At 39.3% G+C, this 72,089-nt stretch overlaps 1 protein-coding gene across 2 annotated transcripts; it reads left to right on the top strand.

Annotated features, from left to right (window-relative positions):
* The first annotated feature begins 43,157 nt into the window (after positions 1 to 43,157).
* On the top strand, positions 43,158 to 70,890 carry NREP (neuronal regeneration related protein). Of its 2 annotated transcripts, XM_047090202.1 has the most exons (5): positions 43,158 to 43,245; positions 43,662 to 43,703; positions 45,021 to 45,084; positions 65,489 to 65,566; positions 69,823 to 70,890. In XM_047090202.1, the coding sequence occupies exons 3-5, from the start codon at positions 45,082 to 45,084 to the stop codon at positions 69,946 to 69,948; spliced, it is 207 nt and encodes a 68-aa protein (XP_046946158.1). In that variant the 5' UTR covers positions 43,158 to 43,245; positions 43,662 to 43,703; positions 45,021 to 45,081; the 3' UTR covers positions 69,949 to 70,890. The 2 variants fall into 2 exon arrangements, with proteins under 2 accessions (XP_046946158.1, XP_046946163.1); XM_047090207.1 differs by lacking the exon at positions 43,158 to 43,245 and having other exon boundaries at positions 43,513 to 43,703.
* Positions 70,891 to 72,089: the final 1,199 nt, after the last annotated feature.

Here is a 72,089-nt window from a genome sequence, read left to right as displayed (position 1 = left end):
TGCTTACATTCTGATGCAAGACACAGAAAAGCACTGTGGCAATTAAAATCTGAATAGTAACACTATCACAGGAAAAGTGTAGCATGTTAGGGTAGCCCATAAGAAGGTATGAAACCCTGACCAGAAGTTCAAGGAAAGTTTCGTTTCCTAAAGGGGAATATTATCAAAATTGAGGCCTGTGGGCTAAATGGAAATTATCCAAGCAAAGGAGGAGTTTGGGAGGAAAAAGGTGGGCATTCAGTTTCGGCAGAAAGACTTAACCGCTGAACAAAAAAGAACAGTGCGAAGCAGTTCTGCCTGATGAACCCGAGTGCTTGAGAAGACTGTTTTTGGTTTGGTTTTAAACACCAAGTGTTCTGATCTGTGCTGGGAGCTGGAGATATGACTCTGAATGACAGACATGCCCCTCCCTAGTGGAGAATGACAGCACCCTCGGAGGGCAGAGGAGCAATTATAAGAAGTACAGGAAATACTCTGAATGAGAGAGGAGCTGAGATAATGGTGGCTCATCGGAGGGGAGGCTAACAGGATCTTGAGTGTCAGAGACGTAAAATTTTAGTGGCATTCTTCTATATAACTAAAGGCTAGCCAGGTAAAGAAAAGAGAGATGATTCTTGCTCCAGGCTGCAGGAAGACCGGGTGCATATGTCCAAAGGCAAGAGTGAGTACAGAACTATTGAGAAGTGGTGAAACAGGAGAAAAAGTCTCTCTTTGCTCCAAGAGGGAAAACCACATTTACACCTTATTTAATTGAATACTTGGGAAGAAAGAGTTTTGTTTTGTTATAAATACGAGATGTTCCTCTTTTAAGCATTATCTCAGTGGATTAACTTCACTGATGGAACTGCTTTTTCTGTGGGAAAATTTTTTTTTAACTTATAAAATGTATGTTGTAAGGAATGTTGCAAATGTTTTCAAATTGTCCTTCAAATCTTTTTTTTTTTTTTTAAGAACTCTTGCATTTTCTTTGGGGCTTCTAGTCATACAAATAACTTTCACTCAGTTATTTCAATCCTCTCTAATAAAATTTATTTCCACCTGCTATTATTTTTCTAAAAATCATCTTTAAAAATTGCTGTCTTAAAAGTGATAATTTCCTTGTTTAAAAAAAAATCAGAGATTTTTAAAAGAAAATACGTTGCATAGAGTTTAAACCCGTATAATATGACAAAATTGGTTGAATTGTTTTAATCAATACACATTTACATAATATCTGGTAACTTCCAGGCAAGATTCCTTCATGTTTATTAGTCATTCCTAAGAGTCATCTGAAAGAAAGGTTAGGATTGTTATTCTCCAATGATTGAATAACCTGATGGGATGTAATAAAGTTAGTGATTTTTTTCCCCATCTTATAAGAGAGTCTGTACTAAAATTGGGCCTGAAATAAAGCATCTCTGACTTTCCAGTTGTTAACATTGAGTCAACAACGAAGAGGTATGAGATTTTGTTTAGGATTTTATGTCTTTATTTTATTTTATTTTAGCTGACATCTGTAGTCAGATACGTGAAGTTATTTTTTAAGATAAATTAGGTTTAATTGTCTTACATGCAGCCTTGTAAAGACATCAAAATTTGCCAGCCCACATTTTTTTTTAAAATAGACTTTCCAAGTAGCCAATTCCCCAGCACAGTCTGTTCCCTCTCCTCTAGCCAAAAGCCACATCAAATCTGGCTCTCCCTGGAGGTCTAGGAAGGACCAAGGCAGGCAGGTCTCTGTTTCAGGAAGCATGATCTCTGGGGGTCTTGTTCCCACACCAGACACATGTTACTAAAACACACCAACCTCCTCATGCATTTAAGTTTATGTCAGGTCTGTGACACAATCCACAGTTTGGTCCATTTCTAGGGGCAGGATCCAAAGGACCTATTCAAACTTACAATAGAGAAGAACTGGTTACTCCCTTGAAAATTTTTTTAAAAAAATTAAAAAACATAAAATAAAAAGGACAAACTTTTGGATTGGCACCAGAATCCAAATAGTCAGGGCTAGAAGGCCTGAATTAGATACTCAGTGTCCTTCCCATGTTGGACCAAGAATTCAAGGCTAAATTGATCTCCAAGGCTGGTGGTTATAACAAATATGCTGGGTAATTTACACCTCCACCCCCCACCAATAACACTTGGTGAGAAAGTATTTTTTCCTTTCTCACTCCTCACGCTTTGCTATAGCAGAATATGGACATTATGATTGTAAATCTGTTATCCCTCATTGAAGAGCACTGGAGGTCTGTGCCTTCTCTGCAGTAGGCTGATCATCCTTCTTGACGAAGCTTAGCACATGAATCTCCCTCTCTCTCTCTGTATGGAAATACTCTGGGACAACACAGAATGTAACTATGTCTTCAAGGCTATGTCAACAGAGGTAGCAGTAACCATCCATAGTGATAGTTGGATATGTGTATTCTTTGACCCAAGGGAGCAAGGGGTGGGATAGGAGTAGATTTACATAGCTATTCCTGTCCCTAATGAATAGGCCTATGCATGTTCTTCTTCCCCTACTCCCAGCTCTTTATTTTGGAAAGTTTCAAACCTACAGAATGAAAAAAGCATAATACAGTAATGCTCATACACCTTCTCCTAGAATCACCAATTGTTAACATTTGTCACATTTGCTCAGTCTCTCCTTCTCTTCTCTACCTCTGTAACAAACATGCATTTTCCATTCGATCATTAATTTGTTTATTTGCTAAAGCATTTGAGAACTCATTATAGGCCTTGTAACAGTTCATCCCAAATAGATGAATGTGTATCTGTTAAAAAAAAAAGGACAAATCCTATAAAAACAAATACCAAGATATTTGGTATTTATACAATACCACTATCTAATACACAGTTCTAATTTTGATTTCATCAACTGTCCCAATAAGGAACTTTATACTTGTTTTTTTTTTTTTTTTTAATCTGGCATCCACTTAAGAGCATGTATTAGATTTCATTGTCATGTCACTTCAGTCTCCTTTTTATCTAGAACAACTCTCCTGCCTTTTACACTTTTTGAAGATCCCATACCAGTTGTTTTGCAATTGTTCTTCAATTTTGATTTGTCAGATTGTTTCTTCATGATTGCTTTCAGGGCACATAGTTCTTCTCAGGAATACTACATGAATGATGCTGTGGCCTCACCAGTACATCTATCAGTCAGGGAGCCCATACTTCAGAAGTTACTTGATTCTTTTTTATTTCCTTCTGTGTGGTTATGTTATCTATTTGATACATAGTTAGGTTCATTTGATTCTGTTTGCATTAAATTTTGAATCCCCATAATTTATTTAACCTTATTATTTAACATGTAAAATATTGGGATGCCTGGGTGGCTCATTCGGTTAAGTGGCCGACTTCAGCTCGGGTCATGATCTCGTGGTCTGTGGGTTCAAGCCGCGCATCGGGCTCTGTGCTGACAGCTCAGAGCCTGGAGCCTGCTTCAGATTCTGTGTCTCCGTTTCTCTCTGCTCCTCTCCCGCTTGCACTCTGTTTCTCTCTGTCTCTGGAAAATGAATAAACGTTACAAAATTAATATATAAAATATTAACATGGTCCAAAAATTAAAATTATATAAAATGAGATGATTAGTGAAATCCTATCCCACTTGCTATAGCTTCCAGTCTGTTCCTTACAGATTCCCTATATATAATAGATTTCTTTTTAGACTTAACAGATTTCATTAGATTGATTATTCTTCCCACACAGACATACACACACACATATTCATTCTCTCATATATATCACATATTCTATTTTGCACCTTACTTTATTCAGTTAACCATATGTTCTAAAAATTACTTCATACAAGTTAATATAGATCTTCCTCACTATTTTTAAACACTACATAATACTTCATCATGTGGCTATATCGTAGTTTATCCAGCTGTCTCCAGTGTATGGGCATTTAGTTTGTTTTCAGTATCTAGCTATTACAAACATGGGATGAATAACCTCATGCATATTTTTTTTCTGTATTGTTGTAGGTATAAATTTAGGGGGAAATTCTAGATGTGGAATTGCTAGTTTGAAGAATAAATTTCTATAGAGCTTTTTTCCCTCCAGAGCAGTTGTACAATTTTGCATTCCCACCAGTGATGAGTGGGAGGGCCACTGCATCTGTATTGTTAAGCTTCTAAAGTTTTGCCAACTTGATAGGTGAAAAATGGTTTTTCCGTTTAAACTGCATTTGTCTTATTACAAGTGAAGTTGAACATTTTTCTTATGTTCATGAGCTCTTTCTATATGACTTTCATGTCTGCTCATTTTGTGTGCCCTATTTTCTAATATATATATACATGTATAAATAATAAACATGTATAAACATGTATAAGCACATATATATGTATAAGCATGTATAAGCATAAACATGTATAAACATGTATAAGCATATATATGTATAAGCATATATATACACACAAATTTGTAGAAATTATCTATCTATCTATCTATCTATCTATCTATCACCTATCTATCTTTGCTCTTTTTCTCCTCTACCTTTTAGAATTCGTTGCCATATTAGGGAAAGTAACTTTTTACCTGTACTACCTGATGCAAATGTTGCTTAGCAATTTGTATTTATCCTTGATTTTGCTTATGGTGTTTTTCTGCCATGGAAAAGGATTGTATTGTTGTTTAGTGTAGTCCACAAGTGTCACTTGTTTCTTTTATTACATCTGGATTTTAAGTAATAGACAGTTTTCCCTCCACTTAGGTCATAAAAGAATTTACCTGTGTTTTCTTCTAGTCCTTTTATGGTTTCATTTCATTTTATTTTGACATTTAATTATCAGTTTATTCTTGTGTAGGTGAGGTATAGTGTCTTTTTCCAGCTTGTTATCCAGTTATTCCAAATCATTTGTTAAAAAGTCTCTCTGTTCCCAATGTTTTAAGATGCCACCTTCACCATATACTACATTTCCATATGCCATCTCTTTCTGGATTTTTTTTTTTCTGATCTGTGGTTCTAACTAAGCATTCATGGGTAGTACCACGCTGCTTTAATTCTGGAGATGTCTGTTAACATTTCTAATGGACTAGTCCTTCCTTCATTTCTCTTACTTTTCTCTTATCTCATCTCAAATCCTTCATTAAGCCTGTCCTGGCTACTCCAGAAAGCAAGTTTGGAATCAGTTTGTTAGTTCAAGGATGGGGGGAGTTTACTAGTTTTATTGGGGTTACATTACATTATAAATTAATCCATGGAGAACTCATATCTTTATGATATTTATTCATCTTATTCAAGAAAAAGAAATATCTTTCTACTTATTCAAATATATTTTTGTGTTACTGAGGAAGCCTTGCACATATCTTAAGTTTATTCCTATATATTTTATCTTTTGTGTCTATGCATGATTTTGTATCTTCCCCCTTCCAAATTTTAACACTAGTCTCTGTGAGGGACACAACATAAAATGACATTGAAAAATTCTATCAGGAAATATAACTGATAATACATCAGGGGATTTTTAGATGATAGGTCTATTAATAATGCTGAATATTCTTTCTTTGTGACAATAATAAATATTAATAGGCATTTAAAATGCAACCTTGTTTTTGTACTTGCATCAACATAAATGCTTTGAGCAACAGAAGATAAACTTAATATTGCTTACAAAGGGAGAACCCCAAACATTAGAATATTATCAAAACGAGCATGTAATTAAAAGGAAGCAGATAAAGAGGATCAGGAAAGGAGATCATTGCAAAGATGTGTACAGAATTCAGAGACAGCAATTTACTGTTTAGTATGATGTGCATTTTAGACAAAATATTCCATTGGTTCCTGTGACTACATCAATCTAGACTTTTTTGAAACCTCTCTGAATTAGTTTTCTCTACCTTTGATAATCACCTCTGTCGGTTTTTATCAAGATGTGCTCCATCTAAAGCTTCTCCTTGGGAGGGTTCATCCACTATCACAACTTCATTTCCCATCCAGATAAAATAAAATCCCTATCATTAGACTTTACCATTTCCCATCCAGATAAAATAAAATCCCTATCATTAGACTTTACCCAAGTAATATTTTTACCTCTCAACGTGACTCTGTGGTTGGTATCAGTGGCACTTGTTCGTATCTGTTAACTTGCTCCACAGCTATATTGAACTCACCTTATCTAAAAGCAGAACCAATTTGAGATCCCAGTTTGTGTCTTTGGCAACACCATGTTCCCCAGTTTTGACTCCAGTGTTCCTTAGTCATTTATGATCAGTCAACAAATTCTGTGATTTTTTTTTTCCCCTTCTTATTTCTTGCTTCTGTTATTTCAACTTCATCCTTAAGGTCATTGTCACAGTCTGCTGGAAGGGCCACCTATGGAGCCTAAAGTCCCTTGCAATCCACTAAATATTCTGCAGGATGTTTTGCATTTTCAGAAAACAGAATGATGAAATTATGTTTCCATACACATTAAGTAAGTTTGGATGTAAAATTCTAACTTAAAAAAATACATGATATACTTTTAATAATCTTGGTCCTTTTACTTGTGCTGAAGGACATGCCAGTTTGCTCTGGATAATTTCCAGGAAGTGGGGTGCATTTGAGTTGACATTTTCATATCATTAGTTTGTTATTTTGTACATTTGCTAAACTGTATTTTAGAAAGTACTGTGCTGTTGTAGACCCTGTCATCTCTCTTGTAGAGAGCTCTGCAATGTCATGCTCACTCTCTTTCCTGCTTCTCATTTCTCATTTCAGTACTCTTTCCTGCATAAGGCACCAAGTCCATTCCTTAGGAACATAACCATGCTCTTCAATATTTCCAACAAAAAGGCTTTAACAATCTTGGGGGTCACATGCTTGATCATTCACCTATTTCTTTTGCCCAAGACAAATTTTCTCCCTGTCCTTTCTAACACTCTATTTGACACATCTTTAATGTTTTTTGTTCATTGTGTTCTTAGCCTTAATAGCATCCTACTTAAACTTACACTCAACTAAATCTTATTTTTCCTTCAAGGTTCTTTTCAAATTATTCTTCATTAAGCCTTTTCTGACTACTCCAGGCAGCACCGTCTTCTCCTTAAAGCCTATAGTAGTGGTTCTTAATCAGAGATACTCACCAGAATCCTCTATTTTACATTTAAATTAAAAAAACACAAATGTCTGGGCCCTCTGCCTGGAGATTTTGATTCCATAGGTCTGAATACATAATCAGAGAACTTTATTTTTTCAAGCTCCACCAGTGATCAGAGCTAGCTGCATGATTGGCGGGATCCCATGCAAAAGAGAAATGCAGGGCCCCTTGCTCAAAAAGCAGTGGGGAAAAAAGCCTTTTCCCTCTCCTTCCATTATATCCCATTCAACTTGTCATGATATTTTGTACTTGCCATTTAGTGTTGTTATTTTTAACAGAGTAAAATTTTGAGTTTTTAGGATGAATTTTATTGTTCATCTTTATATTGTACAGTGCCGGTTTTAAGTGCATATATAAGATGATTGAAGTGCTATGTGATACCACTGAAATTATGCAATTCATACTCCGTAGCTCATGCATGCTTATGTTCTTTTCTTATCAGAACAGTGGAAAACTCACAGGCTAACTGAACTGTTTTTATTTCAGTTCTGGTATGCCCACATTCTACCAACTCTCTCTACCTTCCACTTATTCAAGAGTAAAGAAAAGTCAGAAGAAAAAGCACTTAGGAGAAGCCTTCTCTTTTTCCTTTTCTCTCATTATTTTGAGTAAGTGTTTGGTGAGTTCAAGGAAGTAACACAAGTAAGAGAGGAAATGGTATGATTCCTTGGTCACCATGGCCTTCTTTCTGCATTAAAAGCAAGTGTGGGGATGAACACAAAAGTAGTCTCTGGGGGCTTTCATCACCCTAGCACCCTCACCTCAGTCATAGTGTGAAGGCAAATGCACATTTAAAAATAGGAGGTTTGAATTTCCCTGTTGAAAATATGGAAAGAGAGTCTCCTCTCCCCTCTTTTCTTAGAGCATTTACTTTAGAAATATTATAATTGAGAGTTCTTTCTGTCTCAAATGTATGTAAATCTTTAAAAACTAAGTAATTCTTTTGCTAGCTTAAGGACCCCAGGAATGTCTTTCTCACAGACCTGAGAACCGTCAATTGCAATGTAGTCATCAGGGAAGGTAATGCCCATATATCCCAGTTTCTATGGGAGGGTAGGAACCCGGAATCAATCAAAAACTACCTCCTTTGGTAAGGATATGAGAAGTATATTTTTCCTTTGGATAAAGCCATTTAGCTAGCAAAATGGTCACCCCAATTTCCAGGTGCATTTAAGATGAGCCATGTGTGACAAATGGTACTGTGAAGTCCTCTTACTTGAGGACTAGTTATCGTTTATCTTGAGAACACGTGTGATAATGAGTTATCTCTGCTTGGCTCTATAAAAGAGTGAAATTTCTGTCTTCACAATCTCTTCAGTAGATTGCCTGTGATACAGATCACATTATGGTTGAATGCTTATTCAATAATGAAAATGTTTTTTTCCTCATCTACCTTTGTGGAAAGGTTGCCTGGGTTGGAAGGAGATTTTGTCTAAATATATCTCCCCAGTAATATCTACTTTGAGCCTTCTGAACTCCCATGAACTCCAGAATTCTATGCTCTTGGGCCACCATGAACGTTGTAGGTGAAAGGGGAAGCAAGGGATGACTGTAGATATACATGTCATGCACATGCTCTGTTGTTCCATAGGACTTCATTTACAAAACACAGGTTGTAAGATGAAATTATTAAGAATTTCAAGATGGTGGGGCGCTTGGGGTGGTTCAGTCAGTTAAGTGTCCGACTCTTGGTTTCAGCTCAGGTCATGATCTCATGGTTGATGAGATCGAGCCCCGTGGCAAGCTCTGCATTGACACTGCAGAGCCTACTTGGGATTCTCTCTCTCTCTCTCTCTCTCTCTCTCTTTCTCTCTCAAAATGAATAAATTAAAAAAAAATTTCAAGATGGCATCAGCAGAACATTAAACCAAGTGTGGGGCCCTTTTAAGTTCAGGTGATCCTGTGGGTCTGCAGAGGTGGTATGTCTAGGAAGCCTGCCCTGTTGGTGATTCTAATATGGACCCCTAATTAACAATCACTGGCTTACAGCAAATACTATCCAAACCATTGATCCTCAGTTCTAATAAAATACCTTAAACAATGAAAATGCCAGTAATTTTTCTGCATGCTTATTACTTTTTAAATTATATTTCATTAAATATAAAATACCATTACCAACAAGTTCTAAGAAAAAGACAAAATTCTTCTAAATTTCATCATATCTACCTTTACCCTAGAGAAGTGGACTTCTGGCTAAGTCTTAGAAACATTTTATTTACAAATAATTTTCCAAGTAAATAACATCATCCTTTACCTGGTTCAGAGTTTATATAACCAGAGATATGTGACTATAGTCTTGGACAACCTTAAGTCAGAAATAACTGGTATTAAATCCAAGTATTTTGTTCCTTAATGGGGGAAATGGAACCAATCTCAGACTTTGTTGCAAACATTTGTATATACATTACAAGAGTAGATTAGGAGCATATGAGAAATGTAGGCCGTATAAACAGCAAGACTACAACAGAGGGAGGACACGAAGAAAGATGTTAAAGGGATTGTATAATAGAATCAACCATCTCAGGGCAAAAAGTCTTCTTTAACACCCATCAATCCCACATGGAATTTAACAATGATAATGCCAAATCTCCCAGGAAATGTTAAAATAGCTATAGAACTCTATATTGACCAAGGTATGGAATTATATAATCCATTTTCTTTTTTATTTCATTTCTAGAAAGTCTATGGCTTAAACAATTTAATTGCCTATTTCTCTATGGTCTTAAAAAAGCAGGAGTTTACTTTAATCATGTTTGTTAAAATTAAATTTGACCTGTCACTCAAACTCCAGCTCTACCAAAGGAAGTATAGTATCCTTTTCCAATAATGATTATAATGATAATTTTTAGGTCAAAATATCCAGGTTAGGTCACTAAATTTAAGGTGGGAAATGGTATAATTATCTAATTAATTCCCAGTAATCTGTGCTTAGTATAAAGTCCCAAATAATAACAATGTGTGAGGGCTAAAATATGAATGAGTTCTTGGTTCTTGTAGACTTGGTGGTCTTTCCTAACAGTTTTTACATTCTGTACTTTCTACACATTTGTTTTCCTCTTACTTAAAGTCTACTCTCCTTCTTCCATAAATGTGTTCTATTGAATTGTCTAAAACTTACTTCATGCTGGTACACTCAGTTTTCAAAGAAAACCAGTTTTTCTATAGAGGATAAAAACACCATCCTCATCAGGGCCTTTGCAGTTGGAAGGCTTTTCTGATTCTTTGAGGCCGCTCCCAGTTCTCACATTTCAATTATCTCATTTAGTGGACTCATTTCATTTGAAGATAAAACTGGCACACTTTTGAACTCATTTGACATGTGAGACCCTGCAACCCAGCAACCCTGTCTGCTGGCCTTCCCAGTTTAGCTCCAGAGACTCTACAAGCTCCAGCAAGATTATCAGCTTTATATTTAGTATCAGAAAGTGCATATTTAAATGATGGACTCCATAAATTCAAGGGAAGACAGCCCATGCAGAACATGATACCTGTAAGGTCTGGTCTGTTGTTCAAATTGTCTTTTCTTCTCTAAATTCTGGTATATCTAAGCCTGATCCTAAAAGTGTTCATATTTCTTATAGGCTAGTGATGGGGCCAGTATACCTCCATCAATTTTAAGGCATAAGCAGAAAAGGCAATTGCAAGAAAAGGAAATGCCACAGTGTAAATACAAACTGTAAGTTTTCAGTATTTTTGCTCCAGCACTTGCATAGTTCCTGGCACATAATAGTTACTCAATAAATAAGTATTTGTTGAATGGATGAATTGTTGAATCTCAATTTTCTTCTCTAATTTGTCCCACAGGCCACGTGTATTTTCCACTAGTAAGTTGTTTACTTTTATTTGTTTGTATTTGTGTACACTACAGTCATGTTTTATTTTCATTCCCAAGACTCTACTATTCCTCTTAGCAGTATGGGTACTATGAATTCTTCACATTTGCCTTCTATTACCCATTTTTACAGCAGGAACAGCAACCCTAAATACAATTTAGATCTCATTTACTGGCTTGGTAGTTGTTTAATGGTTTTGTGCAAGGTAAAAGTGTCTCCACAATGTGATTTTAAGCTTCTTGAGAGCAGGAAAAATGCCACAAGTCCCTTTGTGTTACCTACAGGTTATATACAAATATTAGGTGATTAATAAGTGGTCATTATATCCTGACTGTTTGATTGACTAAGTCAAGTGAGTCAGCTCTTAGCAGTTATTCATTCATTCACTAAATATTTACTGAGCCAGACTGTGACACCAGTGAAAGCTTCAAGCAGACGTTTCTTTAAAAATATTTTCCCTTTGTCATGACTGTCCTTGTAATGTCTGTTTCACAATTTGATGAAAAATAAGAATTATGTAAAGAAGCAGAAGACCTGAGTCTTGGCTCTTCTTTCTTGGTTCAGTGACTTTGGGATGCCATCCAATACAGCACTTGTGGTAGAATAATTGTCCCTCAAAGATGTCCATATCCTAATTCCCAGAACCTGTGAATATGTCACTTTACATGCAAAAGTAGGACTTAAGGATTTTAAGATAGGGAGATGATTCTGGGTTATCATGTGGACTCATAATAATCACATGAGTCCCCAGAAGATGAAAGAAGGAGGCAGAAGAATCTGAGAAAAGAGATGTGAGGACAAAAGCTAGAGGTGAGAGAGAAGGAGGGAGAGAGAAAGAAAAACTTGAAGATACTATGCTGAGGCTTTGAAGATAGAGGAAGAGGCCGTGACCCAAGGAACGCAGACTTCTAAGAGCTAGAAAGGGCAGGGGCACCTGGGTGGCTCAGTCGATTAAGTGGCCAACTCTTGATTTCACCTCAGGTCATGATCTCACAGTTCTTGAGTTGGAGCCCTGCCTCAGGCTCTGTGTTGACAGCTTGGAGCCTAATTGGGATCCTCTCTCTCTCTCTCTCTCTCTCTCTCTCTCTCTCTCTCTCTCTCTCTGTCTTCTCTGCCCTTCCCCTGCTCATTCTCTCTCTCTCTCTCCCTCTCTCTCTCTCTGTCTCTCACTCACTCAGTAAATAAATAAACTTAAAAAAAAATAAAAGCTAGAAATGGCAGGAAAACACACTCCCTTACAGCCTCCAAAAAGAATGCAAGCCTTGATCTTAGCCCAGTGAAAGTCTTGTTGGGCTTCTGATTTCCAGAACTGTGAGATAATATATTTGTACGGTTTTAAGTTTGTGGTAATTTATTACAGCTGCAATAGGAAACTAACATGGTGGTTAATTCGGGCTTTCCTGTTTAAACACCTGGCTTTGCTTCAGTAGTTCTACCTCCAACATGGGAACAATGAAAGCATATTCCTCATAAGTTGTTTGCTAAGCTATGCTTGGAGATTAATAAATATCCATTTATTCCATATGTTCTACATGTTTTCAGTTGATTTTAAAATATCTGTTATGACTGTCATTTGTATATTGTTTACCTATTTAATTAGTTATTCCTGGAAGAAATAGCTAAATTTTACAAAAGCAATGTATTCTCAAAGTATTAGTATATTTTAATGCATGAATAGTTTCTTAAATACATAAGTGGCTAGATTTCAGGGTTAAAGGATATAAATTCTCCGATTTGATTATTAATGGTAATAGAAATTTTAATTCCTATGTAATTTGGACAAATTAAATACATTTTTTTTAAATTCACAGACTATAAAAAAGAGGCAAAATCTAATCAAAAGGGTGATTCAAGCAACCGTGGAAAAATTTTGGTGTCAAGGGAAATGGTTCAGAATAATTCAGATTGATTGTCCACACAGCTTGAATTTGCCAAATGAAGGCCAAGTTTCCACTACATTCTGCCGTGCAGGGCTTCCTTGTGAAGCAGTGTCAGCAAAATCACCTTGAAGTTTCTTAACAGGAATCAGCAGTCATGAATAGAATATAACCATGAGGTAGCCAGTCCACTCCCTGGCCACTGACATCTTCATTTTATTTATTTTTGTGTATTCATTTAGTAATCATCCATCTGTACTTCCCCATCTACTTATACAAAGTAGAAAGAGTTAAGAAGAGCAAAATAGAGACACAACACAGTAAAATATCAGTGTCTCCTTATAGAAGTCATTATTATACTACTTTAATCAAAGATACTTAAGCTGGCTAATGAAAACATTAATTCTTTTCTGTTTATTAAAAAGGCTATAGATTACACTTAGATCTTAGAAGCTTTTTACAGTAGACATTCACTCATCAACTTTCCTTAGCATTCATTAAGTATAAAGCATTACACAAAAGAATGAGGAGAGTTCCTAAAACCCGACACTTCTCAAAATAAGGAAAAAGAGAATTCATTTGGGAACCGCCCATATTTTATTTGAATTCATAGCACTTAACTTGAGTGAGTGGCTTGGGGAGAGCTCTGTCATTTCACATGCCTGGTTATAATTGTTAATCAGTACAACATGGCCCCTTTCCTTTCCAAAGACCTGTTTGTATTCTTTGTATGGTAATGTTCAACTTGGAAGAGCTAGAAAAACTAGATATAACAAGAAACATTATCACAAAGGAATGTTCACATTCTGATGTGGCTTTAATATATGCCAATTGAGTCAGTTGCCATCCACTGTATAAATAACACACAGAAAACTAAGTTATGGTTGAATCAGCAGTAGAACTGAATTTTGTATATTCATTGCATTCAAATAATTTCTTCCTATTTTCTCCTTTCTTTGGTCTTTTCTCATCTCTTCTTTCTCTTACTCACATGCTGAAAGATTGCCAGAATGTGTTTTCTACTGGTTCTGTCACATCTAGTCATCTCTCTTTTCAGAATACGATAGACAGTATTTATATAAGTGAAGTATCTCAGAGAAAACTGCTTTGCCCTTTTTCCATGTGGGTGCTGTAAGAGTAGAATCCAATTGTTATCTGGCCTGTGAAGACCTTTTGTGGGAAATCAGGCCATTTATTTTTTTATTGTATACCCAAGTTTAATTTACACAATCTTTATAATAGTTTTCTTTTAATTCTAAGATGTTGGTAACAACATATATGTTAAACTTTTTCCAAAAATATTAAACAACTGGGTTAGTTGGTTATTTAATTATGGTCTATCTCATTCTAACAGGATATCTAGGGCAGTATATCAGACTCTAAACAAGACAATAGAAATTAAAAAATAAAAAGTTTGACTAGGAGAATGAGACTATCAGGAGGCAGGTAAGGATGCGTTCATGCTGGCCATAAGAGCTTATATAATTACAAAACCTGGGTCATAGAATGGGCTCTAAGCAATCAATTAAGTGTGAATTTCTTATTGTCAATTAAAAATTAATATATTTGTCCAGAGAAACAAGTAGTTTCTTCACACCTTGGTCTAAAGCAAATTATTTGTGTAGTAATAATAATTCGTGTTCTCTGTCTCTTTGTCTCACGCACACACACACGCTATTGGGCATTGGAGCTGAAGTATATGTGTGGCTTCAGAATGTTTTTTACTAAGACCACTGAGGAATACCAGTGTCAGGTGAGGAGTGGTCGTGGGGACCTAGAGCAGAGGATACTACTGGCTGGGACTTGGGAGTAAGCCCGGTGAGGACATATCCAGCAGGGCTGAGAATATAAGACAGAGACATTTCCTAAACTGACAGGTCTAACGGCTGTTGCTGGCTCCATGTAGTTCACTCTGATATGCAAAATTCTGATCATTTCCCCCTGCTAGGGAGATTAACATTTGTCAAGTCTTTAAAAATCCTAGTTCCCTGAAAGTGCCACCTTTAGATGCAATGGCATTAGTTCTGCATTGTACATTGATTTTCTTTACTTCATACTGGATTTTAAGAAAGGCATTGAAACCTGACATGTATGCAGAGGGAAGTGACAAGAACAAAGAAGGTTTCCCAAATCATTGTACCTGAGGAACATGTGACAGACTTGGTGGTATTTGAGGACAACAGTAAGTTGGTACCAAGGATCTTTAAATGTTTAAGGCAATCATGTTAAAGACTTTTCTTAAAAAGTTATTTTATTTATTTATTTTTTCAATATATGAAATTTATTGTCAAATTGGTTTCCATACATTTAGGAGGCCAGGAGGAGAGCAGAGCTAGAACCAATAAATGAAAGTAAGCACAGAGGACAGATAACTTAGCAAATAAGAAAGGACCCTCTAAGGATTAGAATTGTTTAAAATCAAATGAGCTGCTTTGAGAACAGTTAACATAAGCACCTTGTTGTTAGAAGTAAACAGTCAGAAGCTGAATGAACATTAATGAAAGATGGGGCTCTTTTAGAGGAAATTGGACAAGGTGGCCTTTTCTGGCTCCTAGACAACTCGATGAAAAATAGTGATCTTCCTTCATTTTTCTCTCTAGCTTTTGCCCTGCCCTCACCCTCTCTCTGCATCTTCTTCCCTCTACCTATCTCCTTCTAATAGCTTATTTATAAACTATAAGGACTCAGGAAGATGTAGGAATGCTTCAAACCTCACTCCTGCCCCAGAGTTGCCTCTCTCATCCCCCTCACTTCCCATTCACTGCTGTTGATAATTGATATTTTCCCCTATGTGATAAAATGTGCTAGACAAACACAGCTTCAAGACCTCTTTCTTCTCCCACCAACTCACTACTCCAAGCCACTTCTTACATATAAATTGTGAAATTACTATGGCATGCATGTGTTTTTTACCAACAGTAGCTTGCAAAACTTGGAGTAATGATTATTCACTTTAAGATAGAAATGAGTCATGTCTGAGATCAACGTCTCTCTGTTTAACAATGCCATGTTTCTTGTTAATGAAGAAAATCATAATGGATATTTTGCGGTCCAAAGAATCTATATTAAAGGAAGAAATGAAACAAGGTCCCAGTGATGGATTACTAGCTGAGAACACGTCCTCTTCTTTCCCTCCAGGAAAATAGAACACAGATTCTGGTTGTAGTTCATATACATATCTGATGTCCTCTCTAGGCAAGACACTCAGTGACTTTGTAACTCCAAACCCGATGATGGCACCAGAGGAGCCCCGTGTATACAAGCCTTCTCTTGGATGGAACAGTTTCTCCTTTTCCCAGGCACACCCAGCCTGACTTTGTGGAACGTAATTTTGTGTCAGATATCATTGTACATTCTTTATAAAAATGAGTGGAATGAGTGACAGCTAGGAATGCTGAAAAATATAACTTTTTATTTTATTATTATCATTTATTTTTTTGTTATTATATACCATTGCCTTAATATTTCTCAAACCAAGTCCCATTGTCTTCATAGGTAATTTACAACCAAATAAGGTTTGGAAATGCTTCACATTCTGTGCATTCTTGGAGAGACAAAATGTATATCAGTATATTGAAGGTTCTGAGAAGTCCTGCAGGAAAGAGCTTGTTTAGACATGTTTGACTTAACATTTCCTCAACTTATTCGACCACGAAAAACCTTTCTTTCAAAGAACATCAGTGGAGCAAGACTTCACTGCCCTGTTGGACACAGTCTGAGGAATGCTACATTATAGTAAACCAAAGGTAGTGTAGTGTACAGGTACGTAGCCTGCTACCTGACCTTAAATGGGTGCTTAATAAATACAACTTTTTTTTTTTGTTTGTTTCTCAAGGCAGGAGTAACTGTCCACCAAAAATTCATGCTGCTCTTCTTTACTGTAATTTTGCAGGGAAACAAACTACATTCCCAACCTCCCTTGCGTGAGCTCATATACAGAGTTCTGACCAGTGAAATATGAATAAAAATTAAACATAGCACTTATAGGCATAGCTTGTAAAAAACAAACAAACACACACACACCCAATGTGACATTCTTTCCTACTTCCCCAGCCTACCGGCTGCGTACATTGCTCAGGAGAGCATTGAGAACCACATGTTGAAGATGGCAAACCTTCTATCGGTTTGAGTTCCTGAATTTTTTGTGGAGCAGAGCCCTCCCTTCTGTCATCTACCCCCCACCGCACATACATATCAATTGGATTTTACATGAGAAAAAAAATAGTGCCTTATCTTAAATTTATGTTGGCCAGGAAGATTACTGAGTTCACCGCTACTTGGATAGGAAGATTTTATCATTGCTAAACAGAAATATAAGCCAACACCTACTTGATATGTCTAGTGTCATTAATTCATTTATTCAGCCATTCAACAATTTATTGGTCATGCACAAGGTGCTAAGTTTAAGAATATAAATATGACTAAATTACAGCCTCCATCTAAAGGTAAACAGATATTTATACAAATGAAATCACAAAATTTGGAAATTCCTCCAAGTGGTTATATTACTAGAATGAAGGAGAAAACCCATATATCAATTTAATAGATGTTTGTATGCTTGGCAAAATTCAACACCCAGTCAGCATAAAAAATGTTCAGCAAACTAGGAATAGTAAGGAATTTCCTCAAATGGATAAAGAATATCCATGAAAAAAAAACAAACAAATTACAGCTAATGTCATACTTAAATGTTGAACAACTGATTGTTTCCCCCTTGACATCAGAAACAATGCAAGGGTGCCTATTTTTCATCATTTCTGTAAAGCACAGTTCTGGATGTCTTATCCAGTGAATTAAGGCAAGAAAAATACACAAAATGCATAAAGGTCAGGAAGGAAGATTTAAAAGTATCCCTATCGGTAGAAATGATTGCTACAAAAAACCCTAGGGAACCTGAAAACTGGCTAGAATTAGAACTAATTAATTCATCAAGATCCCAGGATGCAAGGTAAATATACAAAAAAATGAATTGTATTCTTATGTGCCATCTGCAAACAATAGGAAAACCAAACTTTTCAGCAGAAATTTATTTTTAGGAATAAACTGAACAAAAAAAGTCTAATATTTAAACACTGAAAACTAGAAAATGTCACTGAGAGAAATTAAAGACAACATAAATGAATGGAAAGATATACCACGTTCATGCATCAAAAGACTCAATTTGCAATTTTAACCAAATTAATGTATAGATTTAATGTAGTCAAGTGAAAATTCCAGCAGTTTAATTTTGTAGAGATAGACAAACTGATTCTAAAATTCATGTGGAAATGCAAAAGACCAGAATAACAAATGCAAATTTTTTTAAAGGTAAATTTGATGCTTAACCAACTGAGCCACCCAGGTGCCCCTTCAAATTTTTTTAAAGGTAAATTTGATAGGGCACCTGAGTGGTTCAGTTGGTTAAGCATCTGATCTCAGCCCAGGTTATGATCTCATGGTTGGTTCATGAGTTCAAACTCCGCATCGGGCTCCCTGCTCTCAGCCCAGAGACTGCTTTAGATCCTCTGTTCCTCTTTCTCTGACCCTCCCCGACTCATGCTCTCGCTCTCTCTCTCTCTCTCTCTCTCAAAAATAAATAAAGCATTAAAAAAAAATAATAAAGGTAAAGTTGGAAGACTAATCGTACCAGATTTAAGGACTCATTCTAAAGCTATAGTAATAAAGACATTTTTGTATTGTTGAAAGTACTGACAATAGAGATAAATAGAAAGGTCCAGAGTAGACTTATATATATATGGTCATTGATATTTGACAAAGAAACCAAGGCAGTTTGATGAAGAAACAAATGTCCATTCAAGAAATTGTGCTTGTTAACGTTTGGGCAGTGGGTGTGGAGGCATTGATCTTTACCTTATTCTATACACAAAAATTAAAGCAAAATATATCATAGACCAATATGTAAAACCTCAAACTATAAAACTTCTAGAAGAAAATCTTTGTGACCTTGGAGTAGGCAAAGTTGAAAAGGAAAAGACTGAGAGAAAACGTTTGCCACAGATATATCAGACAAGGGACTTGCTCTATATATCTAAAGACTATTAAGCCTAAAACAAGAAAACAAACAACCTAGTAAGAAAATGGATCGACAGATTTGATCACAAAAGAAGATATAGGGATGACCAATAAGCATATGAAAAGATGCTGAACATTATTAGCCATCAATGAAATGCAAATACAATGGGTACCACTACACACCCATTAGAACGGGTAAAATTTTTAAAACTTTGATCGTACCAAGTGTTGACAAAGATGTGGAGCAGCTGGAGCTTTCCAGTACTCCAGGTTTAGTTTTTTTTTTCCTTCCAAATTCTTATTTAAATTCTAGTTAGTTAACATATAATGTAACATTGGTTTCAGGAACTGAATTTATTGATTCATCACTTACATATAACACCCAGTGTTCCTCACAACAAGTACTCTCAATGCCCATCACCCATTTAGCCCATCCCATATCCACCTCCCTCCATCAACCCTCAGTTTGTTAAAGAGTTAAACTTCCATCTACCCTATGACCCAGCACTTCTAATCCTTAGTATTTACCCAGGAAAAACAAAACCTATGTCTACACAAAGACTTATACACAGATATTCAAAGCAGCTCAATTTGTAATTGCCCCAAACCGGAAATAATCCTAATGTCTACCAATAGGTAAATGAATAATCTAATTGTGTTTTATTTACATAATGTAATATTTATTACTCAGTAATAAAAAGGAAAGAACTGTTGAGGTATCTAACAATATGGATGAATCTCAAAGTCATGCTGAGTGAAAGAAGGCAGGGAGAAAAGAGCACATACCCTAGGATTCCATTTAAATAGAATTCTAAACAATGCAAAATAATCCGTAGTGACAGAAAGAAGATCTGTGGTTGTTTGTGGATAGGAGTAGAAGGAGGGAAGCTTTACAAAGGGTCACAGGTTAACTTTTAGGGGTGATGGAGATGATGAATAACCTGATTCTGGTGATGATTTCATAGGTACATACATATGCTAAGATTGTTCAAATTGTACACTTTACATATGTGCACTTTAATGTACTTCAATTATACTAGGCAAGTTGAAACAATTTTAAAAATGAAAAAGTTTAGCTTGACAATTTTCTACCTTAGTCAACCTCATGCGTTTCAAAACTGATTTGTTAGGCTTTGTGAAAATCTGTACGAATTTGTACACATTGAGACATTTTTTTGGCAAAACTGATTGCACCTCCAACAGACATCTTAGCTGATTCTTTAATTTTGTTGTAGCTGCCTGGCTGGTAAAGTTAAGGTAAACAACAACAAATTGGTTTGAATATTTGAGCTAAGTCATCTCCTAATGTATATTTTTCCCCAACTTGAAGAATATATAAAGTTATCTTGGAAAGATTTTTAACCTCTTAAGGAAATTGAAATTCCATATTGCAAAATAAAATAAGAATTTACACAATATAGCTGAGTTGCCTCAGGGAGCCAGTGCATCTTCTCTGCTCCATCTCAAGGGGGAACAATTAGCATGAAGATTTTAGGTGGAGAAATTATGACCAGTTATGTAGTTGGTAAGTGTGTTGAAGTGTCTGTCACCTACAGTTTGGGGGTTGTTTCCTGCTGATACTGTAGAACAATGAGGCCTTCCTACTGTGAGTTCACCCAAAGTCTGAAAAAAGGTCTCTATTAAAAAAATACCATGTGGTTCTTTGTTTTCCTACACCCACTTAGTTGAATTTTCCACTTGTTGTGTATATTATGGAAAATTTCTGGCTTTTCTCTGCTTTACTCATCAAAATGTTATTTATAGAGTTAATTTAGAACTATCAGATGCCCAGAGAAGCTATTTTCAGCTCTATTTTGCAGAAGAGTCAAAAGTTTCATATAGTTAAGCATAAATGGAATTAACTACTCAAAATGTAAGAGTCTAATTTGAAACACAGATTCTCCGAGTTATGAATATGTTCCAAGGTTGGCACAATATATGATCACATCTCTAAGGATTGCCATTTATACTCCAACACATGTAGAGATGACTCAATGCCTTTTTAGGCTGGTAGTTAACAAACAAATTGCTTTAGGTTAGGACACTTTGAATGAGTTCAATTTTATTGTGTGCTTACTAATCATACTGGTATAGTTCATTCAATATACTACGGAACTTTCTGTCCTCTTCATATGGAAATTCCAGGGATATAGCCATGGAAATAGGAAGGCAGAATTTAGTGATATGGAGTAGCATTAGCTCCAAGTATTTGGAGTACTACAATAATTGCATCTACCATTTATTAAGCCATTACCTAGTGTTAGGTACTATGCTAAGCATATTACTAATAACAATAGCTAGTATTTATAGATTGCTTATTCTGTATCAGATGCTATGCTAAACACTGTATGCATATTCTCTAGAAATCCTTATAGTTATAAACATGGATTAGCTGGATTTACAGGTGAAGAAAATGAGACAAAAACCAAAGTAGTTTTCCAGTAACATGGTTAGTAAGTAGCTGAAACTGGAGGAATTAATTCTTTAGTGTATTGAGCCACTTGTTTTCTCCTTGACCATTTTTGGAGTGTGCCTTTTTATTCCTAAAAGATGAAATAACTCCCCTCCTGTCTTAGTATGTTCAGGCTGCTATAACAAAATACCACAGACAGGGTGGCTTATACACAACAGGAATTTATTTCTCACGGTCCTGGGGGCTGAAAGTGTGAGATCAGGACGCCAGCATGGTTGGGTGAGAGCTCTCTTCTGGTTTGCAGACTTCTTGTTGCAGTGTGGTAGAAGGCGCCAGGGATCTCTCCAAAGCCTGTTGTATGAGACACTAATCCCATTTGTGATGGCTCCACCCTCATGACTTAAGTACTTCCCAAAGGCCCCACCTCCTAATACCATTAACTTTAGAGGTTAGGAAAAAATGAATTTTGTGGGGAGTCAAACATTCAGATCATCCCTTTTATGCCCTGATATCCTTTTTATTTCAGGGTACAGGACTCTTGAAGTGCAAAGAATAGTACTTGAGATCTAGCAAGTGCTATGAAAACAGATATGACCCAATTCTTTAAGCTTCAAGTAGAATTAGTCCAAATTTCATCACAAACTTGTAAGTTTTCTTCTGGGGATTCTGGGAGTGAGGATATATTATTTATCTAATGTAGCATAACAAATTTCCCTAAAACTTAGTGGCTTAAAACAATAATTATTGATTATTTCTTATAGCTCCTGAGTAGGATATAACAGAGATGGCTTACCACTGCTGCACAATGTATGGGCTTTAAAGCTGGAAAACTTGAAGACTGAGAACAGGAATCATCAGAGGCTTGTTTGCCTACATTTTTAGGAGTTGAAGTTGGTTGGGTGCATAGCTGAGCTGCTGGTTAGAATATACACACATGGTCTTTCTATAATGCATGGGCTTCCTCACATATGGAGGTGTGGTTCCAAGGGCAGGCATCCTGAGAGAAAGCAAGAGACAGGTGGAAGCTGCATTGCCTTCTTTGACCTAGCCTCAGAAGTCATGCAACATCACTTCCACCTTATTTATTGATTGAGGTACTCATGAGGATCCAGCAGATTCAGGGAGAAGAATCATAGGCTCTATCCTTGATGGCGATGTGTCAGTGTCACATTGTAAAAAAAAAAAAAAAAAAAAAAAAAAAAGGCGATACACTGGTGTGGCCTTCTTTGCAAAGTAAAGGTTCCTACAGGAAGCAATAGTGAGGTATTGAAAAGCTTTCCATCACTGATGACCCTTAGCTCTTGCTTTTACTGAGTTAGTTCCATTAATGAATAGTCTGTTTTATATGCTCTCTCCTATTCTCTACCACTTAGAAGACTTGAAATCCAGCCTCCCTCCATGATATACACACACAAAGAAATACACCCCACCAAACTCTCACAAATAAAAACACTCATAGTCTTCTCCATGTAGCTGACTTGACTGACACTTGCAGTAATGGATGGGATTTTCACTGTAGCCAAACAGATCGCTCAAAATAGAACATTGGAAACCCCTAATTTGAAAAGCTCTATGGACCCTTTGCTGTGTTCCAGGGCTTTCCTCTCTCCCTATTTCCCTGTTTCTTTGTCTGCCTCTTCCCTCTCAGGAGTAAAAACTTTAAAATACCTTCCATTTTCTCATAAAAAGTAGTATTTCACCTTGGCTGCCCTGAATCTCCATACCCTGCACTCAGGAGATAGACTCTCTCTGTCTGTGCAAAGACCCACTAATGTATTCTGCTAAACCACACAGGCCGTCTAAATCTCAGCCTCACCTTTTCTCCCTCCTCCACCTCCTTGTGTGAGGGGAAGGAGCAGTGAAGAGATTCAATCCTTCAGCTGTATGAATTATTCCCTATTCCCACCCCTGTCTTCTCCATGGAAAAGGCAGAAGTTGCTACATTCAGTTGTGGTTTTAAATAACATTCCCCCCTCTGCATTGCACTAGCATGCATTGAATTGCAGCCAGCACTATCCACTTAAGTTTTCCATTTCTGATTTCCAAAACATTCAGGGAGAGCTCCAGCCTCAGACATTATAAATATGCCTAAGCACAGAGCTTCTGAGGCAAAAATCATCCTACAATCTAGAAGCCTTCAAGTCTCCATTAAAATCTAAATCAAATAGGTAAATCCCACTTTTGTCCTCTCTCCTATAGCCCAATTCCAAAGCCTATCCTTAAATCCTGTGAACTTTCAGAAATAGATTGACTCAAGAGAGGCCTTTATGGAAACATCTAAATATGATAAAGATGCTCTCTGCATCGTCCCTAAATAGGCAGATTCTGGAAGACTATTGCTTCCCACATGGCAGCTATATTACAAATTGTAACTCTTTTCACCATAGTCAGGTCCTCACTGCTCCCCTGATCCTCTTAGCAAGTCTCCCTGGGCTCACTCCTCTCCACTCCCACAGCCCTGCTGAGAGGGTGGGTACCCTGTCATCCCACACACCTGCCTGCAGCTGAATGGATCATGGTGCCCACTGGCTTGGACTAATGCAATCAGATGGTTTCTGCAGAACAATGGGACAGCACTAAAAGATAATAGCTCAAAAAATCTGAGCAAGGCAGAGCAAACCTGTCAGCTGAGGCAGAAGCCCAAAGTAGATGCTAAAAGATTTGACGCGGATGCAGTCTATTTAGCTTCCAGAACTAGAGAAAGAAATCTGGTTCCCCAAAGCCGTCTAGTTCCTGCTTCCAGGTCCTTGAGAAGTCTGATTACTCCTCTTGCCCCTGGGCTGGCTGAGAGATACCACAACGAAACAATAAACTGACCCTATTCAACCACTTTGCAACCAAGCGAACAGAGATTATTCTACACAGAATCTGAGAAAGAAAATGGAAAGAGATTCCTCTTTTCATTAATTTACTTATCTAATATTTTCTGGACATATATGCTGTAAGCAGTGAAGGATTTTAAATCAAGGAGTTTCCATATAGTGTAAATGATGTTCCTCCCTGATAGTCTAGGACCATTAAAAGAATAAAAACATATTTGAATACTGAAGGAGATGTTGCCGTTGTGAACTTATCCTAGATAATCAAAGAGCTTTCTCCAGAAACAATACGCTATTGAAGTAGCTCTGAAGGTATTTTACATTTATTAACACTCGAACAACAAACTTTATTTGAGAGGGCTCCATCACAGGGCTTTGCAAGATGCTAAAGAATATGCTACTTGTCAGCCTTTTTCAAGAAATCTCTATCTGCTCCTGAGGATGAGTGTCACAGCAAAACAAACAGGCAAACAAATAAAAACAAATCTGTAAAGTATTTCTAAGAAATCAGTGCCCATTTCGAGAAATGGGGTCAAATGCATTAGCAAATTAAGAAATGTAATGGATTGTGGAAAAAACCTACATCATGATGAAATAAATAAGGAGTTGGGCTCTGTGTAAAGCTGCATGCGTAATTCTTGACATAAGGAACTCAGAGAACTGACTGATGCTGAGCCATGTAATACACAAACAGGATATGGCTCAGGGGAAAGGAAGTAGGTTCCACACTCAACTATTAAGCAAGCTACTTAAACTCATTGAGTCTGTTTCCTCATTTGTAGTATGAGGATAACAGCATCATTACTGCAATGGGATGCTCTGAGGGTTTAACAATATAGTGTACCTGAAGCACTTGGCACATGCCTTGATGTGCTCAATAAATCTCATAGTTCTTATTCTATAGTAGTTACTGTTATCTCCATTATTACAAATGTATCTGGGAATTCTGGTGCGACCTTCCTGGTATATCAAGAGCCTGATGTGTTGGCTGGAGACTGGAACATGACTTGCTTCTGCTCACCAAGACCACTCCCATTTCTGGTGTATGTGAATGTATGTGCGCGCACATGCGTGTTAAATTGGTCTCTAGAAAATCCAATACTGTCTGCCATCAGGCTTCAGTTTCTTTGTCTTTCTTTGGCTTTACTTACCTTGACCCACCAGCAAACCAGGAGCTATTTTGATATTTTGCTGTCTAGCCTTTAAAATTACCAGGAAAACAGTCAAATTGCTGAGCCTCCCCTCCCCTATTTATCTCAATCATCAACTATTTCACATAAGCCATCACACAGGCCATCAGATGACAGTTGGGCTAGGTGGGAAGAAGAGACCCAAACTGCTAGTAGAATATTACTGGAACTTTGCCATACTTTAATTATGCCCCTGAAAAATTTCTTTTTTTCCTCTATATCTACAATTTCTGGAAGTTTGGAAATCTTCAATCATACACTTTGCCATCAAAATTCTTATTTTTTCTTTCTTAGATTATGCAAAGTAATAAAAACAGCATTTTGGATTTAAAACTTGAGACTAAAACATTTTTTGCTGCAAAATGTGGCTAGCATATATTTCTTTGTTAACATACAACCATACATTTATTCCTAAGTATCCCAGCTCTCTTACACTCCAACGGCCCCATCTAGAAATCTGTGTGTTTACATGCACATAGTACATAATTCAAATTGTACAATTGGTCATAATAGCTAGAAATGACCTACCTAGTTCCTACCCCAGACAATCACTATTTGTTTTTTGTGATAAACATATATTTTTTAAAAACAACACAAAATGTAGCATATGTAAACATTCTCAGCTAGGATTCCTTGAGAAAGTTAAGTTCTGGCACATGAAGGTATCCATGGCATGTAATAAATTAACATTTCTCCTAGGCCTCAGGAACAGTATTATGTACCATACTTGGGAGATTTGAGGAAAAAGTTATAAAGACTCATCTATGTGTTGTGGTTCAGATGAGGAACTCTAGTTGAGAAATGCTTTCACTTAATAATCTAGCGTATAAATTAAATACACAGATATGTATAAGTATGCTGTCCTCTTACTCATCCTCATGTTTTTCCCTATTCTTCCTCTTTTAGGTTTTTATTGAAGTGAAACATAAATCAGAAAGTGTATAAAGTGCATCAGTCTTAAGTGTGCATCAGGAAGAATTTTATGTATACATTCATGCAACCACAATTCAGATCATGATACAGAACATTCCCATCATTTTAGAATGCTCCCCCATGCCACCAGAGGCAACTTCTACTCTAACTTCTATCATTACAATTAGTTTTGCCTGTTTTGAAACTTCATATACATGAAACCATATCTGTATTTTCCTTCTTTCCCTCAACATGTTGGAAACATTTTCCATGTTGTCACATGTATCAATTTATTTTTATTGCTGAGTATTATACCATTATATGAATAGATCACTATTTATTTACTCATTCTCCTGTTGATGGACACCTGGATTGTTTTTAGTTTGGGATTATTTTGGTTAAAGCTGCTATAGACAGACTTATGCATATCTTTTAGTGGATACAGGTATTCATTTATCTTGGGTATTTATCTAAGTGCAGACTGGGTTATGAGGTTGCCCTTTCATTAGCTTTAGGAAACATAGCCAAACAGTTTTGCAAAATATTTATTCCAAGTTTGTTCATTCTCTTTAACTGCTGTACAGTATTCAGTGGGTTTTCCATGATTTATTTAAACTAGCCTACTGATAACAGAAATGTAAGTTGTTTCCAAACATTCGCTTTTATAAAGTGTGTCCCAAATATTATCCTTGTGCATAGATCACTTTTCACGTATACAAGTGTAAGAAGTGTAAGAAGTAAAGTTGCTGGACAGAGGGATATGTGCATTATTAACGTTGGTAAATGTGAATAAGGGTGCCTAGGTGGCTCAGTTGGTTAAGTGTCCAACTTTGGCTCAGGTCATGATCTCAAGGTTCATGAGTTTGAGCCTTGCATTGGGCTCGCTGCTGTCAGCACAAAGCCCACTTGGGATCCTCTGTCTCCCTCTCTCTGTCCCTCCCCCACTTGTGCACATGCATGCGTTCTCTCTCTCTCTCTCTCTCTCTCTCTCTCAAATAAGTAAACATTAGAGAAATCTCTAGTGGATATGAATAAATTGTCTCCACTTGATCGTAGCCAAAAGGTCCAGAAGTGATTTGTCTCCAAAGTGTTTTCAACTAGCATGTGCACCTCTGGCAAAATCTGACACTGTTTCACCTCATACACATGGCCACAGTAAATCAGCAAATGTTTGAACATGTCTGTCCAATATGTATAAATCACGTTTCTTTGTAGTTTTAATTTGAGAGTCTTTGAGTCTCTTCTCAAAAGTTTAAAAGCATTTGTATTTCCTTTTCCAGAATTTCTCTTTTAATATACCTAATCTATTATTTTATAGAGTTGTTGGTCCTTTGTTGATTTATGGGAGCTCTTTGGATAATAAAAAAAAAAATGAGACCTTTCTCTGTGATGTGAGAATATTTCCCCCAGATTGTTGCTAGTCTTCTATCTCTATTAATAATTGAGAGAATAATTTGGGATGTTTTCTTTACACCAGGTTTCCAAAGCATATTTTACAAAGCCCTTGTCTACTTTTTCTTTCACCACCCACAAGATGTGTCTTGATCATTATTAGTCAATAATTTATGCTGTAAATTCACTCTCTGGATTATTAAAAATAATCTTGCCCTAATGCACACTCTAGAGAATTAAAAGGAAGCCTGCATATAAAACATAAGTATGGTTGCTATCTTAGTTTTTTCAAGAAAGCAAAAGGCAAGTTACATTCTTAGTAATATTCTATGTTAGAGTCATTTGTTCAACTTTGATGTGTTCAAAAAAATTTTTAATGTTTATTGATTTTTGTGAGAGAGAGAGACAGAGAGAGGGAGGGAGGGAGAGTGTGGGCGGGGGAGGGGGCAGAAAGAGAGGGAAACAGAATCTGAAGCAGGCTCTAGGCTCTGAGCTGTCAGCACAGGGCCTGATGCAGGGCTCGAACTCATGAACCATGGCATCATGACCTGATCCAAAGTCAGATGATGAACCTACTGAGCCACCCAGGCGCCCCTGAAATGTTTTATATGTGATGATCAGATTGCTCACACAACCCTAGGACAGCCTATAAGTCACAGATAGATTGGTAGGCACTAACCACTATGCCCAAAGACTTGATCTGCTTAGAGGATCTCATAAAATGCCCTCAAAATGAGGACTGGTATATAGACAGAGACCTAAGATGATATCACAGAGATGCTCAAAACTATTGATCTCATTCATAAGGATGATTTTGCCTTATCCACTGACCCCTTCTATTAAAATCATAGTATTATAAGTTTGACATTTACTCACTTTCTCCCCCATCAGATTCTTTGCAGCTGGGAACCATTTATTATTTGTATCAGTTTTCCATTGGTGCCATTACAAATTATCACAAATTTAGCAGTTATAAGGACACTCATTCTTTTATCTCAATGTTCTATGGGTTAGAAGTCCAGATCATCACAGCTCAGCTGAATCCTCTGATTGGATTCTTGTAAGACAGAAACCAGGATGTCAGTAGGCTGGGTTCCTTTCTGAAGGCTCTGTGGGTGAATCCATCTCCAGGCTTTCCAGGTTGTTGGCAGATTCACTTCTTTGAGTTCATAGAACTGAGGCCCTTGTTTCCATGTTGGCTGTCAGCCGGAAGCATCTCTCAGCATCTTGAGGCCACCTGCACTCCCGCATTATTGCCCCTCCTTCTTCAAGCCCACCACAGTGCATTGACTTGTCACATTTTCAGTCTCTCAGAATGCCCCCTTCTGTGGCATCCCTTTTTGCCGCACCTGGAGGAGTTTCTTTGCTTTTATAGGCACATGTGATTAGGTGGGCACAACTGAATAATCTAGGATAATCTTCCTCTTTTAGGGTCTATAACTTTAATCACATCTGCAGAGTCCCCTTTACCATGTAAGGTCATATATTCAGAGGTTGTGGGGATAGGACATAGACATCTTTGGGGGACCATTAATCTATCCTCTGGTTTATTCTTTTCCTCTGTACTTTCTCCTCCTCCTCCTCCTCCTCCTCCTCCTCCTCCTCCTCCTCCTCCTCTCTTTCCCTCTCCCTCCCTCTCATCCATAGCATCTAGCACAATTCTAGGCACGCAGTGCAAGGAGAACTAACTGAATACTGGTTAGTTGAATGATGTTTTTAGAGCTCTTCATCTTTGAGTCTTCAGAGTAAATTCCAGGAATATATACTGAATCAAGAACTTGTTTCCTAGAAGAACAGAGTAGAAAAAAACACAAGGGGCTCTTCATCACCTTTTCCCTATGGCCTAGAGGTGAAGGGCCTGCCTGGTTCAGGAGTGTGGTGCTATGTCTTTTGGTCTAAGCTCACCTTTGGGGTTGCCCCAAGCACTTCGGGGTTGCTGTGCCGTGCAGGGCTCTGTGATGACATAAGCCAAATTTGGACTCACCAGGGTTTTTAGAAAAGCAGAAAAGAATATTAAGCACTCTGTAGAAGGCAACATATTTTTGAACAAAGAGATATCCTCTTGTGATAGGGGAATAACTTTAGATCATTTCTAACCTTATCTTTGGTTATGGGTCTTCTTGGTAAAGAGCAAAGAGACATCTTGGCATGATAATTTTGATTACAATTTACCCAGAGGCAAATTCTTATTGATCTTTGTTGGAAAACTGAAAAGGACAGATTCTCACCCTTTCCGAATAAATTCACTGAAGATATTATGTTAAATATTCTCAGTGGAATAAATAGTTATTCCCAAATATCTTGAGCAAAGAGCTTTTGACTAATACTTCGGCTCCCACTTCTTGATCTGAATGAAATAAAAATAATACATCATTACCGTTTTTTGTGCGGTCAAGGACTAATGAGTACTCCAAATACCATTTGTTACACTTGTTTTAGAGAAGTAGATACTGACTAGTGTCTTTATGTATGTTTATAATTCTGTCCACCCGACTAGGCTGCACCTTTCTTGAGCAGAGGATTCATCTTGAATCTAAGAACATGGTACAGTGCTGGGCGTATGGTAGCTTCCTAAATTGTTTTTAAATAAATACTGATAGAATCAAATGAAAATTATACGCACTATAATTTGCCCGCTTTACTGTCTGTTGTAACCTGCAGCTGAGGACATATAGATAATGTATGAACCTGCTTAATAGTTGACAGAAAGTGTGTTTATATAGAGGAAAATTCTGGAATTATCAATACTATGTTGACTTTAGTTGAATACAGATGAACATAGAATCTAAAATAAATCATTTGAATATCAACATTCTGCTATTTAAGAGAAACTAAGCAGCAGTAACCATTAGTAACAAGGTAACATTACCTCCTCTAAACCTTCTTGCTGTGAAATTCAGCATCATTTATGCTAAGCTGATTAATAATACGTAGTAAGGAGGATTCATGAAAAGGAACATTTCAGGAAAATAACATCTTTCAGGTGCTGAATCTAAGGTGATTCCAGTTATGTTCTTTATGGAAAACATACTGCCCCACGGTCAAAGCTGCATTTCCAGTTCCCATAAAGACCTAGAGGCATCCTTGTCCCCGTGTTCAGTGAGAAGCTGGAAGAGATGACTTGGTTGCTAACACTGAGGCTTTTCACCTTTTCCTAGATGTGGAGCCAGACCAAGTAGGCTCACTCTCCATCCATCACCTCTGACTATTTACCAGGAGTACAAAAGAGAGACCCTTGACCAAGTAGAGTGCAAGTGAGATGATAATTTTACAAGTCAGCACAGTTGGAGGGCAACTAAAGAAATGCATTTAAGCAGGAGATCTCATTTGTAAATTTTCACGCAACCATTCCATTCCATGCTTTAAAGTCATAGGATTTTTACAATGTTAGAACCAGAAGGGATTTGGAGACACTTCTAGTCCAAACTCCTTGTCTTACAGACCATGGAATTCCTAATAATTCCATTTCCTCTAAAACCTATCCTTTAATGGTGACATTTTACAGTGGCCTTCATAACTAAGCTATTGTAACAACAGATAGATATTTTTAAATCATTCTGTAATCCTGGTTCGTTTGCTTCAATTGTTGAGCTAAAACTGAAGTCGTGCAGCATGTTCTTAGGGACTGGGGTGTAATTTTTGGTTTACATTAGAAGGATGGGGAAATACTAAATTTTGATGGCACGATAAAACCCTGCTTCTAAATTTTCCGTTGGCAGATATAGCTATGTAAGGAATATATATTCACTTGTGCATGCATATGTATGCATGTTTGTGTGTATAAAAGTTGTGTGTCAAAGAGAATGAAGCTTCTGTCCAGTCAGTCCTGCTTTCAAATCCTGTCTCTTGTCATTTAGTAACTGTGTGTGCTCTCAGGCAAATTGTTTACTCAGTAATCCCGTATCTGTTAAAATGTATTAAAATCTGTTAGAATCAGTTAAAGAATGTCTAACTCAAAGAATTTGTGGAAGTTTAAGGGAGATTATGCAGGTGAATGTGCTAACACAGAACCTCTAAAAACATATACATTAGTAGCTGCCCCTCTTATGACTTATGTCCCCCCTCATGTGTCTTTACCTACTGCTTACATGCAGTCTGCATCATTTCATTCTTTCTAAATGAAGCATCGGTGCTATTCCCCTAACAGCTAGAGGAAAAGAAAACAAGGCATTAACATGGATGAGAGATAGAAGTTTGAAGACTTTTTTGTTCTTCAAGTGAAACCAAAATTTTCCGTATTGAATGTTTCTTTCCTGGGAGAAAAATGGTTCTGTGCATGAGCTTTGGAAAATATTTTGAAAGAAGTCATTCAAGTCAAGCTGTCCCACTTTTTTCTCTTGCTTGCCCAGGGAGAGGGGATTGGGAATAATTCATTATCTTTTCTTCCTGACATCCAGTCAGATTAGCATCAACTCAACTTCAACTTTGGCATTAAATCATACTTGAGTTTGGTATGGTTAAGGATTAAAAAAATAATTATAATGCCTCAAATAAATTCTAAAGTTAAGCATGCCTTGGGGTGACTGGGTGGCTCAGTTGGTTGGGCACCCACGTTTGGCTCAGATCATGATCTTCACAGTTTGTGAGTTCAAGCCCCATGTCGGGCTCTGTGCTGACAGCTCAGAGCCTGGAGCCTGCTTCGGATTCTGTGTCTCCCTCTCTCTCTGCCCCTCCCTCACTCATGGCCTGTCTGTCTGTCTGTCTCTCTCTCTCTCTCTCTCTCTCAAAAATAAATAAAACATTAAAAAAATTTAAAGTTAAGATATGCCTTGATAACCTAAGGAGGGAAACCATAGTTTGTATAATTCTCCACAAATTCTGTGCATCTTTGAAGTTGAATATTGATGATGGAACAAACATTTAGTAAAACTCCGTTATTGTGAACTTATTAGACTCTTGAAACTCTATTTAAAAAAAATTTTTTAATGTTTATTTCTGAGACAGAGAGAGACAGAGCGTGAGTGGGGGAGGGGCAATACAATGTGATATGTGCTAAACTAGAAGAATGCCTGCCTTTCTGATCTCATCTTCACTACTCTTTTCTCTTACTCATTACACTCCAGCCATATGATCTCAATCACACTCTTCTTATGCCTTAAATAAGAGGCATAATCTAAACATAGATTGATGCCACAGTACCTTTGCACTTGCCTTCCTCCCCTCTGATAGAATGCTCACCATCTATGTCTTTCAGTTACTGGCTCCATCTCATTTTGCAGGTCTTATAGCTCAAGTGTCAGCTCCAAGACGCCTTCCCTAAATATCCTTTCCCCCACCCTGCCCCCAGCCATTCTTTGGCACATCATTTAAAACATTTTTTTCTTTATCTTATAATTTGTTGATTTGCATCATGAATTGTGATTGTGACTGTAGAATTAAGTTCCATTAGGACAGTGCCAGGGTCTGTCTTGTTCACTGTTCTAGCTCCAGTGCTTAGCACTTTCCTTTGTGCCCAATAAGAAGGTGTTCAACAAATACTTAGTCAAATGAACAGTGCCATGAGGTATCACAGGCACCATCAGGGAAGCGCCACACAGGAGGTCATGTTTTACTTGAGGCTTGAAGGGTGCTGTTTAAGATAAAGGATTAACACCAACCAGAGACTGATCAGAACAGTGAGTTGAAGAAGGTTTCCACCTAGAGTGAGTGAATGCATGGAGCTGTGACCATTTGCATAAACAGAGAACTGAAGCTATTCAAAGACTTTGAAGAAAATGGTAATTTCAGGTTGGGATAAGGTGAGTTTATGATACCCATGGGACATTCAGGTAGGGATGCGTCAGGGACACTTTGTCAAAAGAGCTAGGTCTGTATAGGAGATGGAGATTTCTGCTACTTTTTACCTTGTGAGGCCACCAAGAGAGTTGCCAGTGTGCTAACTACTCCTAAGCATAGATCCTTCAGGGACTACTTTAATAAATAAGTTCTTTTTTTGTAATTTACAGCACATTTTATGAAAATTATGGAAAATGTGCTGAAGCTAGTCTTTAAAACAGTGAGCTAGGCTTTTGGAAGGTTAAATCTTTATCTCATTAATTTGTCTCATAAAATCTTCCTTTCATATATGTTACAAAAATACAGTTCTGTCTAATCTCTGTGTAGCCTAACTCAAGTTGAAGCATCAAAATTGTTGACTGCTTAGATTCCCAAGGATGTGATGGTATATCACCAACAGAGGCTCTGTTCCTGTGTATCCTTAAATCCATGGAGTAGGGTAGATGTTAAAGTAAATTGCAATTTGTGGAAAGTGGACAGAAAGAATTCAGGACATTTAAAACTGCAAAACTGTAAATTTGTTGACAGAGGAATGAAAAAGTTTCTGAACTTAACAACCAATGAAGAATTACCACCCAAAGGATTTATGACAGAAAGAAATGTAACCTCTGCCCCTCATCAGACTCTTCAGGAAAAGGCACTTATTCACCCCTTTCCTGAGCCTTTGGCTCTTGTCTCCCATTCAAACTAGAAAAGCACCCAACTCCATGGAGGAGAAATCAATGGACTGCTCATTTGAACTTGAGGTTTTGGGGAAGAAGCAACAGAAGTCCAGGGGGAGAGACAAGGCTGAAAATACCCAGTAGACAATGAGGGAGGCAGACCCAAGAAGAGAAGTTTTCAGATGTCTGTCCTGGGCGGATTCAGTGTTGGGGAGGATAACAGAGCACCACCTTGCACGCCCTTCTACACTTGTGTTCTCGATTGCCTGAAGATTTCTCTCTTTAGTGAGGAGCTGAGGTGTCTTACCCTTTCAGTTCTTCAGGGTACAGTTGAGACATTACAGTGCTTTAAGGCGCTGACCTTTTGGTGCAAACTTAGGCAAGTCCATGCAAAAGAAAACCTGGCAATTTGTCCTGGAACTGTCCTGATTTCAGCTTCTCAAGTGCACATTCTCAGAATTCTCAGGGAAGTCTCATGGGCTTTCCTAATCACAGAGTCAAATTCTCACTATTTTATTATAATGCCTTTGAGGATCTACAAAAATAAAACTTTACACAGTTTAAAAGAAATGATTAGGACACCTTTTCTAACTCCAGTAAGGTGTTGAATTTAGAACGAAAGGGCTACATACAAGGCCAAAACCAAGGTGAGCATGAAGTCATGATATGTGTGCACTTTTAAAAGGAGCTATAATAATAGGTGTGTATGTAAATGAATACATGTGTGTGGAAGGGGGGAAGAGAATCTTGGTTTTTCAGGGGTGTTTCCTGACAGTTTGTCATTACCAGTATGGAGTGGAGTAACTAGCACATGGTGTCATTCAAAACCATTTTTGAAATAAATTGATCACCTCAGAGGATCACAAGCTGTTTTAGAGACAGTTTAGGTGCAATTTCAACAAACTGTTCTGCCTGAAGAACCATCTCATTTCTGTAAATCATAAAAATGTATGGGGTAGAAGAAGGAAGACGTGTCTGTGAAAACATGAGAGAGGAAGCCAGAGAGTATGGCCAAGAAATTAGGGGAAGTCGAAGAGTGAAGGACTAACCAGTGTCCATCGGATCTGGGTTCAAGTCCCAGCTGTACTATTTACACTGTGCTGAGCGGAGGGCTTACCCTCTCTCTACTTCAGTTTTTCATCTGTGAGATGAGAATGTCACAGAATCGATATAAGGACTACATAAGCCAACTGCCTGCACATGAGCTATGCTTGTTTCAAATGCTATGTTCTGTAAAACGGTGGGCTTTCAGCGAAAAGTAATGCAATCTAGTCATGATTTAGAGAGGCTAATCAATGTTGCTAACTGAGCTGTGATCCTAAGTGACTCCCTTTGTTTTTGCTACCTATTCCCCAATCTTATGTATATATGTTTTAAAAGTACAACAAATATATGTGATATTATTAGTTAAGCCTAAGCACCTTCATTATTCTTTGCATGTGTATTTCTATGAATTCCAGGGGAATCTGTATCTGAAGCTTTTGACAAGGGCTTACCTTCTTGACTGCATCCACAAGGAGAAGAGGTACATTACCCCAAATTTTGAAAAGCAGAAGTTCATTCTAAAGGCAAAGAGTCTTCTGTCTTCCAATCAGCTGTTTCTCTCTTTGGTCAGTCTCCTCCTTTCATCTCCAGTGAGTGGTCAGGTGAGGAAGGTGCCTCAGTGAGGGTGCCCTAAACTCTAATCCTGGGTATCTCAGGCTCTATTAAAGTCTGGAGAATGGGACAGAATTTTGCTCAGCTCACAAGGTGCTTGAGTTAATTTCAAAATGAGAGCTAGTATGTGCAGAATGTTGTAAACACAGCACAAGATCAAGGGATATTTACATCTAGGGACATTTTGTTACTCTACCTCTTGAATGATAAACACCACCTTCATATCATGTAATAGTATATAGTTTGTCAGTTTCTTAGAGTACAATTCTGTACTTCCCTAGTGCTGTGGAGAATACTCGTTGATTACTTTAATCAGTTTTAAAATTCAGAATTTCCCACGGAAAAAAAACATTCTTCTTTGTTAAGGGTAATTAGCTAACACACACACACACACACACACACACACACACACACACGGGTGCACACACATTGGGATTTTAAAATAGTTTCCTTTTACTTGTTTTGGAACAGCATTCACCACCGGTATTATTTTTAAAGTTTTGCATCACCATTCAGATAACTTTTAAGGCAAGCAGAAGGCTAATTTTTAAAATGTGTTTCATATGGTCTGTTTTGCCTGGTAGGATAATCTGGATAAATCTTCCTTTGAGACATTCCTTCCATTTATCTCTTTGTTTCTGCAACAGCTAGCTTATTCCTCACCTCCAGGAGGGCTCACTTGACTTTTCCAGGGATTTTCAATTATTTCCAGATGTTGGACAAAATACAAGATTGAGGGTGCCATGGTTTTCAGAAGATCCTCACCTCCTATGTTTGTCCTTTATTTTTTTATTTTTTAATTGAGAGAGAGAGAGAGAGAGCGAGCGAGCTGGGGAGAGGGGCAGAGGGAGAGGGAGAGAGAGTCTCTTAAGCAGCCTCCATGCCCAGTGCAGAGCCCAATGCGGGGGTTGATCTCACGACTATGAGATCATGAACTGTGCTGAAATCAAGAGTCAGATGCTTAACTAACTCAGTCACCCAGGTGTCCTTGTCCTTTATCTTTTGAATACTATGTTCATTGTTATGTTTTATAGAGTGACATAGGTTATAAGTCATCCTGTATTCACTTTTAAGTTTGTATTTCATACTTTGCTAAATTTACACTATTTTTCCTCCTTTCATTGCCAAAGTCCCCATGTCAGTGGCTTAATTCTTGATGTTTTGTGTTCCTTCCTGAGACTTAGTGAATTCTCAAATATGAAGGCGTTTTCTGAACTATTCTCAGTGTGGGTTTCTAAGTGGTGAAGTGGAGAATCCTTCTCATCTGCGCTGCCTTCAGCAGCTGTGTAAATACAGCTGGAAACTTGCAAGCAGACAGGGTTGAAATTGTAAATAGGTTTCCTTATGCGTTTTGGAATGCTGATCTGAGAACCACGGACCCTGAATTTCAGAGGAGCCTCCACAATGGCAACTTTCAGATACCTATTTAATGTGACTTTCTAGATTTATACACAGCCTTGCCCTTGGAGACATATTACTTCTTCAGCTTCAACATATTTCTTGGACTTTACATCTTACAATACCCTAAATCTCATAACGAATAGAAATACTATGAATCCTCTACCCTTCTGAATGTTCAGTGCAGGGAAGGTGTATTAGTTTGCTAGGGCTGCCATAGCAAAGTACTACAGAGTGGGTGGCTGAAACAACAGAAATTTATTTTCTCACAGTTCTAGAGATTAGGGTGTCAGCAAGGCTGGTTTCTTTTGAGGCCTCTCTCCCTGGCTGGTAGATGGCTGTCTTCTCCCTATGTTTTCACAGGGTCTTCCCCATGTGTGTCTATGTCCTCATCTCCTCTTCTTACAGGACACAAGTCACATTGGATTAGGGCTCCCCTTATGACTTCATTTTACCCTAACTACCTATTTCAAGACCCTGTCCCCAAATACAGTCACATTCTGAGGTGCTGGGCATTATGACTTCAACATAGAGGGGACACAATTCAACCCATCCTAGGAAGGAAGCACGAAGAAAAGGGAAATAAGAAAATTATTCAAGGCTTGCTCTTGGAAAATTGACTATGTGGGTTCTACGTTCAGCAGATATACAACTGAGCTCATTATCACCCCCTTCTCCTCCCAAATCTACTCTTCGTCTAGTATTTTCTGTTTTAGGAAGAAGCACGATCATCCAAGCAATCACAGAGTCAGAAGTCTGGGATCACCTTAGACTCTTTTCTCCAGTTAATCTGTAGTACTCCATCAAGCCCCCAAGGACCCCTGCAATTCATAATGTAACCCTACCTCCATAATGTAACTTGACTCCTTCTCTCTTCTTCTTTCCCATGAGCCATTCATGATTACTCACCTAGATTACTATAATAGTCTCCTAATTGATCTCACTTCAATTCTTTACCTTTTTCATACCCAAATACATCCTCTGAATTGCTCTAAGAATAATCTTTCTAGGAAAAAAAAATACCTGTTCATGTCATGTTCAGATTAAATGTGTTCAATAGTTGTATATTGCTTTAAGCATAGGATTCAAATTTCTTAGTTCAAGCATGTACTATAATTCTTTGCTTTCAGTATGATTGGTTGAACTTAGGTCACAAGCTCATCTCTAGCCCATTATCAGAGCCAAACAACTTAATTCAGTAATGGGCTAAAATAATTAGGATCTACTCCTCAGGATCACCTTCCCTGGAACTTTAGGGCTCTAAGGTAGAAAGGATGGAGACTAGGACAAGACAGGATTTCATTAACAAAGAGGAAGAGGACCCAAAGAACAAATAATCTAGTTAATAAATGGACAGAAGATATGAATAGACATTTTTCCAAAGAAGGCACCTGCATGGTTAACAAACACTTGAAAAGATATTCAACATCACTCATCATCAGGGACATACAAATCAAGATTACAATGAGCTAGCACCTCACACCTGTCAGAATGGCTAAAGTTAACACAGGAAGCAGCAGATGTTGGTGAGGTTGTGGAGAAAGAGGAAACTTCTAACACTGTTGTTGGGAATGCAAACTGGTACAGTTACTCTGGAAAACAGTATGGAGGTTCCTCAAAAAGTTAAAAATAGAACTACCCTACAACCCAGCAATTGCACTACTAGGTATTTACCCAAAGGATACAAAAATACTGATTGGAAGGGACACATGCACCCCGATGTTTATAGCAGCATTATCAACAATAGCCAAACTATGGAGAGAATCCAACTGTCCATCAACTGATGCATATAAAGAAGATGTAGTATGTAGTACACACACACACACACACACACACACACACACACACACACACATATACCTAAAGGAATATTACTCAGCCATCAAGAAGAATGAAATCTTGCCATTTGCAATGATATAGATGGAGCTAGAGTATATTATGGTAAGCTAGAATAAAGAGAAAGATAAATACCATATGATTTCACTCACATGTGGGATTTAAGAAACAAAATAGATAGAGATAGGGGAAGGAAGAAAAAAGAAGGAAGCAAACCATAAGAGATTCGTAACTATAGAAAACAAACAGAGGGTTGATGAAGGGAGATGGGTGGGGGATGGGTTAAATGGGTGATGAGCATTAAGGAAGGCACTTGTTGTGATGAGCACTGGGTGTCATATGTAAGTGATGAATCACTAAATTCTATTCCTAAAACCAACATTATGCTATACGTCAAGTAACTAGAATTTAAATAAAAACTTGAAAAAAAAAAAAGAAGGAAAGAGACAATGCATGTTAGGCAAGTAACCAAAAACGTCTACTACAGTCTGTTCCTTCATGGAATTTACAGTCTGGTGGTGAAGACAGGAAAATAAAGCCAAAGTTACAGCAGTGTGATAAAGGCCGTGGAGAGCTCTGAGCACAAAGACTCCTTTCTAAATTGGGCCAGTGGTTCCAAGCAAGTTTCCTAAAAGAAGTGATACATAACCTACATTTATGAAGAAGGAGCAGGAAATGTCGAAGAAAGGGAAAGGGGCATTGTGGTGGCAGAACAGCAAGTGAAAAAGTCCAAGAGTCATGCTGCAGAATCACTCACTGGGGAGCCACACATCATTGAGGCTGAGCAGAGGGGGACTGGAGGTGAAGCTCAGAGAAGATATGGTGCATAAGTTTTATTCTAGAAAGTTACCTATAATACCCATTACTTCCATGTGTGTAAGGCTACCTAGTACAGTATGCAGTTTCACATAACATGGCACTCTGGTACTACCATATAAATTGCAGTTGAAGAATGAAGAAACAGAGACTAAAAGGTTAAATAACTTCTTCAGGGTCACATAGAGCTGGCTCTAACCACTTGTTTTTCTAACCACTTTACATGCAGCCTTTTGCACAGAGCTCAGATTCATGGAACTTGTTACCAGAAGCAGTGAATGACACAGACTGAAAATAAAATTGCCAGAATATATATTTGAGTTACATTTGAAAATATGAAGATATATTTTATCTATCTAAGGGAGGTGGAAGAAAGACCCTGTATCTAAAGTACCTTCTCCTTTTGACCAAATCCTCTGATGGATGGACTCTTCTTTGGCATTCACATTCATGTAAGGGACAGAACACAAGGGTCAGCTTCTGACCCGGGATTCTTATTTTCTGGTATCACCTGGCTGTCACCAGGCACTGATCAAATTCCTTAGCTCACAATGTGCCCCTGCCTCTACCCCAAATGTCCCTTTCCCCCTTCTTGAGTTTGCTGGCTTTTATTCATTCTTTACAAGTTCAGTTTCAGCATCACCTCCGTTACAAAACTTTGTTTTAAACCCCAGTCTGATTGAGAAAGGAGGCTTTATTCATTCTCACAGTGTACCCTGGTGCAGAGCTCTGCAATTGTCCTTATTACACTGCACTGTAAGTTTGGCTGTGGTTGTGTCTCCACCCCTCACCCCAGACCATACATCCCATGAAGATAAGGACGTTGCCTACTTCTTTTTCCTCTTTCCTAAGAGAACCTTGCTTTTGTTCAGGTCTCTGTCTCTTTTGCATGTAGTCCACGTGACTCAGGGGAGGCCACCTCTCCCATCTCAACCCATGGATTTGATCATTTGAGACAATGGTTCTCAACAAGGGGAACTTTGCCCCTTCAAGGAACATTTGACAATGTCTGGACACAAATTCGGTTGTCACACTACTGGCATCTGATTGGTGGAGGCCAGAGATGCCACTGAACATCCTACAAGGAACAGGATATCCCTACTTCCTCCACCTTGCACCTTGGCCCCATCAAAAAATTATGCAGCACCAGAAGTCAATAGCACTGAGGTGGAGACACCCTGGTTTAAGTCAGTCTTTGTGTGACTTTGCTTCCTGAATGATCTAGGGATAAATAAATGCCCTAAGTAATCAGACTGAATCAAAGGACTCCTATAACTGGGAAAGAGACAGATGAGGATGATAAAGCTAGAAAGTTGGATTGTGGTCACATTGTGGTGAGAGTTGAGTAGAAGGCTAAAGTGTGGTCTTTATCCTATAATGGAGCAAGGGGGTACGATGATTAGAAAGATATTTCAGGAGAGTGGGTCTACCCTACAACCTGTAGGGCAGATGGGAGCAGGGCAGAGGGTGCTCCCCTGGAGCACTAAGACATTTCCTGAATGCTACATTGCCTGAATGAGGTGGCATGCTGTGAGTCCCTTTATGTCCCTAGTGGTTAGTACAGTCTCCTCTACCCAGAAGGACTCAAGAATGTTTCTTGAATAGTTGGATTATAACCATTTTCTGGAACACAGTAAATAGACTATGATTCTGACCCAGTGTTCTTATTTCTTAAAAAAACAGAAAAACAAACACACACAAAAAACTATGTCACCCAAATATTTGTGGCTACAATGAAGAAAAATTAACACATAATAAGTCCCAAATTTCCCTGTGTTTTTAAAGGCCATCTTAGGGAAGCTTTGTATAAATACAAAAGTCAGTGTGTATGTATGTGTGTGTGTGTATGTTTTCTTGAAGAAATAACTTTTGAACATATCTCTCTGGGATAGATTTTTGGTTGATGTGGCAGTGTCTTCTTGGATTTCTTTTTGAACCTGACTCTGAGGTCAAAGATCTCAATGTTGAGGTGCCCTTGACTAGCCTCTTGGGGCTCGGACCTACGGAAGCAGCCCCCAGGTTTCTGCCCACTCTCACCTCCCCACTTACTCTTCAGACCATTTCCCTGGTGAACACTGGCCCTGAAGGCATTTAGGGAAGTTTGTTGAGTTTTGTGTCTTGCCTTTGTTCCTAGCAATGGCTCCAAGGTAAGTTTTTTTTGCAGGAAAAATGTGACGTTTTAGATTAATTCAGGAAAACTCCTAGCTGGCCCCTTAAATGTTACACCCACTGTCAGATCAAGAAATATTTGTTGCTGCAGTGGTTTTTGTAGTGTGAAAGGAGATCTATAGTGCTGGCAACAAGCTTATAGATAATTTTTTCTTTATAATAGTGTAAAATATTGCTTTTTAAGGTATGCTATTTCTGTACCCCCCCAAAACTTATTTTTTTGATTTAAGACAATCTATAAACATGTTTTTGTAAATTCTCCCTCTCCCCTTCCCCCCTCACCTTTCCTGACTGCTATGATGGGAAAACATTGCTTTCAGTGATTAGAAGTAAAATGTGGATGGTAAATTTAGAAGACGTTATGATCTTTTATATCTTTTTTTCTTGGCAAAGCAATTTAATTAGGAAATAATCTTTCCCTCTAACATCTGACATTTACCATAAAATGATATCCTGTTTTGTTGGCAACAAAACCAAGTTGTAGCAAAATTTTGAGCTGTTACACTACTATGAAGACAGATTTTAAATAAACCAATTTTTTTAAAAAAAAATCAAACACAAAGCACTTTTTAAAAAAGCAATCTCCAATTTTAAAAAGTATAATTTTAGGGCGAGGAGCAGCGGGAATAGGCTAAATCCTGCAAGGAAAAGGGAGCAAGAGGGGAGTGTGTCTCGGGCCGATCACACCAGGTCGCGGCTCACGGCTGTCCGCGCACCTATGGCCGTGTGCACACGTGTGTGTGCCCGAGTGTGCGCGCGCAGCCACTGGGGCCTCTGGGCCGGGCCTTGGGGGTGCTTCCGACCGCGGGCTGGGGCGGGCACGCGGCCCTGGCGGGGCTGCGGGGCAGACCCGGGGGGCGTGCGCAAATGCATGCTGCGCCGCTGTGTGTGTGTGTGTGTGTGTGTGTGTGTGTGTGTGTGTGTGTGCGCGCGCGCGCGCGCGCGCCTCTGCGCCTCCGCGGGCACCATTTTCTGCTTCGCTCGGGACAGGCACATAAAAGGGAAGGCGGCTGCCGCCCCGTCGCCGTCCTCTTTCCCTCAGATGCCCTCTGCTGCAGGTTTATTATTACAGTACGGGCCGCGCCGCCTCTCCCCGCGGCCTGGCGGCCTGCCGGGCTGTGCAGCGCCCTGGCCGCCTTCACGCCTGGCGCGCCCCCAAACCGCCTCCTCCGCCTCCTTATTTGTCTGAAAAGCAACCGCACGTCGAGGCGGAGAAGCCCGCCGGGGGGCGGGAGAGGCTGGGCCGGGGTGTGTGTGCGCCGTGCTCCGGGGCGGGGCCGGGGCGGCGCGCCGGTCTGCGGGCCCTTTTGTCCCCCAGGGGCCCGGCAGGAGCAGTAGGGGCGGCGGGGTGCTCGGGTGCGGGGTGCCGGGGCGCGCTTGCTGGCCGCTCGCCGACGGGGCCCCGAGTCGCCGATTCCTGCAGAGTAAGCAGTCTGGCTCCGCTGCGGCCGCACAGTGGCAGCAAGGCTGGGGCGCTGGCGCAGCGCCAGCCCCATCAGAATTAGCTCATTGTTCACTAGCACACTGGCAGCGGAGAGCGGGAGAGAGAGAGAGAGAGGAGAGAGAGAGACTGAGACTCTTAGAGAAAGACACACACACACACACACACACACACACACACACACACACACTCTTGGAGAGAGAGCGCGCGAGGCAGGGAGACCTTCCCCTCCTTTTTCCACGGCTGTACTTCTTGGAAGTGAAGCCGGTCTGGGTTTTGTTTCCCTTCCCCCTCCTCTCTCCTCTTCCTCCACCCCTGTCCCCTCCCCCTCCCCTCCCCCTCCCCCTCCCAGCTGTCTTTCTAGCATGATGCCCTTTTTCATCCACATTTGTGTTTCAGGTGTAGAGAGGAGAGAGTGAACAGGGAGCGGGGCTTTTGTCTGTAAGTATATGCCTTCCCATCCCCGGCCGGGAGCGCTGCTTTCTCTTTTGTGTCGGTTTCTTGCCATTGCTCTTAGCTGGACCCTTCAACCCTGCAGAGTTCATGCTTCTTCCCTCTAAATTTTAAAGAGCTGAAGCGTGTACCTTGAAGAAATTCTGGCATTTTGGTCCTGGTGCATTAAGGCTGGAATTTAACTTGAGCTTTTTTTTTTTTTTTTTTTTTTTAATGCACAAGTTGAGAGGGAGAATTCTTTTGGGAAGGGGTGGGGTTTTTTGCTTGTTGGTATGGTTAATTTTTGTTCTTCTTGCTCATATAGCATTCTTAGGGACTGGTTTGTTTCTTTGCATTAGATGCACTTTGGTGCATGCACCCCCACCCTCTTTATTAAATGAATTTGTATCCCTCCATCCATACACTTTATTACTCTCTCAGCGCTGCTGCCGCCGCCAAGGGTCTTCTCAGGCATTCGATCTTGCAACACTTTTTCTGCATTTTCTTATAAAGCAGTTGAACTTTGGGGGAGGGAGGGTTTAAAAATACATGACTGCTTTTTGCTGGATGATGATGATAACAATCTGATTTGCATTTATGTGTATCTATAATAACATTATAGGAAAACTCTAAGAGCTTATGATACCCTGTTGGAGAACTTTTAGTTTTTCCATTCATCTTAATTTTTGTCATAACTTATGTTAACAAAAGAACCGTGTTCTAACGACATAAAGGTGGAGAGGAAAATCACTGCAGCATGTACATTAATGTTTATTTGGTATAAAGAGAAGGGCATAATGGTGTATATTCCTGACTCCCCCCCCTCCCCGAGTGTAGTTTTTTTTTTTTTTTTTTTTTTTTTTTTAAGACACGGAAGGTTATGTAATGCAGTGCCATTTCCAAAAATACCCACTCTGAGGCATTACACTACACGGTGGAAGGCTGATTCCTATTCTGCTGTCTTGATTGCAAATATACTGCCAGTAGTATGTCTGGGAACAAAGAGCAGCCAGAAAACAATCTATTTTTATCGCTTGGTTCTACTTTTAAGTTACTAAACCTTTTGAACTCCCGCAATTTAAAGAGGAACCAAACACTAAGAATAGCCCAGGACTCTGCAGAGCCAGGTACCAGGAATTTCTTTGTCCCCTGTTTAAGCCTATAGACCCTTGGAAAGCTCTCTGAGAAGCCCCAGTGGTTACAATAATTTGCATGTAACTTATCTTAACCACAGAAAATGGTTGTCTGTAACCTCTAAACCGGCATTTTTCATTTCCTGACCTGCGGTGAGGCGATTTGTCTTCTGTATTTAAACATATTTTGCAGGTTGATCTCCCTGGACTGAAGAGAGGGAGGGTGCAAGGCCAAGACTGTTACGATTCTCAAAATGGTAAGAATGGGTCATCAGAGGCAATTCTCAGTAGGTTCTCGTGTCTTGATTTCATATAAATATCAACCACACGCCTTCATCCCGCCTCAACCCCTTATTGTTCCTACCCCATTTGACCTTTAAAGGGGTCTTTCTCCGTCCGGCATGTGGGAGCTTTGCAGTGCAGCAATTGATATGAATTGGATGTGGTGAATTAGATCTTTTTGATTTGCAGTCATTTTGAACAGAAACTGAAATTCCTCTTTCAGAAGCAAAGATTTATTTAACTTGAACAACAGAAACCGTTCTGTTCTTTAAGAAGAGCAGTGTGTTGTGACATGCACGGAGGGAGGTGGCAGTCGTAGGGCTCAAACAAAGCAATGGGTCCTATTTTAGAGCTCACCAGAAGTCACCCTCAGAGTAGGGGTCCGTGTCCTGCTCATCAAACACCTGGACAGTCTGCTCTCCTTAAGAGCAATATATGTGAAGAGCTTGGACTTTATTTTACTTTCATATACCCTGCCTATTGTATCTCAGATATAATTAGCCTTGATACTTATTGTTGATGTATAACTTCACTTCTCAGAGGCATCTGCTCCGTTTCAGAAGTCAAGCACATTACCTCTGAATGAAAGGGTGACTATTTGTGACAAGCATTGTGATACACACAGAAGACAGTTTCATTTTGGATGTCTGTGGAAAGAGCGAAACAGATGAAATACACATTAAAAACAGCTGAATAAGTATACTGATCTTCTATGAAAAATTTCCTCCTTGGAAATAAGATTGGACTGTGAAGAAAATAATCGAAATGTCAGGCAACTTTTAAGTACATGTCCTACTGCAGATGTCTACACTGTTTAAAACACCTTTCTGCCACTCAGAATGTGTGATTTCCAAATTTAGTTTCAGGTTTTATTTTTTTTTTTTAATCGAGGGTGGAATTTAATGAATCAAAATTAAATCTGATATACTTGGTGTTTTCTTTGAGAACAACCCAAGTATAAGCTTCCAGGGAGAAGAATGAATCAGAGCAATTAAATGAGTTCAGTTTGAATCCTATTAGCAAGTAAGCTCTCTATTTTTTGTGTGTGCCTCACCTGTCAGTTCAACAGGTGGGTGGCAAAGCCTTGTGGAAAGTAGCTCTTGCTCGGACTTAGCGGATAGTGACCAAATTAAGGAACTTGAGGTGGACGGGCAAAAGGGATGAACAGAAAAGTAAACTGATCAGCAGGTGTTGTGCAAATGGTTCCCAACTTCCTATTAAGTTCCAATTAGCCACTGTCATAGAGTGCTAGGATGGTAATAAAATGAACCGCTGCACAGTATTTTTGTTTATTTTTCTTTTACTGAGACTGGCCGCATCACTTTGTCTTGTCGCTTTTTATCCAGAGTCTTACCCTCTGTGCCACCATAGGTGGACAGACCACAAAGGTTCACATATGCTGTAATATGTCAGGTGACCAGTTTGGTTAAACATAAATTTGACCACTGACTCTGCCAAAACTAGCAGACCTGACTGTAGGTCAAAAACTGACTATAGGTCAGGCTCAAAGAGTAAATACCGTGTTTCTGTATTAGTGAGTGGAATGAGCTTCGTGAAAGGCAAGCGTGTGTGCCAAAGCCGAGAGTGAAAGTTGGAACAATTTGAGTGCAGAAGAGTAAATCTGAATTTTTATTACATGTTGTTAATTTCTTACAGTTGTCCTTTATGTATGGTGGCAGAATGAGAAATCACAGTGTGTTGCTCTTGGAAGGATTTTTACTCATGGAAAAATTCTCACAACTTTTTGGTGACCCTTTCATCAAGATGTCAGTCCCTTTTGGCACAAGCCCATTGCCTGAAATGAAACCACCGACAGTTATTGTCTGTGGGTGATTCCAAGTAACTTTCTAACAATTTGCTTATTCTGGGAAGCCTGAGCCCTTCAAAGTCTCTGCACCTATTAATGTTAAAAAAAAAAGTTTCATTATATTCTTTAAAAAACTTATTAGAGGCATCTTGTACCTCCTTTTATCCTTTTTGGCAAAATGGAGTTATTTTCTTTACTTTGCTGATCTCTGTAACTAGCTTACATGAAGACTTAGCCTACGTACAATGGAAACTTCTTCTAGGGAAGCAGCAGATTTAATACCTGGCCACCTCTGCAAAATATATGAACATGCCTTTTCTGTTAAACATGTATTTCCATTTACATAATTTAAAACACTAAAGAGGATCTCATTTCAGTGTATTTATCTGGTTTAGTTAAGGGCTTATGCCAAATACAAATTTATAATCAGCTCATTCCAGGGTACAAAATTACAGGTAGACTTCAGAATTCAAAACAGAACGATTCAGTATCTAGACATTTTAAATATACCTTAAAATGATGATGTTTCACAACAATAATTTCAAGACACTCAAGACTCCTAGAGTGTCTTTGCATTACCAGAAAAATACAACCACTTTGTTAACTCTCCCAGGCACTGATCACAGTGTATTCTGTGTAGGGGACTCTCTGAGGGCAATTCTGGGGGCACCATTTACATAGTTAAAATATATTGTTATACAACTCAGGAGTACTGTCAAAGGTGCAATTTTGAGTTTACTTTGCTGTGTCTTAGTTGACCAGAGTGTTCTTTTCAATAACTCCTTCCCAAACTTTTTAGGTTATCTGGTACATGTGCATTTTTTTCCAGTTGCCTATTTTGTTTTGTTTTGTTTTGTTTGATTTATTTATTTATTTATTTATTTATTTTTGCAATTAACAAGATATTGCAAGTCTGCAGAGATTTTCGGTAATTTATATTTGGCTTTTTGCTAAATTTGAATATCTAAGATATATTTTGTATGGGTTTTTGGTATTTAGGTGTTTTATTTGAAAGATACTTGCTTCAGATACATCAATGAGAAGAAAATACTTCAGAATGAGCAGATGATCTTGAATAGCTTGAAAAAATAATCCAATGTCAAGGTTAAGTCCCAATTTACAATATGACTACCCTCTGTGCAGTAAACTTGCCTTTGCGTATGTGTGTGCATGGACTCACAGTGGCATAAGCATGGACTCATTATGTTTTAATAGAGATCTAGGAATTGGAACTATTTAAGTTCTCTGTAAGGCTGATGCTGAGCTTTTCACAAAGATGAGTTGACTCTATTGTACTGTTCATAGAGCTCTGCTTTTTGTACAGTCTGTGAAGTGGCATTCATGGCTTACAAGGAGACTCTTTCAATAATCTCCCCATTAACATAAGGTTTTCTTATTTAAAGGAGAAAGACAAAGATTGAGGAGGAATGAGGTACTATTGGTCACTGTGCCATTGGGCTTTGGAATGTAAATTTATAGGTTGCTCAGTTGATTGTGGAGTTGCTGAAGAGTACCTAGGAGGGTAATTTTATCTGGTGCTATTTTACACAAGGCCTTCCAGCGCACTGTAAGGGGGAGATTGGGGATTGTTTGGGGAATTAGGACAGTAGGGATGATCTATCCGGCTTTAACCCCAGCCCAGCTTCATCTTGAGTTATATAGATAATTCAGGTAGAAGGCATTTGAGCAGAAATCTTTGAATAAACAGTTATTTGGAGTCTCACTCTATTTTAACCTGATGGAATTCTTAAAAACTTGTATGTAAAGCAGATCATCATCAAATACTAAAGACACTCATTTTATTTGAAATCCTGAAATGAGTACTTCTGAAGTAGAAAAATAAACTTCTAAAATGTGAATACTTCACTAAATTAGATGAGGAACCTCTAGATTACAAGCGTTATACGTTAAGTATTCATCCACACTGGGGATGGGGAGCCCTGGGGTGAAATACCGGCTCCCTTGGTCTTCCACATGTTTTTCCTTAGTGCTGTTCCTGGCTGAAAAGTCTCCTAAGGTCTTATCCTCACAGCCAAAGTGAAATGGAGCACTGACATAGTTATCAGAATAATTACGCTTAAAACAAAACAAAAAGCTTGATTTCATCTGATTCATTTCGTTATTCAGAATGTTCCTGGAGTGATGTAGGAGTGGGAAGGATTTGCCTGAATTATCTGTGTAATTCCTTTGTTCTACGGGAAAAGACTAGGGATAAGGAAATCATATCCGCAAATCCAATTTGAATATACCAGAGGAAAATGTATTGAATGTACTTGGACTATGTCATATTGGTTGATCACGATATATTAAAAGATTCCAATTTTAAACTGCTCCTTTGCTTTGAACTGGAAAACAGATTAACCATAAATCTCAGCCCACATCTGTAGAAATCATGGTTGCTAAAAATACCATTTATTGGGTCTAAATTTATCTGAAATGGGTATTTCTAGACATATTTTGCAGGTAGGGACAGCTTCAAAGATTTCTATCTTACTGGTTTAAAAAATAGCAGTGACCCTGAAATTGATCTGTGAGGGCATGATTAGCAGCAGCTAATGGTTTAGCAGCTCTAATGGTTTGGGATTTAAGCATTAACATGGCTCTCAACTAAATTCTAAATATCAATTCAGTTATTAGTAGCCATGACATGGTGTTAACCTGGGTGTAACACTAGATTATACTCTCCTGCATTATTGGTTGGTTGGATCATACTCATTTCTTTCATTAACCAAATAAATTACAGGCTCCCAGAGGGTTTATAAATTTCACATAGAGCGCTTAATAAAGTTTTAAATATATGTTAGAAGTTCAATAAATATTGGGTTGGACTTTTAAAAATTCATCCTTAAGACTTAATCATGTTTAGTTTTGGTGATCTGGAAGTAACTTGTACCCTTACCTTCTTCTTAAGAGGTAGGAAGTTGAAGTGAATATAATTTTAGTTTTCACAGTCAGTCATTTTCTATTATTTACTAACAAGAGAAAAAAATTGTGGTTAGTCCAGAAAGCCACTTGCCAAAAGAGAGTGGCTTGCAATTGCTCACATTTACCAGCTTTGGAGCCACACTCTGATCAACCTGGTGATATGCTAGGTTTGATCCAGCTGTGGTAACTTAGAGGTAACAGTAACTTTTCCTGTAGCCATGAAAATCCCCTCCAGGATCCAGGAGGAGCTTTGATCCCAGTACTGGAACTTTAAATCCCCCACTTTATAATCAGATTCTGTGATATTATGGAAATGACCTCGAGAACACAAAGGTGCCATGACTAGAGAGTACTGAAGAAAATGAGAAAAGTTCTTGGTGCGATTGTGCATCTATTCCCATGTCAACTGAACAAGTATTTTTTGAGCATTTTATTTGTGCTTGGTTCTTTGCATTACAGAAGATGCACACTTGACCTGTGCCCTCAGTCAGCTTAGATTTTAGTTGTGGAAAGAAGGCTAACGTGTGACAAATTTAATGTAATGCAATAGAATCTAGTTCTAAATTGTAAGATGCAGAAGAATGATACTATTGAACACTGGGGAATGGGGATTGTAGGGGAAATTTTTTTTTTTTTAGGAGGTAGAAATTAAGCCAGACCCAGAGATGGCAAGTATATGGCATGCATGCCATCACGAACTCCTGCTACCCATGTGGCAGACATTGCTAATCAAGCTTGATATACCCATTATTATTATTCAGCCTGAATCGGATTTCAGAATCCTCAGTATAGAGTTCCGTTAATAATTGGTTGGAGTTGGCACTCAACTGAAAACCTAGGAGTGGACTATTTGCTCCTTGACAGCAGGTGTCATGCCTTCTTAAGCTTTTATCCCTAGGGCTTAACACTAGTCCTTAATAATTATTAAGTGAATGAAGAACTAAGGATATTTGGATAGATTTAGATGAGAGAGAAGCGTATTCCAGGTGAAGGGAATACATTAGAAACATATGCTTGCAAGAGTAAGCACGATGCATTTGTACACAGTAGAGACTGTCCTATTTAGGGCCTCTGTGCCATCAAGCACAGACCGCACAAACTAGATCTAGAAGCCAAGGACTTGATGTGCTAAGCTATAGGAAGCCACCAAGCCAGCATCTTAGAGTTGGCCCAAGGCCATCACTCAGGTTCCAACCTGTCTGCTTCTTTGCCTTTTGATTGTGCCCAACAGAAAGGAACACACACTTCTATATACTCCTGGCTAGATGGTAGCTTATTTTGTTGTTGCATCTCCCTGTCCTCAGGCTGGGGTGGAGTGGTGGAGAGAAGGCTGGCCCCTAGCTACAAGGAATTGGGAAAGAAGAAGGGAGCACTGTTAACCCCTTTCTATTGAGAAGGTAGCACCATTTCCACTGGCCAATTACAGCAGGTTCATTAGCGCCCATGTGGCCGGAGAGGGCGTTACTGCTGCCTGAGAGGAGGCACCACACTTCCCTTCATGAGGCTAACTGGGTGGAGCCACGTGCTAATCAGTTGTAACCACATGTACCCGGTTGGTTCCCTCTTTCCACTTCTTCCTGATTAGTCAGACACACTTACTCAAAATTCAAGCCAACACTGACATCATGATCATAAAATTGTTTACAGTTTGAGGCCTACAGGCTGTTACTAAGTTGGTCAATAGTGTAGTGACCATTTGAAGGGAATCTCATCACATGACACACAGAAGTTGGGGAAAGCCAAGACTGAGAAGGATTTTCCTTGAATTTCTTCTGGTTACAGCCTAGACTCGTAGCTTAGACTACATCAGCTTCAAGATTTTCAATGTGAAATGACTTCACTAACTCTTTTAGTCCCTTCAGATGAGGCTGGACTTACCTGATTCTCTTGGTAAAAGTAACATAGGTAAACGTCATTCCTTGAATTCTTTATGCCTACTCTCACCTCATACTTTTAAATAATTTATTTTTTAATTTCTGTGTTTAGACCTTCATAAATTTAGTTTCTGTCAGTGGGCAGTCATGTCAGGAACCATGTAAACGAATCTTATTTCTGGCCACAATGGAATATATTTTCCTAGAGGAACCAGGCACTTGTTACTCTAAACATACCCCAGGAGTCCCTCTGTGCTTTTGCTTACTCAATCCTAGAAAGAAGGCTCCTTCTGACAGAATAAAGCCATTCTTCAAGACTGAGTTTAAATAACAGCTCCTCTACGAAACTCACCCCTGCATATCCAGTAGGAATAATCTCATGCTTTCTCTATACAGTCATCACACAATATTCTACTTATTGGCTGGTTTATTTCTGCCCATCTGTTTTTCTACCCTCCAGGTCTGTAAACTTGAAACAAGAACACTGACCACTAGTACATGGGCATCATCACCTCTCTCTTTGGTAGCAGTTGAGACTGTGATGCCTTGTGTTTTGTTTTGTTTTGTTTCCTTTTCCTCTCTAGTCAGGATGGTGAATTCAGATGTGGAAAAGTTTCATCACTGAGAGGGAACTCTAGAACAGCTAGTGAAGTTGACTGGCATTCTCTTTCTGCACAGTGGAAGGAAACCCTAACTTTCATTGACATGTCCTAATGGGACGTTGGAACAGATCCCATGTCTCTGAACCAGTCTGATTGTTGCTTCAGTACCTATCCAGGATCTGGCACATCCTTAGTGATCAATAAATGTCTGTGGAATAAATGAATGAGTCAGTAGTTGGGGAAACATGGAGATCTGTTATTTCTGGGCAGAACCAGGCGACTCACCTTGAGATTTATAGCTAGTAACAGCCTAATACTCTGCAGAATTGTGACAGCTCAGGTTGTAAAATTTATGGCCCAGGAAATGAGATGAGCACAGGTAGATTTTGAATTTACTACTGAAAAGCCCCTCGCAATAATCATTAAAGGTAGCTCGGTGGTAGGGAGGTAGGGGGATAGCTAAGTGAAACCTACACACAGTACAGGAACAACTCCTACATTTGGTGCTCCTTTCTTTTATACTTCTTTTGACGGAAGAGGTCCTAAAAGAGTCCAAAAAGTTCACTTGGAATGGCCTGCTGAAAGAGGAACCTCCTCTCAGGGTAGAGTCACCCGTCTCATCTGCAACATTGCTGTGGAGAGCCATTATGTGCTGGGTTATTAATGCTGTTTTTCTAGCAGGTCCACAGTTTGTGTCTCAGCAACCTGACTGAGGCGGTCATGATGGTAAAGCATAATCAGCTTTGGTTTCGCAAGGTAATGAAATCTTCATAAATATAATCATGGCCTATTATTACCTTCGAGTGGCTCCCATTTTAACGCTGTGCCTTAAAAGTGTTAGGATTGTCTAGCTGGAGATGTTTTGAAGCCCTTGACTTTAGGCTGTGCTTGTTCAGCATTCATCCTTACTTTCATAGACAAAAATACAAATGGGACTCGTGTTTGAAAAGGAGAAAGAGAAGATACATAAGAGAACGTGGCCAATGAAAGGAAGGTCTGTTTGCCCCTTTTAAGCTGAAATTGGGAACCAGAGCCATTGATTGGAAAGAAAGGGAGAATAGCTCAGCAGTCATTGCCAGTAATAATATGAGCCAAAGACTCCTACCAAAAAGTAATTAAAACAAGAGGGAGATTCATAATGTGCACAGAAGTTCTGGTGTGGTTGTCCAGTTCTAGCTCCTCTCCCTTCTCCACTCCAACCGGTACTCAGATCACCATCACACGCCACTGTCCTTTGATTACTGGGGCAGGTAACAGCCTTCCTGTCTGAACTGCGTTTGATACAATTCCAGCGGGGAAAAGTACTGCAGTCTGGTGGCTGAACAGGGAGAAATCTACAAAAGTTGTTGTGTTTAAAGTGGGTCCAGGCATTTTGAGGACACTTTTGTTGGATAAAGTCAGTGTCGGATGGAAAACCTGTTCTTGGACAGGAAAGAAGAGAAATTAGGAGAAGATAGTGCATCTTAGGCAACCGACATTCAGAACTGTCAAGGAAAAGCTAGAGTTGGTAGTCAGAGGGATAAAACTTACTTAAGATAGTAATAAACATGACCCAAGTAAGGGATTGCTACTAAGTACTTTTCCAAGAAGTACTGTTTCATGCCCTTCATTAAATGATGGTAGTGAAAGTTACCCAGAAGGCTTACTGGGATCATGATCTGAAAGTCTGTTCTTGTTTTGCCAGGCATTTGCTGAATCTTAGCCTGTCAGTGTGCTGTGTGGGTTTGGCAGCACATGGCTGAACACTTAGCCCAGTGCCTGCTGCATTGTGGGGGACTCGGTGAATGCTGGCTGAAGGAATGAAGAGTGGGCAGGGAAAGGAACCACTCTTTGAAACATGCACTATCAGGGACTTCCAGTTGTTGTATGGTCCAGAGAATTCAGTTTTGAAAACAGGACTTAATTACAAGTCCAGTCCTTTCCTGCACAGACACCCCAGGATTTGATGGCTTAGTTCCAAGGGAGAAAAAAAAAAAAAACTCTTTTGAAGAAATGTGCTTGCTGCTTTGGCACTTCCAGCCCAAAGTAGTGGGATGTACTCTTGGTAAGATGTTCATTCTGTAGGATTGAAAGCTACCTACCAAATAGTGAATACCTCACCAAAATTAAGGACACAGCAAGTATTTTTTGATTAATTGGTTGGATAATTGAGATTATATACCCAACCAATTCAGTTAATACAGCATCAGAAATTCTGCCCACATCTTCTCTGAGTCCTCATGTTCATAATTTTGATCCTTCCTTAAGTGGATTTGACTGTTTCTGGAGCCTGGATGCTCTGGACCATAACTGAGTGTCCATTTCATGCTGCCCTGTGGAGACTTGGGTCTAATCATACATCATGAAATGCCCCAGGCCCTTGCATATTTTGCTCACTTCTTGATAATAGAATCTTAAATTGTTCTGATCTTGTTATCAAGGTCTGGGAGCCAAGTCTCCACATCTTTTCATCTTTATTAAGCATATTCTTTTTCCTTTTTTTTTCATGATGACTGCTCTTAAAGTTTTAATTTTATTATATGAGGCTTAACTGTCTACACTGTCACAATCAATTCAATCAGGGATTCAATTAAATTTGTTCTTTGGCATCCTAGAGCAATTCATCTGATTATTGTGAATTTTTATCAGCTGTTCTTACACTGTTTAGACAAAGCCAGAGGGACGCTGTATTTTTGAGTGGGATGGAATACATTGCATCAGTGTAATCTGAGGATCACCTGCTTTGTTATTTGCTCTTTAGTGCCTTCATGATGATAATAGCTAATTGGCTTGTTACCCCGTCTCTGTGTTTCCATTTTTCTGACTTTAGGAATATCTGCATTTCTTCTGCATTAATTAAATGTTTCCAAACGGAGTCAGGTTAAATTTGTTTCTCTTTCTTGAATTACCATTCTTAGTAGTTTATACACTGTCTCTCTGGGCTAATGAGTGTTTCTTCCTCCACTAGGATGATTTCATATTTTTATGTAGTAGAGTTGACCCTTGAACAACACAGGTTTGAACTGTGCCCGTCCACTTACATGCAGATTTTTTATAGATACAGGACAGTAAATGTATTTTCCTTGTGATTTTCTTAATAACATTTCCTTTTCTCTAGCTTCCTTTATTGCGAGAATACAGTACATATGACATATGAAATGTGTTAATTATGGCTGTTAAGTTACGGGGGGGTTAAAAATTGCACACAGATTTTTGCACAAGCCGTTGGTGCCTCTGAACCCCATGTTGTTAAAGGGTCAACTATATATGGTTTCTATATTTGAAGATCATTGATAAAGATAAGGTTTTAATTCTCCTTTAAGCAGTTTGTTTTTAAATTGAAATATTGGAAAGCAAAGTTACGGTGAACATGATTTCAAATACATTTGATGAAAGAAAGATCTTCTGAATTAGACTGTGCATTGCTAGGCCCTCTGCGAAGTTGTTTGAGAGTTCATTTGGGGGTCATATTAAAACAATTTGGTTTCTCAGTAAATGCCCTTTGTAATTAGCTGCAGCCATTGCTAGATACTTGTTTTGTTCTAAACATTTCCTTCCACGGAAAATTGAAAAAAGACAAAAGTGTGATGACCAGTGTAGCTTGGGTTTAATTAGATCCAAAGTCTTAACGTAACCAAGCCAGAGTTGCTGGTCTAAAAGCAGTCTTTCCTCAAGGACTGTGGCAACACATGGATACTGGAGAGCAAACCCTCTCTGCCCTCAGACAGTGCTAATTGGTTTTTAGGTAAGTTATTTTTGAAGGGCAACACAGGCAGCAGAGCAACAAATATTTTTGAGAAAATGCCTCTTGATAGTAGGTGTCAGAAATTCAGCATTAGGGCACTAAGCAGAGATGCTCAGCGCCTCCTGTACTTGGGGTATTGAAAACCGGCCCCGGCACTCGGGGGAGCTTATGTCGGCACTCTAGGTGGCCCTGGGGAACCGGCAGAGGAGGTCCATGTCGACAGACAGTATTCTATGAGAGGAGAGGCTGGGTTTGCATCCTGCCTTCTCCACTGCTGGGTTCTGTGGGCAGGCTCCCTGATGTGTCTCCCTCAGTATTCTCATCTGTAAAATGATGAGGATGATGGAAATGGCAGCCAGTCCAGATCCCCTTACGTGTGTGCCTCAACCTGTTGCAGCACTGTGATGTATTGGTGAATTTCATCCTTGGAACCACACCGAGGATTAAATAAGCACACCTGGGAAACATGCCTAAAGACATTATAGTGAACCCGTGTGTGCATTTCCACAGAAAACTGGGGTCTCCAGATTTACATACTCTCCCCGTGTGGGTTCCAGCAACTCCTGTGTATTGTTCATAGTTCTCTTCCTTTGGAGAAGTCAAGTTTTAATGATTGGTTTACAAGGGAAGAGAGACTGAGGGGGAAAAAAAAACCAAAAACATGAGGTCAAAGTATTGTGTTGTTGGAGAATGTAGTCAGGACTTAGAATCAAGGCCTGAGTTTCTTTGTTTTGTTTTAATTTTTTTGGTAATGTTTATTTTTGAGAGAGAGAGAGAGACAGAGCATGAGTTGGGGAGGGGCCGAGAGAGAAGACACAGAATCTGAAACAGGCTGCAAGCTCTAAGCTGTTAGCACAGAGACCGATGCAGGACTCGAACTCACAAACCTTGAGATCATGACCTGGGCTGAAGTTGGACGCTCAACCTACTGAGCCACCCAGGCACCCCTTGAGTTTCTAATACTACCTTTTTCATGTCCATTAGAATATAAGTGAGGTAATTTTGCCTCCCAAGTTGGCATTCCTCTTCCTTTTGCAGTTACCTTCACACTCTTGATGTATGTGTGTCTTCGGTGACTCCCAGCCCTGAAACCCTACATCAATTTGGGTGGGTGGCTGCCCCTTTGGGTCTTGTTTGCTTCCCACAGTACTGCCTGACTGAGCCCTCATCCCTCCTAAATCAGACCATGCCTCCTGCCAGTGAGGTTGAAAATCCAGGTGGTGCACGGGGGCACATCCATCCTAATCTTACTCTTATCCTCTGGTACTTTTAGTTTTTTGCCAGTTTTCGCAGAGGACAGGTTATGGAAACTTCTTAGTGGCCTCTCTCTGACCTGAGCACTTACAGCATGTGGGTACAGATCTGACTGTATTTTTCCTTTTTTAAAAGCCAAACTTATAAGACAATCAGCTAGCATCTGATTTAAACTACTTTTAATTATAGCCTCTTGCAATAGAAATGACTTTTTCCCTCCAAATTTGGTGATCTGTTATGATGCTGTTGAAGAGGTAGCAGTCTTTAAATGACCAAGGCAGTGCGGGGCAAGCGTGAAGCTGCAGAGTGGCTTGGGCTGGGGGATTTATTTGCAGTTGCCAGTAGAAGAGGGCACACCGATGGGAAGAGTGAGTGATTTCTTTGGGAATGAGCACTTGGGGACAAAATGCACACTTTCTGGAAAACTCAGTCTTGAACTTGTCAGCAAAAGGAATGCTTTGATATTTCCACAAACTCCTCAAAAGCAACTGGCTATCTCATCATCCACCTAGAGCAAGAAAAGTCCAAAATTCTTAGGTCTAGATAAAAAAAAAAAAAAATACTAGTCTTTGAAGGCTTTAACAAAAGAAACTGATTTTGGAGGACTTTTATGTTGGTGAAAATTTTCATAAGGTTTTCGTGAGTAGCACATACTTTGGGACAAGAGGAAAAAATGGCATTCTTGGTGAGTAGAAATCAGACTTCTTATAGTTATTTGAAGGTGAAACTCAGCATACCTAACATTACTTAAACCAGCTAATAAAAGCAAGACGAGATGTTTCCTATTAACCTTGGAATGTGCTTGGAAAAAGTCCTGCTAGCTCCAGATGTCTGATATTGGAAAGCATATCAGCAGCATTACCTTCGTTTGTGACAGAAAATACCATGCAGAAATTCACAAGTGCCCTTTGTCATAGTGAGCGCAGTATAGTTTTCTTCTTTTTCTCCCTTTCTCCCCCCACCCCCGGGGCCTTCCTTCTTTTTCTTCTTCCCCTCCCTTCTCATCTTTCATCTTAAAAGTAGGAGAAACATTGCAAAATATAGTATTTCTAATTACAAGTAAAACCCAATTTGTATGAAGGAATAAGGTGGTCCAGACTTAGAAACCCAACGTGTTAAGTAAATATTTAGTCTGGTTCCACTCCAGGGAGGTAAAAGATTTTATTAACATATTTGTTGAGGTCATGGGGTCAAGGAAAAACTTATGCTGTGCTTAAATGCCTGAGGGGCCCCCTTTTTTTTTTGTTTTGCTGCTAGTTAACAAAGGCCAGTATTTTTTTTTTCTGCTGAAAAGAGCAAATATCTTCTTTTGTGGCCTTTACTTTCTTATTGTTCATTCACAAACTGCTTAATCTCAAACCAGAGCTTTAAAAAGCTGCTTTATTTTTTCCCTTTGTTTGGAAAAATCTCTCCTTAGATATCCCTTATGAGATTTGTGTCCAAGCTTTGTTCTCGTACTTACTCTTCTGGTTTACTTTGGGCTGTTATCAGCTGTTTGTACTTTGTTTTGTCTTCATCACCGAAAAGAAAAATCGTCCATTAAAAGTCAAGATTTGAAGCATTCAACTTAATTCCTTGAGTCCAGTCCACAGTTTGGCTCGGATTACTGTACCAGGCTGACCTCCAGCCCAGGGGAGGGTGCCTTGGCAGAAATCTGAGAATTCCTCGATCAGTAACTCCCTTTTTTGGATTTATGGAGTCTTTAGGTGGATTGCTTTGTGCTGAGCATGTTCCTGTTGGAAAGGAATGAGGCAGGGGTGAGAGGAGGAGTTTGCGCAACACACGTTTGCAGCTGACCTCGGTGTTCACCACGCTCAAATTAGCCAGCTGCCGCTGCAGCCTGCCTTAAACCAGGCACCATCAAAGCCTGAAAAATCACACAACAGTCTCAGATAGTGGTGGCAAAGCAAAGTTGGATCATTGTGTTAACCTTTTGTGGCTTGCTCCCGACTTGATTCGTGGCTCCTCTCGAAAGTCTTTGCTATTATTCTTAGAAATCAAAATTTTAAAGACTCAGCAGCTAAACAAGCAGCATATTATATTGTGGAACAGAGTGACTGGGAAAGCTCTTTGCGCTGACGATTAATTTCACATGTAAACACTTTCGTTTTGTTGCCAGCGAGGAGATTTCCTTTTCCTTTCTCTGCCTCCTTGAAATCTAGAAATAAAATTCCACAGCTGTCAGGTTCCCACATATTCATCAGCGGCCTCTCAAGATGGCTTCATGACGAGCAGAGTGAATTTAAAGAATTCTACTATGAAAGTCTACACAGCTTGTCTCAGACACCCCAACTCACAAAGTAAAGAATTCTAAATCTCTCGCCTGCCTGTAACAGGTAGTAACACGCTGCATGGGAATAAAACGTGGACGTTTTCTGTGCCCATAGTGGACACACGCACCCAAAGCAAAGCTCATGCCAGTGGGCTTAGCCAGTGTGAGCTCTCATCATCTTGTTCCTTGAGACCCAGTTTTCTCCTCTACCCCTGTTTCTACAGGTTAAGAACTTGTCGGGCCACAGAAAAGCTGAGAGTGTCAGCAGGTGCTATAATACAGCAGTGCCCTAAAAGGTCCTGGTTTCCTTTCTAGCAGGACGGCACTTATGGCTGAGTGCAATATCAGGTGTTTGCAATGCTTTCTCTGTAATTACCCATTGTTACCGCAGCCAGCTTCTGTGTGTGTGTGGCATTTAGGTGGCTGCATGTTTCATTTAGTTCCCAAACAAGAATGTTTGCCAACTTGGGCACCAACTAACACTTACTCTGCTTTCCAGAGTGCGCACAGGTGACATATGTTATCTGAATGGCCCAGTGTTCTGTCTTTTTATCTGTCTTCTGGTTGCAGGGCATTTCCTTCATGGTGTGCTCCATCTCCAGACAGCACTCGCAGGGTTAGGCGGATCGCTAAGACTAGGTCTCTAGAGAGAGGGAGCTGAGTGCATCATCTTTTGGCACCATCTGATCTTTGATGTAATGCTGTTCAGAGAAAATGATCCTTGTAACTCATTTATGGTTTCAGTTTACATCCTGCCCTCTCACATGGCCAACAACACCTGGGAGCAGACTAGCTTTTGAGGGAGATTCTTAACAGCACCACTTCAAAAGGTATCTGCAGAAATGAAGTACACGTATATGCATATAAATTCTCCTTGTAATACAGTGCCCGCTTTCATGACCTCCCAGCCAATTAGTCGGAACAGAACATGTACACACGCAGACACACACACATACTGTTTAGTTGGCAGAGATTACGAAATATGCTACTTTGCTGTTTGAAGAATTAATTATGCAGGTTGGACACCTGCTGCCCTGGTCTGTTTTCCTAATTGCAGGGGGTGGGCACCTGTCCTTGTTAAGTCATAAAAGGGCCATGTGTGTGCATTCCTTAAGCACACAGAACTCCACCAAGGATAGAATAAGTGTGGTCATTAACAACCAAGCCATGCAACATCTTCATAGCAGGTTGCTAAGAAGGTATGTTAACCAATTAATAAGTAAGCTCCATATACATATGTGATGTTCAGGCTCTGAAATGGCCATGAACCTTCCTTTGAGGGTCATTCTCCTATAACAGGCTCTTCAAAGAGCTACTGCTAAAGAGAGAAGTGAAGAGAGGAAAATACAAATTTAGAACCAGGAAACATGTCAATTTGTTTGATTCTGTGTGTGGACCATACTATTGGAAAACATGCTGCAAGATTTTAAATGAAAAGCTTAGGAGAGGTTTAAAGAATTTAAATGATAATCTAGTTTGTGTGGTTTTAGGACCTTACAGGAGTTGTCTCTGACTCCCCCCACATTTTATTTTTCTAATCTGGATACCAAGTAATAATATATTCAGTGACAAGCACGAACACTCAGCCTTTCCCAGAATTCAAGCAAAACTTTTGTATGTTCTCCAGTTTAAAACAGTAAAATTTTCCTTGCCTCTGTATTTTCTCAAACACTCAGGTTTTCTTAATTGTTGAGGATATGGCTTGTTTCTCTGATTCCTGACTTCTGGAAGAATAGTATTCCAGAGGGTTTTGAGGATTTTGCTTGAGCAAGAGCAAACAACTATTTTATATATGGAATATATAGAATAATTTAAAAGAATAGGGATGGAATATATAGAATAATTTAAAAGAATATGTATCTTCTTGATAAAAGAACGCAGTCTTCTATTGGGAAGATTATGGCAAACTTTGGTTTACTTGTTTAATAAAACAATAGTTTTGTACTGCCATGTGTATTACTCAGAATGCTTACATTTCTGAGATGTAAGCCACTACCAACAACAGAGAACTCAATGAAGTTTAAAAAAAAAAATTCGATTAATTGGCCTTCATGAAAAACATGAACTTGAATTCAGAAAACTGAATGAATAGAATGAGTTGAAGCCATGTGTCCACCCTTGGAGCATCAGCTGACCAGGACCAAAAAGAATGAACAGGGTTAGGGTCCAGCAGGAACAGATGGGCTTCAGGAAGACAGATCAACTTACCTCTGTTTTCTGACCCATATATTACCAGCACCTGATATTCAGAACCAGGTAAAAGACTGGGTACAGCAGCCTGTGGGGTTGCATTTGTGCTATTGCTATTATGGCCACTGAGAGCTGCAGTGAGACCTCCTGGCCATCGGGTGCTTTCCCACATGGACCTCATTACATCCTTACCCTGAACCCACTATCTTCCTTGGCTTGCGTCTGGTAACCGTTGGATGCCCTCCCAGATCTGCTCACTGCCATCCCCATTTCTTCTGATGACAGCACAACTGGATGGTTTGCTGAGTGTTGGTTTTGTTTCTTTAGCCTGTGGAGACGGGTTCCAACAACTATTGTATTTGACATAACCTATACATTTTTGTTAATTGCACTTAAAGCACACTATTAATTTGCTAGGGCTGTCAAGACAGAGTACCAAGGATTAGGTGGCTTAACCAACAGAAGTTTGTTTTCCCACAGTTCTGGAGTCTGGAACTCTGAGGTCAACCTGTCAGCAAGGCTGGTTTCTTCTGAGGCTGTTTCCTTGGCTTGTCGATGGTCATCATCTCCCTGTGTCCTCACATGGTCTTTCCTCTATGTGTGTCCGTGTCCTCATTTCCTCCTGATAAAGACACCAGTTTTATTGGGTTAGGGCCCACCCTGATGAACTCATTTTAACTTAACTGCCTCTTTAAAAACCCTATCTCCAAACATACCCACATTCCAACTGGGGGGTAGGTTTCTGACAGGAATTTTGTATGTGAGGGATGCACAATTCGGCCCGTAGAACACCCTTCTATGAAATGATCTTTTTTTGAAGGTCTGTCATCAAGCCCCCCCACCCGCCCACCCCCCACCGCCGGCACAACTAGATTTGTGCTCCTAAGAGGCAGGAACTGTATTTCTCTTCTTGCAATCCCTAGAATCTAGCAGTGTCCTGGCACACTGCAGGTGCTTCCCATACTTGAAGTGAATGCATGCATGGGCAAAGGCATTCTGAGGTATTTGAAAGCAAGGGTAATGGTCGTCCTAGATCTTTTCCCTTAAGTCCTTTGTTTTAGAGTCTCAAAACACCACTAGTATGAAAAAGAACCAAGCTGTAATGTAGGTAGTGTATTTCCAGTAATCTACCAACTTTTTCCAAATCCAAAAAAGGTTAAATATCCACTTTAGATGCTATAGCCAGGGGTATGCTGAGTTCTTAGAGACCAACCAAGCAAGTTTTAAGAATGTAACTAAGATTTCTCTATCCCTGCCATTTTTGGCTTGAAGTTCTGAGTCTCAAGGAGACTGGAAGAATTTACCACAAGGCCAAAGTGACATTTCTTTTTCCTAAAGAATACAATGATTACTTTATGATTCAAACACTAAAAAATGCCCTTGGTCAATTCGTGGCTAAATTAAATGTGTTTCAAAAGGACCAATTTGGGTTAGGGGAGGAAGTTTCCTTAGTTGTGGGTTTTACTATCAGATACTCATGTTCCTGAGTTCTTTGGCAAAAAAAAAAAAAAAATCGTTTTTATTTAAAAAAAAAAAGGAAAGTTCTTAGAAAAAACAAATTGTAAAAGTAACAAGCAAAATGATTTATGAGGCAAGCTATTTATCCCTGCAGATTGGACTTGAGCGGCTTTCATAGTGATGCTTTGAACCTGGGAAGTTAAATGCGGAAACAGTGTCATTTTGTTAAGATGGAGTGTCACAGAAAAGCTCAAGAACAGAGACATAACATTTACTTGATATTACTTCTCATAGTGTCCGTGTGCCTAAGTTTTTACATGTATTTGTGTCAACATTTTTGGTTTGCAATGGAACTTCATTTCTTGCTACATGTGTAATATTTGAAATTGTACTTAAAGCCTGTTTTTAAAGGTAGTAGTAATGTAAAAATGTAATCATTTTATATTTATATTAAGTGAATCTACAGTTGATTCCAGTTGGGAATCTCCTTAAATTAAGCACTAATTGGTACTTTGTATGCTGTGACATTGTTTTAAGCCCTTAAAAAAGCTTATATATTTTAGATTGCAATTTTGTGGTCTTCCCCCATTCCCGGTTAGGGGGAGTGTCAGGGGTGACTTGTCTGTCCCAAATGAGGCAGGTGGTAGAATTCTCCCAGAAGGATCTGAGCACAGGAGGGGAAAGCTGAACAAGAGAAAGGAGATTCAGGTTGGGGGAACCACGTGGCCCAGAAAGCAGACCTGTCCAAAGTAAGAAAATAAGTCCAGTTCTTGCAGGATGAGCTCTCAAATATTTAAGATACAAGAGAGGTGATAGGCAATTTGCATTCTGGGGTGATTTGAGGGCATTGGGGTAGTGGGAAGGAATCTGGAAATCTAGTTTTAGTTCATGTCCTATCCTCCACTCACTTGTGGCTTTGGGCAAGTGGGTGATCTTTTTGAGTTTTTGTTTTCTCATCTCTGAAATGAGAAGACCTATTTACAGGTTTATTGTCAGGATATATTAGGGTGATATATGCAAAACTAACTGGGATGTGCCATAAACGTTACTGGAGTATGGCAAAGATGGGTACTGTTAAACTACCCCCAAAGAATCAACACAGCCATCCACTGCTCCTACCTCAGGCCCCCTGACCAAGCGGATTACCTGGGACACTGAAAACATTACACTTAGCCCAGTGACTAGGCTACCACATCTCTGCTTCCAAAACCAAAGATGTTACCTCTGCTTGTTAACCTAGTAGTGAGATGTGATTCTCAATATTATTTATTAAATGTGAGGCTTATTTAGAGCATTTAGTGAATCAGATCTGGAGGGAATCTTATCTAATTTTCTCCCATCCTCTCCCCTCCCTTCAAGCCAGGCTATATCAAATGTGAATTAACTCTGGCAGATGGCTGTTAGATTCTGTTTCTAAATTTCTTGAAGGAAATTTCACAGTTTTTCTTCTTTAAATTCTTTCAGTAATTTAACAATTCTTATGCCAAGTCCTTCCTTATAGCTGACCTAAATCCATGTTGTAATTTAATTCCTAACCCCCTACTCCTGTCTTTCCCAGAGATGGAGAACAGCTGGTCAGCAACCTTCTTATGATAATACCCTCTGTATATTTAGAGAATTACTCAGTTTGACTCACGCTCTCCACCTTGTCCCAGCTCTGCCCCCACCCCCAGATTCATCAGCTGCTATACTCTGAGTCATTCATGGCGATGCTGCCCATCTCCCTGCCTCTCTCTTGGACACTTTGCTACTTTCAGGCACGGGACAGTGTTGCCAGGGGCCACATGGACCTGGGGAGAATGCAGGCCGCTTGTTCCTGCCCTCATGCTTTGTGCATAATGTTGAACTTTATAATCAATTATCAGAATAACCCCTAACAGTGTTTTATGGGTGTGTGGCACATTTATCTCACGGAGTTTTGCAAGCATACTTATCATAGGTTGCTTTGAAAGTTAGGCCTCCCCAGTACCTTTGTTTGCTCAGCCAGTCATGTCATAATGCTGCCATTTAGCATGCTAAAGGTAACACTGATTGACATCTTTGTTCTGTTGGGACTTAGTCCTGGGAGACACTGAGCCAGAACTCTCCTGAGTGCAGTATACATTTGGAAGCACACAACAGTCTGAAAGAGGTGATGGGCTTCCCCAGTGCTCCAAGTTGCCATCAGGAAATAAGTGACACTGAGGGGGATTGAGCTCATGAAGTTGATCCCGTGTGGTTTCAGAGTGGATGCTGTTTTTAATTTGAATGTGTGTGCTTTTATGTCTCTGTAGGTTTATTACCCAGAGCTCTCTGTCTGGGTCAGTCAAGAACCATTTCCAAATAAGGAAATGGAGGGAAGGCTTCCTAAGGTAAGATCCCTACCTACCGTTTTGTTAATTTTTTTTTTCAATTTCAAGGCAATTAAAAAAAATCAGTGTCTTTTTTAATATTCATCTAGTCTACAATAATAATCCATTGACATGATACTGTTATAACTTTGGAAATAAAATATACTTATATGTGTGTGTGTGTGTGTGTATATATGTATATATATATATATATATATATATATATATATATATATGTAAAAGGTTCTTATATATATAAGAATCGTGGAATCAATTTATCCAATGTACATTTTACAGGTTTTCAATTTGTTCCATACTTGGGTAGATAAACTCCTGTATGGTGATTAAACTGAAAAATATCTTAAAGGTAGAAGATGATGACACTTTTGTCTGGTAATAGTGCCCAAATGTCTGATGAAATGCCCCAAGAAACAAAACAGAAGGAACGTAAAAAACTATTATTTTTCTTTCTTCTAATTTTTAGGCCTAAAAATATTTTCTACAAACATGCTTTCATTGTTCTGACATCTTAGGTATGACAGTTTTCTGCCTTAAGAAAATCTGTCAAATTTACATTTTGGATTTTAGCACCATTTCCAACAGCAACAGTTTTTAGGGTAGATACCTTTGGACTTTCCTGTTAAGGTAAATATCAATTTGACCTTAAGGAGGAGGACTGTACTTTTTACCACTGACCTGTTGATTTTGCAATTAAGAAAGAAAAAGTGCACTGAAAATAAAATTTCCATTTAAAAGTTTCATAAGTGTAATTGACAAATGGTGAGGCCTTCCCAGATCTTATTGACTTTTTAATGTTTGAGAAATTCTTACTTACACTAAATGGTTTCAGCAGTTCCCTTTTACTGACAGGCAGAACTTAAAGAGATTGTGTCAACTGGCAGTTTGCATTAAGAGAAAACAGTTCTAAATCACTTTTAGTCTTTCAGAGAACTTCTGACGGTGCAGAGTGAAACCACTATTAGGAAAGTGGGTGAACAAAATGATTCTGGCCATGCTCTAGCTACACTTGTGCTGTCTTATAGAGCTGGGATGGAGGTGAGCTAGTGTACTGGAGCTTTACTTACGACACACACACACCCCACCTCACCAGACTACCTCCCCACCACCACCAACCACTCAACCACCCCCCTAGCACAGCCCCTGCACCATACCGCCTCAACGCAACCCTACCACACTGCCACACCGTCACCTTACCAACAGCAGTAGTGTAACTCTCGACATCCTTTACAGAGAAGCTCAGGGCATAATTTGTCCGAGCAGCTGAGGGTAAGACATGATAATGGAAGGGGTAAAGAGAGTATAGTGTTTTCATTATTTCTGTCCCATTCAGCCATCCAGAAGTCCTTGATACTGGTGACATCAACCAGAGTGACAAGACTAGGCAAGTTCTTCAATGAGGTCAACAATGCCTCCCTTTTTCTTAGAAGGCCCATCCAGGTCATCGGCCTTGCCTCCATTGAGGCATCCTCCAGGAGGTTGGCACAATGAATCCTGAGATTCAGGTCTTCTGTTAATCTCTTTCCTCTCTTCATATGTGAAGAGTACTTTAAGCATATTTGTCCTTCCCAAGCACTTTCTTTGTAGAAAAGCATATCTTTGCATAATAGAGAAAAATAATTTTGACTTACTTGATCCGAGCCACATGACTGAGTAATTGGGGGATTCATACACTAACAGTCCTCAGCAGAGGGGGGCCACCCAGCTTGAGGTAGATGAGCCACAGGAGCGTCCAGGAGCACCAGTCTGTGGAAGTCACTGGACACATCTGTTCCTGCTTCTCCAGCCTTCTAGATTGCTGAAGATCCTCAGTCCTTGGGAGCCATTATGTGCTGGATAATGGAGGAAGATAGGATTAGTTTTGCCTGAATTCTTACAAGGCCTAACTTCTGGAGAAATAAGACTACATTGTAGTCTTCCCCCTGCTGCAGAAGCCTACAGTTGCTTCAGTGGGTGCAGACTTGACAGGGATTAAGGGCTAAAATCTAGTAAATTCCAGCCTCCAAAGGGAGGATGTGCAGAACTTTTTCTCCCCAGGAGCTTCTCTCCCCCTAGGCTTGTTGGGTTGTAGTCCCTCAGGGTGCTTTGCTAGCACACCTGCCTGCATGGCTTACCGCCACTTCCTTGCAATGTCCAGTCACTTGGGTATCTCCTATACAGCAAGTTGCCGAAGGGCAGGATGGACAGGGACTGTTTCTGCCTCTGTTTTAATCTTGGTAGCCTTAAAATCTGAGTACTCAAGCCACAGTAGGCACTCAGAACATGAAAAATTAAAGAAGACATAAATGTTTGGGGGGGGCTCAGAAGAGAAAAAAACAGTAAAAATGGTACTTTCAAATCTGAAATAATCTCCTTCGTATTTTTTGGTCTGGAAAGACCTCTCCCCAAATTACCCAGAATCCCACCCAACTCTTCATTTGGTTTTGCTGTGTATTTTCCACGGAGGTAAAAGATCAGTAAGACAGAGACTTACGTAGAGACAAATGTTCTATATGTTCACTCTATCTTAACGAACGAAGTATGAACTAAAGTAAGCAACTTTAAGGCCAGTCATGTATAGAGTGCAGTTGAGTGAAATAACACTTAAGAACTTTTGATTTCCCTTCCTGGCCTGTGATAATTAGCAGCCATTGAATTCTTCATTTATCCAAAACCTAAGTCTCCCATATCTTGAAACGTGCTGATGGCTGATAGAGGAGCAAGAACACACATTTTAAAAGCACCAGGATTATAGTGGATTTTTAAAAAAAATCTTGGGGTTGTATGCCAAAACGTCATGATTAAATTTATTTTCACAACTGTAAAAGACTGCCCAATATAATGATTTTGGAAACTTACCTAGATCCTTAATTGTGTGTGAGTGGTAATTATATTTTAATTCAATTTTCTGATTTTGTCCTATTGCTATTTAGTTGTGCCAAAACAACTTCTAAATCACAGTCTAAGACTGGAACACTGAAGTACATACTGAGTGGATTTTCTATACATGCGGAAATGTAGTATGCTCGCAGAGTCTGAAATTTTTAAACCCAAATTTAGGCATACCAGATGTTTAACATGAAAAATCTATACAGTAAATAAGACTTATTAAAGCTAAATTATCTATTACATTTAGTTCATCCTGGGGCTGCTGAAAACATTTATTCCATTTCAAGTTGTTTTAAAGTCCCTGACTTCTGAATTCTTCTTAAAAAGAAATTCAAATGCCATAATTTACAGACCTCAGAGCAAGATTATTACTTTACTCATATCCAGTCAAAATAGCTTGTTATAAATGTCCTATTGGAATATGTCACCTGAGCAAAAAGGGAAAAAAAAAAATCTCTTAAAACCATATTGGATAATGTACCTGAGACAACTACAGCAATTAATGGTTTGGCTGACAGACAGACTGTTGTCAAATCACTATTTTCGTATCTGATTGGGGCATACGGGGTTAGCCCTGTATTTTTCAATTACACCTTGGGCAAATGGGCTTCCTTGACCTGCCCTCTTGCTGTTTGGTTATGATGGAGAGCTTCTCCTCGCGGGTGCTTGATGGAGCATCAGTCACATTGCAGTTGGATTATTCTAGACAGAAGCACAAACACCTCACTTATCAGTCTTGTGAGGACAGATTTAGAATAGCCCCAGGCCAAACTCGCTGATCTCACTCTCTCCTGGCCTGGGTTTCACACTGTCTCCCTCTTTCCCACTCCCACCTTTGGTACCGCTTGTGATTCTGATTATCAGACCCACATGGACTGGGCCAGGTGTTCAGAGAATGAACCATATACATAAATTACATCTGTACAAGCTGTGATATTCTTTTAAACATTTTTTTATTATATGTTGTCAAACAGGCAATTACCCACCTCCACAGCCATTGAATGCTTTAAGCAAAATGTATTAACGCTCATGAGCACCTCTTACCCAACCTCATGTTGGGCCCTGTCTGATACTAGAAACTGTCCTCAGAAACCTGACTCTGGGGAATGCTGCCTCCCACATGGCTGGGCACAGCCATCAGAGAAGCACTTGATTCTACTGAAGCCAAGGCAGCTAGTGTTTAATTACTTCATGCCCCCACAGACCTAATGTTTACATTCAGGTGAACTGTGTTTAATATGTAAACTCTGCAAAACATCGGGAGTTCAAGGATAAAAGGCGGGAGGGAGAGGCAAAAAAATTCAAATGGTTTCACAAGCATGACTAAGTGCCTTTTGTGTGTGTGTGTGTGTGTGTCCATCTGTTTGTGTGTGGGTCCACCTGCTTTTCAGGGAAGCCTTCCTGTCCCCAAGGAGGTGAACCGCAAGAAGGATGACAAGATTGAGGCTGCCTCCCTGACTCCACTTGGCAGCAGTGAACTCCACTCCCCAGGCATCAGTTACCTCCACTCTTTTTAATCGTTAACACCTCCATTTGTATTACATATGGTGTATGGGTATTGATGAGGTCATGGTATCATATATGGGATTTTTTTCTGTGTAAATCATCAAGTATAAGAAGAAACTATGGGACTCTGAGCCTTGCTTTAGAGAATTTACAGTGGACAAATAGGTATCATCAAACCAGTTTTTAATCATTCTGACTCAAGTGAAAACGCTCAGAATTTCACACTGTGAATCCACGTTTACAACCCTTACAGGTGGGCCTTCAGGCCTGGTTCTCGATGACGATGTCTTCCACAACTCAGACTCCCTCTGCTGTCACACAACCGGTCCACTCCTGCCTTTTCACTCACACAGCTCCCTACTGCTTCTTGCAGAGGCTGAGAGTCCCCATTTTTTTTTTCATTTAGATGTAACAAGCCTAGTAGTTTATGTTCATCAATTGTCTGTATATCTCTATATTTTATCCATGTACTCTTTTGATGTATAGAAGTAGTTTGAAACTCATTGTTTCCTTGTGGTAAGTGACCGAGATGCTGCCACAGGACCTGAGACACTGATGAATGGTGCTATTTTGGACTTTCAACATGCTCCTTGGCGAGGTAGCTCTGACGGAGTTATATTTTATTTCCATGTTCTAAGAAGGTGTTGGTACTCTGTTTCCCTGAATGTTGTTCTCTAGACCGGATTGACTTGTTTTCCTCGTGTCTTCAGTGTGGCTTTCTTCTTCAGCGTGGTAGGTTGGCGAATGCTACCAGAGAGAGTAAGAGACTCACGTCTCATTGGCTGGCGCTCATGGACATGCAGTCAGTGGAGCGGGAGCAATCACAAAACTGTAACTTACTTACCAAATCTCTTCTTTCCGGTAGCCTCGCCTGCCTAGCTTAGAGAAAGACAAGCAATAATTTGACAGGCATTTTTAGGTGTCTCTTTTGGTTCTTTTTGTTTGAAAGGATATGGGGGGGGGGGGGTGGGGAAGGGCAAACTTTTAAAATACATGCCCTCCAGAAAAAAATCCAAAACACTGGCATCTGAGTAGGTATATGCAAATTACACCGTTCCCACAAGTCAAGTTGGAAAACCTATCTATAAAAAAAAATTTTTTTTAAAAGGCAGAGCACTCTTTTCCGGCAGTTTTGAGAAGCAAGGTGTAGATTTTACATTTTTGTCCTTGCTCCCAATGAAATGGATAAACAAAAATAAAATCAGACAATACCATCTTCTCATGGATTGTTGTTGTGTTAGCCAGTCTGAAAGCCCACCTTAATTTTTATATAACTGTCTTGTAGCTCTTCCTTTGACAAGGCAGGCTCTGTCCCGCCCTGTCATGCTTCTGACTGTTAACACAGATGATGCATGTAACTTCTTCTTTCTCTTCTTGCTCCCCCACTGGCCTGAGTTTCTTGTGCATTTTCCTCCTCCCTCCTTTGTTAGAATAGGTATATCAGCTGTGTAAATAGAGCAAGAAAACAGTATTCTGCATCTGTGGCATTTATGTAGAGTTGCAGTTGTGCGCTGCTGAAAATGCAGGCTTTTGTAACAATGTGATCTTTACTGATGCACTCACAAGTACCCAGTGTATTTTAGCTATTTTAGTAGTCTTTGTTCAATAAATATGCAAGCTGTAAGGTAACTGGCTTGGCTCATCATTGGAGAGGCCTACTTTTGAATGCTTTCCCTGGTTCATGTTAATTCATGTGTTCTCAGAGCCCCAAAAGTAGACCGAAGGGCAAATCTGGAAAGAGATAGAATCTGCTCTGCCTTTCATGTGCGTTCCCTTCTGAAGGTTTTACGAGATGAGGGGTGAGGCAGTGGCTTGTCGGGATGGTTTTGGAGAGCTGCCTCTGGATACAAAGAAGAATTAAACCAAGACCCTTTTTATTTCTACACTTTTTCTTTCCCCTTTCAGGGTACTCCCACACACCTCAAAACTTACTCTTTCTTACTCCTTGCCATTAAGACCTACCTTATGGCATTCTTTATCCCAAAGATACCAGCCCTCACGTCTTCATGGCATATTTGCACTTACTACACAGATAAAAGGCTTATGCTTGGAAGAAGATACAAATTTGAGACACGATTTTAAGTCACTAATTCATAGGGGTCCAGCTACCTGGAATCTAGCACATGGTAAAACGGCATCACAACTCCTGGAG

This window comes from Lynx rufus, unplaced genomic scaffold, assembly GCF_022079265.1.
Source record: "Lynx rufus isolate CCGP_SWC_20201006 ecotype Redwood Valley unplaced genomic scaffold, mLynRuf1.p SCAF_1, whole genome shotgun sequence".
NCBI classification, from domain to species: domain Eukaryota; kingdom Metazoa; phylum Chordata; class Mammalia; order Carnivora; family Felidae; genus Lynx; species Lynx rufus.
The sequence above is the reverse complement of the archived record's forward strand: the minus strand, read 5'-3'. Positions and strand labels throughout refer to the sequence as shown.

Coding starts and splice junctions, on each gene's coding strand:
- NREP (XM_047090202.1), top strand. Junction 65,567..69,822: donor TGGAGGGAAGGCTTCCTAAG/GTAAGATCCCTA, acceptor CCTGCTTTTCAG/GGAAGCCTTCCTGTCCCCAA.